We start from the raw sequence: 71,456 nt of genomic DNA, 5'->3' as shown, positions 1-71,456 counted from the left end.
TTTGTTTGAACTCGGAACCGATTCTAGTTTAAACCAGTGGACTCCTATCGACTAAACGAAGAACTTTTATACTACGACCAAATCCAGATTCTAGCCTCACAAACAGCCAAATGACATTCGAGTGTCAAAAACTTTTGTTTGTCAAGGTTAAAAGTATCTCTAACCTAGTATGTATAGCAAATGTATATGAGCATGTTTTATTGTTTACTGCTTCGAATGAATGTACAAATCCAGCATTAGCATGCTTATTAACTATGTTAAATTAGCTTCAAATCTAGCAAATCGCCTAGAAATCCTAGGAGTGCCATGAAATTATAATTAGTAGTTGTATAGGGATTCAAGATGACCAAATACAAATCAATCTCACATATACATCCAATTCAGGTTTTGTGCATGCAAAATGACTAAGACCCCACTTCTGTGTGCTACATGATAGAAACCCTACGATTAGATGCTTGTTTATGAGTATTTAAGACATGCTCACGTGTCAGTCCAAATTGAGTCATATGCGCGACTCACATGATTTCCAGCTTTCCATTTACTAGCTTTCTAAACTTGTTCACTTTCCAGCACATTATCATGCGGAATGTATGTGTGATTAAGATGAGATATACACGATATTTCCTTGTAAATGAATGCGATCGATAAGCCAAGTGTAAGAGTTTTGATAGTGTCCATCGAACCCGGTCTTTTGATCCGATGCACGATGATCTCACTTATATACGTGTGAGGTTGTCTAGTATATAGAAAAGGCATTTCCTAATTTAGTTAGGTGACGACTCAATTTTTCAAAAGCTAACCAGATTAGAAGTCAGCCATAAGTCTGGGCGAGCGATTTCTGAACCTCGCTCCGCTCACAATAACGCTTGTTATTTTAATGGAACGATGTTGCTGACAATGTTCGTAACCTTTATTTTTCAAGTGTAGTCTTTAATATTCTAAGTATAAGCTTTCTTTTTTAAAAAATATTTATTTTGTCTTGAATTTATCATCCACAAGGCTTGAACTTATAACTTTGGAACCTTATCTTATCCACTGGATTAAAAGATTATTTGCGATAATAAATTAACCGAATGAGTCATACGTTTTTCTGAATCATAATTGAAAAAATATTACCAATGACCTCTTAACTTAATTGGTTAGGAGGGAGGTCCAAAATACGATGGAGACAAAATGTTGTAGATTTATGGAGAAGGACTTGAAATATGCAAGAGAAAATTACACGCATCAGAAATATAGGGTGTGGCATCGTACCGCCATAATAACGAGATTTGTACGCGATATATTCAACGTAAACGGCTTGAATAATATAAATAGCGTAAAATTTGTAAATATTTGTGCATACTTGTATACGTCTTCTATTAGGATTATAATCGTTTATACCGTTGAAAAAAAGATTGAAAAGATTATTGACCATAATATTAAATGGTTATGTTTGTATGGTTTCCAATTGACCCAATATAGTAAACGTGTTATACAGATTGACATGTACAATTCATTAATTTTTTACACCGTGCTTGTATTGACACGATTAATAAATAGATCGTATTGATATTAATTCTAGTCGTATTAACAGAGTGAATCCAACCCATTCCAACACCACTATTTTGGTATATGGGGAAAAAATACTTAAAATACATAATAATAATTGGATTAATAAATTTGTAGATGCAAATAAAATCAATTAACTAATGAAATAAAATTATACACATATATCGCCCTCTTTGATCTATGGTTAAAAACTAAAACTCAAAATAAAAATTTATAAATCTATGATTTCTTATAAGAGATAAATTATTATAATGTTTTGATTTTTTAAATTGTTTTATAAATTTAGTCATTTTAGATTCAATTTATACAATAATTTTTCTTATTTATAACTAAAATATTTTATAATCTGAAAATTTAAAATTATACAAAATTCAATAATTTTTTTATTTATTTATTCCAAAAGGAATGGTTTTCAATTTTTTTAATCCACACGGTGCCAGATATTTTGATGTTTGATTTACCAAATTTGAAATAAATTAAAATGGGAATGTTAATTAATGCTATTTTTTTATATTTAGTTAAAAAATTACGCGGAATAGGAATGTAAATAAAAATTATCCATTAATAGAAAATATATGTTGCTATTCTTTTAATGGAAATTATTAGTATTATTTTTTATTCAATTAAAAATAATATTAAATTATAATTTATTTATGTTTTCTTTTATTTATATTTAAATTTTATATACAATATTAAATTTAAACGACTCTTAAAGGATTTAAAGGAATTTTTTTAAAAACTATTAAAAAAACTATTTATAAAATAATGGCATGAAAAAAATAATTGCTCGGGATAATGAAAAAATATTTACAAAAATACTAAATTAAAAAATATAAAAAAATAATCAAAAGTAAATAAAAAATAAACCGATATATTTTTAATTTACTGTTTTTGTTTAAAATGCCAAAAATACACCAAAAAGGACTTAAAACACGGAAAAAACATTAAAGACCTCTAATAAACACTTAAAAAACACCTATGCATAATAATCAACAAAATCTATACACCAAAACATACTGAATATGTACAGAAAAAATATCAAAAGTACACTTATACAGTCAACAATCCACTGTTCAACATTGAGCATACCACGTGTTGATCGCCGTTGGCCAGAAATTTTCCAGCAAATTCCGGTGGCATGTTACTGGACTTCGACTGTGTATTGTTAATTTTTGTTTTAAATGCAGAATTTTTTTAATAAAAATTGAGAGAAAATAAAAAAATGTTCAAGTGGCCAAATATAAAATGTAATTTTTAAAAGTTCGCAATATTTTTGTAAGTAAATTTTAATAGATGTTAAATGATGTATTACATTCTTTCATTTAAAATCCACAATCAAATTTGAACATAAGGAATGAATTGATAGTTTATTATTTTTCTTTAAAATTACAATTTTTTATTTATTATTTAAATATTTATTATCATATAATTATCTATTAATTCTAGCTGGATAGATTAAATAAAAAAAAAAATAATAATTTTAGAATAGTTATGTTATTTTTATAGTAAGTTTTAATTTATCTTATTTAAATAAACGAAGAATCTTTAGACGTGTTCTAGTTTTAAACTGCCAATTAATTTTAATATTAAGAATATTTAACTGTTAAATTTTATTAAAATATTAAATATTAATTTATTGTGTATTACAAAATCATTCATTCAATAATTTAGAACAATACATCCTCTTAGTGGTGAGAATATTGAGTTAAGCGGACTCAAAACAAAAAGGAAAAATGTCTATTTCCATTCATTGGCTAATTAGCGGCAAAGAGTAACAATATACCCATACGTCATGTATTTAGAGTTTTGGCGCCCAATTAATAACTTTAATTTTTTTTTTTTAGCATAGGCTATACTTCAATAAATGAAGTGAATGTATTTATATACAGAGATAACAACTTCTCATCACAATGAGAAAGTGATATCAAAATCAAATGATGATACTGCAAAACAGTCATCCAATAGGGCTTTTTGACTACAAAATGAGCCACCCAAATATATACATAAAGTGACCGAAAAATTAAACTGAAACTAATTAAACCCATCAAGTCATCATTAATTTTAATAATTATGTGGGGAATTTCATAAAAGTTAAAAGGCCAAACTCTCCAGAGGTCCTTGAACTTTTATTCTTTTATTTATTTAATCATTTTTTAAAATTTTGTATTTATTCGGTTTATGTATTTCTCGAATTTGATTTAATCGATTATTTTTAACCATAATCACTATGTGTGTATTCAATTATTGTTACCATTACCAAATGAAATAATAATAAGCAGATTTTAGTTAATCGTTTAAATTTTTTACTTGATTAGTTTTAATATTTTTAATTTTTTATTTATTTGATTCTCATACTTTTTAAATTTTGTTTATCTTCTTTTTAATGTTTAATTTTTTTATTTATTTAATCTCTATTAAATTCAGCTTCACGCGTGTTTTATAGCTAATGTCGTGTATGTTTCTTTTCCATCTAAAAAACTCAAAAATTAAAGATTAGATAAAAACAAATCTTTATAAAAAGACCAGAAAAACAGAATTGCAAAAATATAGGGGCTTCAAAATAAATTAGCCAAATTAAAAATAAAAAGGGAAATTCAAAAGTTTGTACTGGCCATTGTCACATGCATGCCAAGTGCCTTAAAATACCAGTCAAACGACCCCACTAACTTACCATACCTGGCATCAACTCTTCACTGGCCCCCACTCAAAAAATAACATACGCGCGTGTTTTACACCTCCCGTCCCACGCGAATGGTACACGTAATACAGAGTCCACACTATACCCTTTATTAGCATTTCTGGCGCTCTCTCTCTCTACAAATACAAATCCCATAACTCCATTTCAAACACTCTCTCTCTCTTAATTCTTTCCTTAAACTCGTCACTCAGTGACTCACTCGCAGCCATTAAACCTTAACCCCCAAGAATTTGTTCTCTCTACAAGAATCTCTTTATTTGAAGTTTTTTCTTTAACTGGGTCCCTGACTCTGTAAATCCAGCAAAAATCCAACTGGTTTTTGCCATCATTAAATCTTAACCCACCACCAAACGTTCCCACACTCTTAAAAGCACCGCTCTTCCTTCTCTTTTCGTTATTGTTTTGTTTTAAGTATGGCTGAGAGTTTAGACGACGGTGAGTTTTGGCTGCCGCCGCAGTTCCTCACTGACGACGATTTGTTCACCGACAATGAAAAGAATAACAAGAATAATAATAACACGAAGACTGTGAAAGATGGGTTTACTTTTGAAACTGATGTTTTCAAGAATTTCTTTCCGTTTGAGTTGGGTTCGTACGGGATTTGCTCCGATCTCAGCTCTCCGGTTGAGTCTGTTATCAGTTCTTCTACTGACGAGAGTGACGAAGAAGACTATATCGCTGGGTTAACTTGCAAAATGGCTCGCTCTAAACTTGAAACTCCTACTACTGAAACCGCCAAGGTATTTTTTTCATTTTATTCTTTTAGAGTATTTTTTTCTTCTATGGCGTTCTTGTTTGTGAGACTGATTTTTGACTGGTTGTGTATTTTTTTACAGGAAGCGGTTTTATCTGGTTCACCTCAATCAACTCTCTGCGGAGTTGGAAACGATGGGTGCAGATGTAGCCAAGGTTCAAGCCGTGGAAGCCCGAATGGAGTCTCTAAAGTTTCGTCACCACCGCCGGCGACTTGGGATTTACTGCATGCAGCGGCTGGTGAAGTTGCGAAGATTAGTTTGAATCAACAACACCGCCAAGAAGATGAACCCTATTATAATAATAATAGTTTTTATCATGGCTTTAACAAAGCAATCGTCGGTCCGCCGCGAAAACTCTCTCCGGTCACTGTTCCGGTCAATAGCTCAAACCCTAATTTTGTTGGCCTACAGAACACCACCCAGCCGCATAATTCATTATCTTACCAGAAGTTACAAGTATCTCAAGTAAGCCACATGATTTTTTTTTTGCTTTTCAATTAAGGTTGAAGTATATACTGAGATTTTTTTTTGTTTTATTGCAGTTTCAGCAGATGAGACAGCAACAAATGATGAAGCAGCAGCAACAGAGTGGTGGTAATGTTTGTTGGGGAAGGCAAACACAAACAGTGGTCCACAGCAACAGAGGAAGAAACCATGGAAGGTCTATAGGTTTGTCTCCATCTGCTTGGCCAACTATACAGCAGGTTCAACAGCAACCACACAATCAGAACATGCGTGCTCTGTTTCTTGGAAATCCTGCTGCCAAAAGGGAATCCGTCGGCACCGGGGTTTTCTTGCCTCGTCGAATCGGTACCCCCACCGAATCTCGCAAGAAGCCAGGTAGCCTTTTTTAACTGATACTCGGGTGTTAATCATTTTATGGATTTTTTAATTAGTTGATGCTAATTTTTTTCTATGAACAGCTTGTTCGACAGTTTTACTACCAGCAAGAGTTGTGCAAGCATTGAATTTGGATTTGGACAATTCGGGCGGTGTTCAGCCGCAATTTCAGCCTCGTTTCACTCCAGCGGCAAGCGGTGAGTATTGTTGGGGAGTGGTTTTTTCTTGAATTACTTGCTGTGTTAATTAGTTACTTAAATTTTGTTTAATTTAATGTTCTACAGATAATGCAGCGAGGTTGCGTAACAGTAATCATGTTTCGAATCAGAAGCGTACTCTTCGGCCACAACCAGAAATCAACAATGAATTGAGGTTACCTCAGGATTGGACTTACTGACCCGTGATTTTGTTTTGGGTTACTACAGCCTTATTATTTTGTTCTTTGGTTAGAGTTTCTTAGGAAAGTGAAAGGAGATTTGGAAGTTAAAATTAGAAGAAAAATAACAAGCAAAATGAAAAATGTTTGTAGTGTTTTTTTTAGTATAAACACATATAGTGTTGTTGAAGCAAAGAAGAAAAGGTTTTTTGGGTTAGAATTAGGGCAAAATAAGTGTTTTGTTTTAGGGAAGAAATATTATAATATGATGCAGCAGCAGAAGCAGCAGCTATGGTTCTTTTTGTTTGGCTAAAGGGAAAAAAAGTTGGGTGGTAAGGGAAAAAAAGAGATTCTCTTGTTTTGTGTTTCTGATTACAGGCAATATATTTGATTTTGGTATGATTAGAGAGTCTGTTAATGATATCCAATAGGGGAGATTAGTGCCTTGTTTTGCAGGCAATTATCTTCTTGTTTCTGTAATGGGTATTTTTATGCTTCATTGCAAGCCCTAGCCACCCACTCCAATGGCCATCAAGTATTGAATAAAATGAAATTGGATTTTGATTTTATTATTCTCTTCTCTTTGTTTTGTACTTCTGTTTATTTAGTATAGCGATTAGTGCAATGCCATTATATTTGATCTTGAGCTATTAATTTTGTCTAAAGCTTGAATCTTTTTCTTGAGCCATGTGCTTTCACTATTCTTTACCAGATGAAACAGCTGTATAAAAATCATGGTTGTCAAATTAAACCTCAACAATATTAAGAAAAAAAATTACAGAAATAAATAAATAATAAATCAAAACAATTGCTTTTTATCAGAGTAGTTCCAAGGCTTCAAGCTATAGAACTTGAAAAACTAGAAAGTTTACGTTTTAATTAAATCACTACGTATTTTGATAATAATGATTAAAATTTACCAATATGGTAATAAAAAAAGCAATAAAAGGGACATAATTGAAAGATTTCTTAAGAGTGAAGGATGTGCTATAATATAAGCAGTTTTTGAGCTGTCCATGAAGTGGGTGGGTAGTACAGACGTGTGCTGCTTTTATAAGTGTCTATCCACAAACTACTCTCATTTCTTTTCCGATATTTCCATTTTTTTAAGCATATATTTGCTTTCATTAAACCCTAGAAAGCATTTGCTGAACAGAGTAAAGTAAAGAGACGTTGCTTTCATATTGTTACTTCACAAATCACAACACTGTGCGGCCGGTGAGCGCCACTGTGCGGGCGGCAATTATGGCGGTGGGTGATTAGGGCGTGGGCAGTTATTTTTGTTGATTGGCGAGCACATGGTGCGCACTACTTGAGGTTCAACCCACGATTAAATGTGCACTTATTTTGTGCGTTTCGAGTTTTACAGCCCACGTCGGTTGATGTGTCCTCACTCCTCGGTGGCGGTGTTGGTGTGGGAGAGTTTGTGTGTTGCCTATCCTTTTATTGGACTTGGTCCTATGTTCGTATTTAATAGATTTTGGTCTTCGTTTAGTTGTCCATACTCCATACCATCCAATTGGTAACTCCTTATCATTTGACAAATTTGACAAATTTATACTCCCTCCGTCCCATAAAGATAGAAAAAGTACCAACTTTTATTTGTCCCATAAAAATAGAAAAAGTTGAATTAGTTAAATCAAAAATTATCAAAATATTCCTACATGCTTATTATAAAACATTAAATGCATATTTTGAAAAGATAAACAAATGAGTTGTAAATGCTATAATTAGTAGAGTGGCTTTGGAAAATGTACATAATTAATAAAGTACAAAGGGTAATTTAAAAAAATTATCACAAATTACCTATAAATAACTACTTTCTTAATTCTTGTAAAATGGGTACTTTTTCTATCTTTACGGGACGGAGGGAGTATATTACTATCTACACTGACAATTGAATAGAACAAATCGAATTTAAAATTCACATCAAAATAATTTTTTTTTATTCTCTAAGAGAGAAAACTTTGGTGGGAGAAACTCAATTCCTCATCTTTCATTTGATCTAAAGTTCATTGCCACTATATGAACTTGGTTAATTATAAATTAAATCATAAATTTTAACATAATTTACGATCAATATAAATTTTGAAATGTAACAAATTTCGGTATCAATTTTTACTTTTTATCAAATCGAAACACCGTTTATTTTATTGATCCAAATTTGCTGATTCGAAAATCAAAATTTTCATGTATGCTGACACATTACAAAATAAACGGTGTTTTAATTTGTTAAAAAATAAAAGTTGCCTGATTTTACCAAATTTTAAAGCTCATGTTGTGATTGTAAATTACGCTAAAGTTCATAATTTAGTTTGCAACGTGTCAGCTACGTGAGAATTGCTCATATCCAGCGTGTTAATATATTGGAAATTCCAGCTTCTAGCTTAACAATTTTACATCGAAAAACAAACGGTGTTTCGATTTATCAAAAACTGAAAGTTAATACCTGAATTTGCCAAGTCTAAAAATTTAAATTGTAATTGCAAATCACATTAAAGTTCTTTATTTAATTGCAATTAATTATATGAACTATTGCATGCGTATTAAACCATAAATGATACAGTAAAATCAATACATTTGAAGGTTCTTATACTATTTAATTATCTTGTTTTTATATTCAATTTTTATGTTTATATATTTTTATTATAATTTTTGAATTTAACTAGTTTTTGATTGAATGATTGCTTGAGAGTTGTTCACAGTTGAAGTACTGACATTTCAATTTTAGTATTGTCTTTCTATTTTAATTTTTTAGTTTAATTAATTTTTAAATAAATGTTTGTTGAAAAACATTCATATCCAATCGCATTACTGTAAGTGTATTTGTGTAAATTACTTTCCAATACCCGTTAAATTAAGAACTAGTTAAACTCAAAAATTAAATTAAAAAAGACCTAAAAATCAAAATCAAAATGTAAGGATCTAAAAATCAATATTTGATCTATAATTGGTTTTAAAATAATTTAGAAGTTTCAATGTAATTAAACAAATTAGAAATAGTTGAAAATGTTAGGTCTTTTTCTATTATACTACTAACCAATTTTCTAAAATAATCCATAGTTAAATTTCAATTATAGGCAAACAAAATAAAATGTTGATAGGCTGAGTGACTATATATACCATAGGAGAAAGCAGTTGTGAGTACGTGGGATGGGCTACATATTTGTTGGCGGAAAGAATCCCAAAAATTCAACGGTTGCTCAACCAACCAACTAACCAACTGATCAATTTATGCCAATCTTTATGAGGCCACTCAGTCGTATCAATGTTGAAGAATGCAAATTAATTTGTGGCTTCACTATTTGGTTGTCACATTCAAGGGTATTTATAATTTCAACATCTTTTTTAAAATTATTTATTAGATAAATATATCTAATTATATTTTTTTCCTTTTAAATAAGATTTTAGACTTTCAAAATTAAATTAAATTAAAATTAAATTTTAAAAAATATAGTTAATAATTTTTTTTTAGAGGAAAGATTGAACTTTATTAATCAAACAAACGAATTAACAAGTTCATTGACCGGGAAAGGAACTTCACCGTCAGACATACAATCTTTTTCTATAAAAATCCCCCATTTAGCTAAAGCATGTGCAATTTGGTTGCATTGTCTTCGAGCATACTGAAACTTGACCGTTCGGGCTTCCAAGACGCCAAGACAATCATCAATGAAGAGCTGGATGGGATCGATGGCACTGGACGGATTCAGAAATCTGCTTATCACATAGTTAATAAATTTTAGTTCGAAAGATTATTAAATTTTAAATTTTTATATATTTGGCATCTAACTCGATTTTCAATCAAAGAAAAATTCAAACATCAAAACCAAATAAAAATGCATTTGAATTTTTATTGAATAAGAACATATTAATTTTAATTTAATTTAATTGAATTTTGAGAAAAATATTTTAAATAAAAAATATATAGTTTAATAAATAATTATAAACAATTTTTTGAAATTTATTTATATTCTTAATAGTTTTATGAGCATTCTTGAAAGGAGAAAAATAACAGTTAGATTGAACATACTTTTTAAATTAGATCATTTAACTAAATCAATTAACAGATTAAACTAGGGTTTTACTATTCGCCGTCCAGTTTTACTTAACACCGCCCATGCAAAAGACATTTTTGTCCTTCTAGCAAAATTTTGAAAAAAGATTTCTCTCAACTCATTCGAATACATTCGAACAAATACGTAAAAAGTCGATTAAAATGACGGACAACGAGTACAATTCGTCGGGTAACGAGTATCGACATTTGGAAACAATTTGTTCCGGCTTTTCCGAGATAAAATTAAATTTTTTTTTTGTTTTTCCGGCGTCCCTTCCGCCTGAAAAGGGGACGTCCGGCGTCCACTCCGGAGGAGAGGACGCCGGACTTGACCGTCCCCTCCACGTCCCTTCTTGAAGAGGGGACGAACGGCGTCCCCTCTTCAGGAAGGGACGTGGGAGATCCAAGTCCCCTCCTCAAGGGGACGGTGAAGTCCCATGTCTCCTCCTGAAGAGGGGACGAACAACGTCCCCTCTTCAGGAGGGGAAGTGGGAGATCCACGTCCCCTCCAGAGGAGGGGACGCCGTTTTCCGACGTCCTCTCCTCCGGAGGGGACGTGAAATGGGGACGTCCCCCCAAAAAAACTGGAAAAAAAAATTATTTATTTCATTTTTTTTTAAAAAAGAACTTATCGGGGGTTGTCGATCTTTATCTCGTTCAGAACCCGACATTGCCGTAAAATATGAGGTTGAATATGGTTGAATGAGTTGAGAGGATTTAGGTTTTTTTTATAATTTGGTTTTCTATTCAAAAATTGAAAAGGGTAAAAGGGTAATGTGCTTGTGCGGTGTTAAGTAAAAACGGGCGGTGTTTAGCAATCCAGTTAAACTAAGGAAAGGAAAAAAATATGCTAAGCTAATTATAGACACTTCTTTTTCGATCAGATAAAAAAGCGACAAGCGACTGAAGCGTCCAATGATAATTTTCAGAGACATCTGTTCGGATGACGAGATAGTGATCATCCTGTTAGAATTCAAGCGGATTAGATCAGTGCACAGCGGCAAACTTAAAAGATTAAAGCGTAATTGTCGCAAATAACCAATAAAAATAATTCTAAGGGAATGTGATAAAAGTCTAAAATATTATACTAATTAAATCTTCCATAGGTCCTTGGGTTTGGCCTCCTAATGAGAATAGAGGTCCTTGCGCGGGCGTTTCATCCCTATGACTTGAGATCCGATTTGGCTTAAACTTTAAGAGATCTATTTCCACGCACACGCGATGTGTCAATTTGCAAATTTGACACACTAAACTATCCAAAACCTAACTAATGTGGTTTTGAAGGCCTTTTTGACACTTTTAGAGACCAAAAATGGTTTTTTTGACCACTCTTTTCATGGCATACATTAATTAATACGAAAATTGCATTTAAATTGACCCTAATCTACTTATATAAATATAACCACAACACACTTTAGAGGGGGTGACAAACATAATTAAAAAGAAACCCTAATTGATAAACACTAATTCCAAATTGTACACCCTTGGGCGAATATTCCAGCCCTCAAAACACCAAATTCAGCCACTTTTAATCAATCAAACCGAGCTACTATGCTCCAATTCTTCAAGAGTAAACTGCTACAACAACGATCCAAGGTAGATTCTACCTTCGGATCTCTAGAAAACAACCTCATGATTCAGAACGACACTTCTGAGGACCATATTCAATTCCTATCACATATTGTATGTCATTTATGTATGCTATTTCATTTTTAATTCATTAAGATGCAAGATTAGTTGTTTTAATGTTATTGAGTTAATTGCCATGATTTGCCACGATTCTCATTATCTTCACGTCTAGATCCATATTTAAGATGTTTTAATTATCGTTAAACATCTTATTTTGGTATATTTAAATTTCCAGAAGCTTATTATGCGTTTTTATTTTTGCGTTTTTGGCATGTTTCTCGATGAAACCCGAACTCAGACAAACCTCAAAATTCTTGCGTCGCCGCCAGAATATTCTGTGGAGTGGCCTTGCCGCCAGTTCTTCTAGCGCAATCGCAACTCCTTCTGGCGATGTGGTACCCATATTCTTTAGTGCTTCTAGATCTTCGATCCTGACCCCAATCTTCTATTAGTATTTCCGGGTTCATCTAGACTCGTTCATTTGGGCTTTGAATCGCTCCCCGTTTGGAGAAAATGTTCCCCTTCTGGACCGACACTGTCGGTACACGTCGTTCCAGAATGGAGATTGTTGGTTAAAACGCAAGTGTACGTATGCCAATTTGTAATACAGACTGCGAAATTCGAATATTGTACCCACAGAGAAAACTTCTAGATACAACCAGTTAAGATACTCAATTAGAATAGCTGAAAAGATATTTTTTGTGTGCTTGAGTAAATTAAAAAACATAATTAAATTGATGTTAATTAAATAAACTAAAGCTGTAGTTAAATTGGTGTTTAACAAATATGGGTAAAGCAAATATTATTAATTGTCATTATGTTGTTTATTCGATTTAGGTTATGGATTGGATTTTTTTACTAAGGTTCAGACTAGTCGGAAATAGCAAAAATTCTCTCTCGAGCAATTACAGGCAAAAAAAAAGAATAAACTAATAACAGGCTAATCACTCACTCTCGCACAAAGATTAACTAATTACTAATCAATTAATTGTTTATGAAATAAATCATATGAACACGCACTCGTTAATTCACTCTGCGCAATTAACCCCTACGTTTTTAATTATGTTGGTCTATTTAAATTTTACTCTCTCGAGTTAAAACTAAAACACATGACATATGCTAAGTGATCAAATTAGGCTAAGCATTAAGTACAATAATTAAAACATAGCAAGAACAAAATCTCAATTCGCTTAAAAAGACATAAATCAAATCAATAATCCCAATTTCTTTAAAACCTCTTGTAAGTCTCAACTAGCTCGCACACTCCTTATTAATGGGTGTGCGATCGCACACCCTTGCAGGTGTGCAATATTTTCTTCTTTTTTTGTGGGTAAGTTTCTGCCCACCTTCTCATAACACGCACACTCCTTCTACAATGGAGGGGTAATTGATTCTGGGGGTTACTGTACTTTCCCAAAGTTTCAATTTGGTCACTGTACTAATTTTTGTTCCACAATGGTAACTGTACTTTATGTTTGTGAACTTCCGGCGATCTCTAAATGAATTCCGGTGACTTTTGTCCTACGTGTTGCCCGGATGCTGAGTCACTCCATCTTGTATCTGCCATATCATCCCCTTAACAGACACATCTCCACGTGACCTAGCCATGTCATTTCCCTCCCAAACATCATTAAACCATCAATTAATTTCCCTCTTTTCTTAACACCCAAACCCTAAAACAATTGAAACTTTCTTTCATATCGATTAAAATGTTTCCTCTATGAAATAATTTTCTGAAATCCCTAAAACGCAAGAACCTAAACGATCGATCTGTAAACAAACAACCAAGCTGGGCCACGTTATACTTGAAGATCAAGCTGTGATACGATGTCCTTGGGTGGGTGGACTGAACGGTTCAACCTCCGTAACGGGCCTGAATTTGGTAAGTTTTTATTTTTCAAACTCGTTTTATGTACTTTAGTATGTAGTAATTCTAAAATTAGGGTTTCATATGTTTTAAATTGGGGGTTAATTATAAAATTAGGGTTTCATGTTTAAAGTTGGGGCTGAGTTTTAAATTAGGGTTTCATATGTTTGAAATTGGGGTTTTATGGGACTGAAATTGGGTTTTTGTTTTAAATTACGGTTTTTCTATGAGTTATATTATGCTGCATTTGCCAAATTGAAATAGTCGATATGTTTGAAATAAGGATTATAATTTCTGGTATGCCTTCTTTTGATAATGCAGTGCCTTCTTCTGTTTATTTCTCGATTCGATATTTTAAAGCAACTGTCAATGGGAATGGTGCACTACAGAATAAAATTTTGGGGTACATAGACTGGTGTACTGAAGATGACATATCTAGGATTGAAATTGTGCAGATGGGTAAAGCATTAGGGTTAGAAGATGGGGATTACAAGTATTTGTGGATGCACCCTATACTTGGCAGCCCACTCAGTGAGTTAGTAACAGACATTGATGTGCTTAACATGGCTAGGTCTGTTGGTCCTGGTAGGGTTGTGAATGTGCAGGCTAGGTTGGTTACCCCTGTGACTAGCAATGTGAATCAGAATGAACAAGAAACTGTAGATGTTTGTGAGAGTGATGTGCACGACTCTGACTACTCATTTGAAGGTGATGAGGATATGGAAAATGATGATGCAGTGTCACTTGAATCTGAGTCTTTCCATGTGGGACAATCTGAGGATGGTGGTGCAGAACATGAAGGTCTTGGTGCAGAACATGAAGGTGTTGGTGCAGAACCTGATGTTGCTGGTAACAATGCTGAGGAAGAGAATCCACCAGTAGACTGCCCCTCCTCTGAGTATGCTGGGTCAGACCAATTAGTGTCATGCTCAGACAGTGATAATGAAGGCTTGTCTAGGCGAAGGTTTCCGGATTTTGTTGAAGATAACATCGATGATCCTACGTTTGAAGTAGGGATGGAATTTAGTAGTTTCGAGCAGTTTAAAGAGGCATGTAGAAACTATGGAATTAGGAATAGGTATGTTATCAATTTCAAGCCAAACAACAAGCGGAGATGCAAAGCCAATTGCAAGAAAACATGCCCTTTCTACATTTGGGCTTCTTTGAAGGCCAAAGATGACTCCACTGTCCAGATAAAGACAGCAATTATGACTCATACATGTGCAAGAGATCATAACATAAGACATATCAATACCAAGTGGGTTGCAAAGGAATACCTAGAGCAGTTTAGGTCTGACCCTACTTGGAAGCTAGAGGGTATTATGCAGGCAGTTAGGACTAATCAGAAAGTTGAAATTTCAAAAACAATTGCCTATAGAGCCAAGAAGAGAGCTTTAGAGGTAATTAATGGGGATGAAACAGAGCAGATCAGTCAATTGTATGATTACAGACTTGAGCTCATAAGGACACATCCCACATCTACCATTATGTTTAGGCAAGACAATGGTGTTTTTAAGGGGATGTACGTATGCTTGGCACCTTTGAGAGAAGGGTTCAAAAATGGCTGCAGGAGAATTATTTCTGTTGATGGCTGCTGGCTCAAGGGACTGTTTGGGGGGCAACTTCTGACTGCAGTGGGAATAGATGCAGATGACTGCATCTATCCAATTGCATGGGCAATTGTAGATAGGGAAACAAAGGACAGCTGGATGTGGTTTCTGCAATTGCTAGGAGAGGATCTGGAGATATGCAATAGCTCAGGCTGGGCATTCATGAGTGACAGACAGAAGGTACGCTTTTATGTTTTTATTTATAGTACTAAATGTAGTCTGTTTGTGTTAGGGCTATAAGGTATGCTTTCATGTTGTTATATCTAGTCCTAAATATTGCTGTTTGTGTTAGATGTTGTTTATAATTAGAAATGCTATATATATAAATGGTGGTTGTTTCGTTAATTAGGGTCTAAATGTAGTCTGTTTGTGTTAGGGCTATAAGGTATGCTTTCATGTTGTTATATTTAGTCCTAAATATTGCTGTTTGTGTTAGATGTTGTTTATAATTAGAAATGCTATATATCTAAATGGTGGTTGTTTCGTTAATTAGGGTCTACTTCCTGCTATTGAAACCTTGTTCCCAGATGCTGAACATAGGTATTGTGTTAGACACATCCTAACCAACTTCAGGACTAGGTTCAAGGGTAAGGCACTTAAGGATGCATTATGGAGATGTGCTAGGGCTAGCTATGAGGTTAAGTATACGGCAGAAATGACAACTGTGTCTGAGATGTCACCAGCTGCTTTTTTGTATTTAAATGGCATTGGAGTAGGTCACTGGAGTAGGTCAGCTTTCTCAGAGAAATTTAAGTGTGATATGCTCTTAAATAATTTGTGTGAATGTTTCAACAGTTTCATTGTGGATGCTAGGACTAAAGGGTATATCACAATGAATGAAATCATTAGGACTTTGTTAATGAAGAGAATACAAAAAAAGAGGAGTGCAATGATGAAATCAGTTGAGGAGTTCTGTCCTAAGATCCTTAAGAAGTTAGAAAAAGCTAAGAAGATTAGCTGGTACTACAAGGCAGATTGGTCTGGGGGATCTAAATATCAAGTAGTAGGCACTGATGGTCAATTTGTTGTTGATAAGAGATTGCAAACCTGTTCTTGCAGAAGGTGGCAATTGACTGGAATACCTTGCCACCATGCAATTTCTGCAATGAACCTGAACAATGACAACCCATCAAAGTACTTGCATGAATGCTACAAGGTAGACACCTTCATGAGAATCTACAGTCACTTCCTGAACCCTACCAATGGTAAACAAATGTGGCCTAAGAGTGACTTCCCAAATATCTTACCTCCTGAGCCTGTCAACTTGAAAAGGGGAAGGAAAGCATTGATGAGGAGGAAAGAGGCAGACGAGCTTCAGGGTGGAAGACAAGGGCCTAGAACAGAAGTAAATGACCTGGAACCGGTAAGAATTTCAAGAAGAGGCCGTGTAATGACTTGTACCAAATGTGGAACAAGAGGTCACAACAAGAGAAAATGCACTGGTGACAATGCAGGCACCTCTACTGGATCAGCACCAAGTGGATCTAGGACTGCTAGAGGAGGTAGAAATCAAAATGTGGGTGGATCTTCCAAATGCAGTAGTCACAATCTTGGACCTCCCACTACAGTTCAGTGGATGCCTGATGTAAGACCTAACCCTAAATCTCATCATTTTTTTAAGTTATGGAAACATGTTTCATCTAATGCAATACTTGTTTTTTGTAGGGATCAAGCAGGTATCCTAATGCACCACCATATCCAGCCAGAGGACCTGCTGTACCACCATCTCCAGCACATGAGGGACCTTTGTCTCCTGCACCTGCAGTGCCCTTGTCTCCAGTACTTGCAGCACCTGAAGCACTTGTTGTACCAGAAGCACCAGGACCTGGATTTGAACCAGATATTATATCACAGCAAAAAGGCCCTGTGTCACAGGTAAGGTTACCTTGGGCAAAATATTTTCTGTATGACTTATGTATTTCTTGAGTTTTCTGCAGAATTTGTGTGAATGTTTGTGGTGATTTTTTTTTTGAGTTTTCTGCAGAGTTTATCACCAGATGATGGTGGTCTTTTGAAAATAAAGTGGAAGAATTTATCCCAAATTAGAGAAGTGGCAGACTTGAACCATGGTCCAGCTGAACCAAGAAAGGGCAGACCAAAGCTACCAGCAAAGAGGCTGTTCCCAACTGAAAAGCTCAAGGAGGTAGTACCTGTAGCAGAGGGGCTAAGAGCAAGGAACAAGGGGAAAGAGGTAGTACCAGAAGCAAAAAAACCAGCTGCAACAGACGGAATAAGAACAAGGCTCAAGGTGAAGGAGGCAACACAATCAACAAAAGAACCAACAAAAAAACTCAAGGCTAAGATGTGGAAACCACCAGGAAAATGAAGATTGGATCTCATCTTTTTTCTTTTGTTTTTGTACATTTACTCATAGATATGGGGGTAGAGGCCATTATTAATTTGGGGACCTTTTTGACTATGATGCCAGCCTTGTATGCTGTGCTTTTTTGTTGGTGTATGAGTAAATGTAGGACCAACTCTTTTGGAGACATTAGATGCTCTCCTTTTTGTTTTTAGTAGCAGGAGCATGTGGAGAGGAGAGCATATAATGTGTAAACAACAATCTATTTACAATATTAAGTATTATTTACCTATTTTCAATGTATGCTTGCTTGTTGTTTTTTAGGTCCATTTATTATATTCTATCTTCAAGAAAAAACAGTTAAACCAACATTACAAAACAGACTTCAACCATTTCAAATCAACAATAAATACAATAACAAATAAACCATTGCATCATTACACCATCAGAGGATACCAAACTAAAAACCAGTACAATTCATACAACATAGTCTTAATTCATTACAACTCATTACTACAAACCATTGCAGACCATACAATTTTCACCAAACAATTCACCCATTACTAAATATTACAGACCCTGCAATTTCAGTAAAACCAATCAAAATGCAACTGAAATTACAACAGCTCAATCCAGGCTTATCAATAGCTTCTTCTTCCAACTACAATCCCAATCAGAAACACAAATAGCAGCTGAATCCAGAAGAGCTTGCTAGTCTTCTGTTCCTTTATCTTCTGCTCGCAGCTGGCACAAGTGGTCTTTCCTTTTCGCAACAGTCCCATCCTCACCCTAGCAGGAATTGGAGAATCATACCACTTGAAGAAATCACATCCTCCTACCCCATTCTACCATCAAAATCGAAATGGTTCAGAAGAAAATACATTTATTTAGAACACACTTGAACAAGAAACAAGAAAAGATACAAATGCAATTGAAATTACCTCATATCTAAAGCAACCCAGAAATCTTCTACCTGGGTTTGCTTCAGTCCATGAAGTTCGCAAAATTGCTACCTCACCACATCTGCACTTCGGAAGATACAAGCCGTTCTCCATTGATTAGGGAATTAGGGATCTAAATGCTTAGGTTTCGCGCTTAGAAAGGGGTTGGCGATTTTAGGATATTGTGTTCACAATGCCACCGATTTGATTTTTTAGGGTTTGGGTGTTTGGGAAATTGGGGAAATTAAATGATGAATTAATTGTGTTTGGTAGAGAAACTGACTGAATTGTTTCATAGAGGAAACATTTTAATCGATATGAAAGAAAGTTTCAATTGTTTTAGGGTTTGGGTGTTAAGAAAAGGGGGAAATTAATTGATGGTTTAATGATGTTTGGGAGGGAAATGACATGGCTAGGTCACGTGGAGATGTGTCTGTTAAGGGGATGATATGGCAGATACAAGATGGAGTGACTCAGCATCCGGGCAACACGTAGGACAAAAGTCACCGGAATTCATTTAGAGATCGCCGGAAGTTCACAAACATAAAGTACAGTTACCATTGTGGAACAAAAATTAGTACAGTGACCAAATTGAAACTTTGGGAAAGTACAGTAACCCCCAGAATCAATTACCCTACAATGGAGTGTAAGAGCGCACACTTGCCCATTTGGACCCAACTTCTGCTTCTCGATTCGCGTTTTCGTTTTAAACTGTATTTTGACCCCAACTTCTAGAATACACCAAAACGCTCCAAAATTCGTCATATTTGCATATTTTCTCTGAAACACTCAAAATGATAATAAGACAATAATAAAATCAAAAATGACAAATAATTTGCAAATATCGACTCAAATACCGACCTATAAATAGGAGTATTTATACTCCTAGTAGAGACGTCAATCAGGGATGTCTCTGGCCTCGACTGAGCGATCCGGGGGCGTTGGTCTAGAATTTTTTCAAAAAAGAATTTAATTTATGTTCTAAATCCTCTAAAAAATTAAAAATTACCTCGAAAAAAGCTGGGATACTCATTTTCGGTTCCTGATACTCGTTTCCCGATGAATTTGAAACGTTATCCGCCATTACGGTTTTGAGATTCGAATAAGGTTGAGATAATTTTTTTATTGATTTTGGTTAAGCGAGAGAGCCATTGAGAGGGGCGCCGCCTAGTAACTAGGTGCAGTATTTAGTAATACCCATTTTTCTCATCTTCTTTAAATTCAAATTGAAATTTAAAACAACCAAAATCCAACAGAAAATTCTCATATACACTAACAAATTAAAGAAGCCAAATCAACAGATGACTCTAAAAAATAATTAAATTAAATTTACGATTGCTAAAAAATAATTTGAAAAAAGCTGATAGATACAAAAGCCAAAGATAATAATTTTTCAAAAACTTCAATTTTAAAATTAAAATAAAATCAAGAGAAAGAAGATGAATTTACCAATGATTTATAGTTTGGAATTTTTTTTTGATTTGAGAAGAAGATTGTTTTCTTTATCGTTTGTGAGAAGTCATTATTTGTGATGAATTAAAATCATGCATTGGATGAAAATTTATTTGTTAAACACATAATGAAGCAATTTTGTTAGTTTGAAAAGTCTTGATTCCAAAATAAAAAAAGTGTCCGCATTTTTAGTGATACTAGTTTTGCATTACGTGCTACGCACGTGGCTCGTAACGTGACTCATCAATAATTACACTTCATGTATATTAACTAATAAAGCCAAACACACTAAAAATACCAAACTTTTGCGATTTATTTCAGTTATGACTAAACTTTTCAAAACTGGCAAATATATCCCGTTTTGACAAATTGTGGCTTTTTATAGTTAAATTCGAATCAAATCAATTTTCTTGCCAACATGAGAGCTATGTATATATAATATTTAAAAAGATATAATCACAATAAAATACCAAATCTTTGCGTGTTATGTCACAATAAAAAATTTAATCATAATAAAAAAACTGGACCGATTCAGAAATGGTATAAAAAAGAATATAACATGTAAAAATTGGTTATATTTGCTGATTTTGAAAGTTTTACTTTAAAAATACCAAACTTTTGCGATTTATTTCAGTTATGACCAAACTTTTCAAAATTGGCAAATATATCCCGTTTTGACAAATTGTGTTTTTTTTTATAGTCAAATTCAAATCAAATCGATTTTCTTGCCAACATGAGAGCTATATATATAATATTTAAAAAGACATAATCACAATAAAATACCAAATCTTTGCATGTTATCAATGTCACAATAAAAAGTTTAATCATAATAAAAAAAACTGGATCGATTCAGAAATGGCTATAAAAAAATATAACATGTAAAAACTGGTTATATTTGCCGATTTTGAAAGTTTTGATCATAACTGACATAAACGTAAAGGTTTGGGTATTTTTTGAGAGTTTGGCCTATTAATAATTAAAATAGCAGTAATTGAATTAATTAGAATTTATCTTTTTAATTGAAATATATGAAATTGCTAACGCCTAAGAAATTTGTTTGCTACATGAATTATTTAAAATGTCAATCAAACATAAAAATACTACTTTAATTAATTAATAGTTAATTGATAATATTCAAAGAGACTATCTAGACCTAGATTAAGGCTATATTACCTAGATGAAGTCCGTAGAATATATTGATTAGGAAACAACATTTGTATATGTATTGTTATTGGAATGCAATATTTAAGCTACGGTAATCAACTATAAGTAAAATTGTAAGTAGTTTATAGAAACAATAAACATGATATTAAATAGGAATAATTCAATTATCAAATAATAAATATTTAGGACTCTTATTTTAATATATCTATAATTAATTAAAGACCATTAAACCTTTATTTATTAATAAATTAGAAAGGACTGTTCAGTAAATTTGCCTGTCCCCCCATCCGTACTTTTATATATAGTATAGATAATGGAATTTAGTGGACTACTATTTACTACCCCTATAATATTAGGTACCGCCCCTATTATTATCTAATTATCCTTTAACCTTTTTTCGAACTCAAAACTCATATTTAAATCCTCTCAACTCATACTCAAACCCAACGAATGGAAAACAAACTTTCTAGTAAAAATGTAGGAATCTAGCCGAGATAGAATACGGCAACCTCTGGTAAGTGTTCATTTAAAAAAAAAAATTACAGTGTTTTATGTTTTTAATTTTTTTTTGAACCGGCGCCTCAGAAATTTCACCGGTCTAGGTCGACGACGTGCACCGTCTAGTAGACCTATTCATGGGCCGGGCCTGGTGGATTTTTTAATTTTTTTTTACAAGCCCGAGCCCGACTCATGCTTTACATTTCCAACCCAAACCCGACTCTCACACTATACTAAAATGAAAGCCTAGCCCGCCCATAAAATAACGGGTTTTTTGAGGGCTCGGACTCGGACCGGGCTTGATAAGAAAAAATATTGTCCAAACCCAGCCCTATGCACCGGGTTTGGGCGGGTCTGGACGGGTACCCAAGCACATGAACAAATTGACCGTTTGGGGAAAGCATTTTTCTAATGGGGGCACGTTTTTCCCAGACGTGCCCCCAAGGCGGCGGCAAAATGGGGAAGCATCGCCACCGCCTGAGTTTTTTTCAAATTAATTATTTAATTAAATAATTGATTTTAATTAGTTTAAATTAATTATAAGTAAATAGTTTTTTGATAAAAATTAAATTTATGTATTATTTGTTTAGGGTTTAAATTTAGGATTTATTAAAATAAAAATAATTTATTTAGATATATTAGTTGGCTTAATTAATTTTTATTTGAATTTTATTTTATTTTATTATTTATTTACTTATTCTAATTTTATTGATATATAATACCTAGTGTAATTTAATTAATTTTAATTTAAATTGATAATTGCAGAGAAGCGGACCTGTTAAAGGAGGTAGAGGAAAGACAATTTTAGTTTCGGTGGTTGAGGGGTCGGGATCGTGACATGTCTGATCGCGAATTGTGAACGCCTCAGCTCGACGACAGAGAAAACAGATGCATACTTCTGCTGTTGAGAGACCTAATGGGACGTCAGAGGATGATCAGATAGAGGATTATGATTTTTGTAGTTCAGAGGACGAGAATTCAGGAGCAGACACCGTTTCTCGACGGAGGAAGGGGAGAGATAGAAAGTTCGTTGGTTAATCGTCATCAAGTAAATATAATTCAGCTATTGTATCCTTCAGTCCACTCATCTGGCGGTATCCCTCAGGATACACATTTAAGGCATGGTTGTGCGTACTCGTAATCCCTGACTTTATAAGAACAATCCATGCATTGCCAGATAATTTCACCACAATCTTGAAACTGCATTTGCACGCCTTCGTCTTCGTATTCTTCCGTGTAAACGAATCTGAATCTGTGAAGGATCCTCGGTACCGTTCACCCCAGGCACATTTCAAAAAATTTCATGCCCCCCCGTTCTTGTGAGACTAAATAACCAGCTCAAACCCAATCCGTACAACACTTTCTTTTGTCCAATTAATTGATACGACATCACTTTCAAACGCGTTTTCAGAAAAAAAAAAAACTGTCCACTATAAATCGGTATCGTCACCGGCAAAACCTTCTAAATGAACTTGTAAACATAAATAATTAATATCAACAATTTTGACAATTTTATGTAAGTAAAATTAAATTACACTAGGTAAATTAAATTACACTAATATAATTAAATTGACTAGCGGATTATAATCCTAAACTCTAATTTAATACTACTTAAATTTTATTAAACAAACTAAAATAATTAATTATTCTAAACTAATTAATTTTATCTTAATTAATAATTAATTTTTTAAATTTAAAAAAATAAAAAAAACATTACTACCGGTGGCGACGTTGGCATGTTTGGGGAAACGTCTCCTAAAGATGTTTTCTATCTGGGTCGACGCCCTGGGCTGGAGTCGGCCTAGACGACGTGATCCCAGGCGTCGGCCTTGATAGATAATCAATTGTTTTTGCAAAAAAAAACCCGACTAAACTAAAAATTTAACTCGAAAAATCGGATACACTCGTTTCAGATTGTCGACACTCGTTTTCCGACGAATCGTAAGCATTATCTGTCATTATAATAGATGTATTCGAATGAAGTTTAGAGAAGAATGTTATTTTAGTTAAAGGGCAAAATGATAATTTTTAAGAGGCGGCACCTTGTAAATAGATGCGGCCAATAGTAAAATCCAATTTTTTTTTTCAAAAATAAACAAGGAAATAACTAAGGGCTTTTGGATCCTAAATCTAGAATTAGCCCATTTAAATTGTTTTTAAACCGGTGTAAACTATAGATCCAAAAAGGCCTTATAGAGTTTTAGACTTCTTTCTTTTGGCCCATAAGGCTTGGCCTAGCCTTGTAGTCCATTTGTTTATCAACATTGAGCATCTGGCAACTAGCCTCGGTTTTATCAGGCAACATTTGAGGTCATTATTGCCCCCTCCTTTAAAGAAAAGTAAATTCCAGCCATTGGTTTCATGTTAAAAATAAGGGAAAATTACTATTTATCTCATGACATTTGGTCATATAGGTACACGTTATTTCATAATTTTTAACAAATATATTGTTTATTTTTTAACATTGGGTTAATTGTAAATTAAATCACGAACTTTATCCTAATTTACAATTACAACACGAACTTTAAAATTTGGCAATGCCAGTAATCAACTTTATTTTTTTCGGCAAATTGATACACTGGCCAATCATGCAATGACACGTGGCGGTACATTATAATGTCCACGTTAGTGTTTTTTAGATCGCCATACCGATTTTCCAAAAAAAATTAAAGCTGGTTACTGACATTTACAGGTTTTAAAGTTCATGTTGTATTGCAAATTAGTGTAATATCTGTTGAATTCTGTTGGGATTTGGTACGAGGTAGGTCTATTCCGTCCATACTGACAGATAGGTTGGGGGCTCTGTGTCAGTAGCTTTTGGATCAGAGTTCTTCTTTTCATCAGAGGATGTTTTATATTTGTTTGAAGGTTTTATTGATAGTAGTGATGTTGACTCGGTGACATTGTTCATGTGGTGTTTTGTTTGGCTCTTCTGAGTATAAGTGAGCTCGATATTCGTCTGTCTTGGATTCCTTCCTAAAGGCTTCAGCTGCTGCTGAAATCATGACTTGCTAGACTGGTCTGGTTATACCGAGTTGGTGTATGCCCGGAGCCCACTGTGCTAGGTACATGTTATGATCCCTTGGGCATCGTATTACCCGGTTGTGGCAGGATTTAGACCTTGGTGTTTCTTTTCTGCTAGGTCGAATATAAGTATCCTCGGGTTGATGTATATTCAGTTGTTGGCTGGTTTATTTAGATTGTTATCAGGTAATTATATTTAACATTTGAAATTATACCTAAAATACAACTTTTGTATGTAAAAAATTCATAAAAGAGATTAAATTTTCACATTTAATACATATAAGTAAATGAAGCACATAAGAAAGAAAAAGCAAAGCAAACCACAAAAGGGTCATCCTCAACCTTAACCCAGAAACCAAGAACAAAAATATATATTTCCAGAAAATAAAATAAACAACATATCAAACTTTAGGAACAGAGTTGCCATTTACATCCTGCTGGTTGGCGACGGCTAGATTCCGAGCCTTGACGATGAAAAATCCGATGGCATGGCCAACCACCGCAGCAATAAAGATCCCAAGATTAAAAGACATAACAGCAACCATAACCAAATAAGCAAACCCCATTTTCACAGCGTAAACAGTCGCCTGAACAAAGGCAACCACCGTAGGATTTGACGAACTGAGTTTACTATTCGCCGCTAGAAAACCCGCGAAAAGCTCTATGCCAAGAGCAAGAAAAAGCACGAAGAAGAAAGCCAATATGTACATTCCAAGACTGTGATTTGGCCAATCTGGGAATAGAATTATGGCATTTTTTCCCCAGTAGAAGCTCATGTGCATCACCATGTCCATTGATGACGAGCTCATGTTCATGTCCATTGGTGGATTCATGGGCATGTCATGATCATGAGACATTTTTTTTGCCGGAGGAAAATTTAGAGTGAGAGAGAAGAACAGATGAATATGGAAAATTTGGGGACATTTTGTTGGGTATTAGTATCAAATTTAAAGAGAAGGGAGATGCGGGTCACGGGTTACAAGAAGAACACAAGAATGAGCTAGGCAAGTTGATGGTTACCTGCTGGCATTGTTTGTCGTTTCTTTTCTTGGATATTTAAGCTGCTAATTTGTCTGCTCTGCAGTATCTACCTTATATGTCTTGCATGCATTTGATTGGATGACATTTCAAGGTTGCAACAAAGATAAAATTATTTGAAAAACATATCATTTGCGTTTAAGATGGATTTTTTTAAGGAATAAGGGCATCTCCAGACTCCAACAATCAAAATAGTGTGAATTTTACACTAAAACTAAACTATTACAATATTTCAAATAATTCTATTTCTTACTTTAAAAAAATATTCTCAGCATATTACTAAACAATACAATTTTTTGAACATTTTACACTTACATCCATAAACTATTCAATATTTACAAAATACATTCATATATTTATTTATAATAAAATATATTACTAATTTTAATAATATATTTACTAAAAATATTTATATATTTATTTTTAATTATATTTGCTAATTTTAGAAATACTAATTAGATAATAAGATACACTATAATAGAGTTTGATATAGAGTACTATTGGAAAAAAAATTGCACGCCAGATTAGCAATTTGGTGTGCTGTTGGAGATGACCTAAGAGTCGTATGACAGTATACTGGTCCTAACCTTTGAGCTTCATATCATCTTTGCCCTCATAATTTAAAAAGGTGCATATATACTTATAATATTGTTGAATATATTTATTTAGATCCTCACACTTAACAAAACTACGGATATATATAACTCTTTCTCGAAAAACGTTAAGGGCTAAATAAGCCCATTTGAAAAAAAAAATATTATATGCACCTTTCCAATCCATGAGTACATAAATAATTTTAAGTCCAAATGTTAAGAATTTACTTTCTTGGATTTTGAGGGATTTGTTCCTACAAGGCTTAAAAAATTCCAATTTCATGTATGTTTAAAAAAAATACCGATTGTATGTCTGATCTCACGGAATCCGCATTCTAAAATTGCGGATTCCTCACCCAATGGACATTCTTAGAATGCGGATTGGTAATTAGTAACATTCCACATTCTAAGAATGTGGATTATTTCTCAATTGTTTGACTGATGTACTTCTTTGATATCTAATTTAAACGGATGATTTATTAATTTCTTCTTATTCTTGTCTTTATGTTAATATAATATGAAATATGGTTAATAATTTCCGTAATCTTTCATTTTTTAAACTTATACAATATTTCTTTTAAATTGTTCTTTTAACTTAACAATCAAATATTCGCTCAAATTCAATTAATTACGTATTATTTAAGTATAAATTTAATTTACAGGTGTCGTAGGAAGTAGGTCGTAATTATAAAAATTTAAAATTTAAATTTTAATAATTGGGTTTTAATGGAACAAATACAATTTAAAAGGTAAATATATTAGACATTAATATATCAATGTACATCTCTGAATGTAGAGTTGAAAGTTTCGGAAAAAACCCCAAAATTAAAATGTCAATGTGCCATTATCATCGTGGTTCTGTTTGTTCATGATGATATGTTTGAGAAACTTGGAATAATGAGGCATTTCTCGTAATGCATCTGCCACACCGAGATTAATCTGAAGTTTCTTGAAGATTTTCATATTTTTTATTGCTTAATGTTTTGGAGTTTCTACACTATATGAGAAAACGATCGACACCTAAGAGGCATATATATAGTGGCGCTGTTGTTTAAAAATTGATGGTTCAATCACCACCATCCTCACACTATTTTTTTCGCCTTCTATTGAGACATTTGTGGTGTGAGGTTTGATCACCAATGCTTTTCCACTTGGCAACTCTATGGCATGACCTGATGTCTCGGATTAGCTTCAGCAGCAGACAGACGTAGCCCTTCTTGATTTCTAATTTACACAACGTTTGCTAGCTGAGATAATGCACTTCAAGATTATGAATTGATGCACCATCAATTTGAATTCATCTGTTGTCTACAAAATCTGCTGATTTCCTTGCGATTCAAATAAAAAGACACTCTTAGTTCAGTTTTCGGTCCATTAATCTTTCTAAGATATTGTCCAATTTGCTGGACATATCAAAATCCATTTACTTCTTTTGAAAATCAGGTGGACGTCGGGATCTACTTCCACATTTGACTTGCTCAATTACTGATGTTCCCAAAATTCCACAAATCTCATAATTAGATCGAAAATTGATTGACAGTTTAAGACAAACACAAATATTAAAAAATTTAATAAATCTATATAAAATAAGTACTTTTATTAAAAACATACCACACTTATTTTTATCTAATATAGTGTTGACTTGACTCTTAATCATGTTTGCTCTATTTTTAATGTAATGTACTATAATTAATAAGGTTACCTATATCATTTTATCATTTAACCAATAAATGACTGCCTATAATTTGGAATACATAAAAGTAGAATAGTGTTCATCAATTTCGGACGGAGAGAGTATTACTTTTGTAGGTAATGATCATGAGATGTCCTAAATAGTTCTAACTATGAATCAACACATTTAATCATTAAACATTCAGACTCGTCATTCGAGCCGGATAGGTCTTTTACGGAAAGTAAAACTCCGACCCTAAATTTAAAACGGTTACATACATGAGTACGGTTCAAATCCGCAGCCTCACTTCAATCAGGAGAGCGCATTACCAACTCACCCGCGCCTTGCGGTTAGGGTCATTTGTGTTATAACCTACTACTACATTGATCAACTGTCAATTGCAGCGTACAAAATTATATTCTAAAAATATGGTACTGATCGCTAAATCAATTTATTATTATGAGAAATTTAATACATTTTACCTTAAACTAAATTTTTGGTACCACTTTAAACAAATTAAAATGATCATATAAAACTGAAACTAAAATAAGTACCAGGCACATTGAACACTATTATGATAATTCGCAAACCCGTAATTTCTGAATACATACAATCTCATAATTTTCATTTCACATAGCACATATCATCATCTATATTATTCACGCAGTTCCATAATTAAAAATTGATAAAACAAAATCATCATCTTCGCTCAAAACACTCTCAAATATATCAACACTTAATATTAATCGGAGGAATATCAGGCTTCTGCTCAGTCTTCTTAAAAACCTTTCCGAAAAGCGCCAATCCGAGAGCATGTCCACCAACAGCAGCAAGAAAAACACCGCCATTAAACGACACAACCGCGAGCATCACCATATACGAAAGCCCAGTACGAAGGACATACATTCCAACTCGAAAAAATCCGGCCGCCACCTTATTCGTTCCGGGCTTGATAATACTGCAGTAGTTAAACCACTCTACGATCACAGCAAGAACGAAAACAAATATCAAAGCTAATGCGTACATGCCGGAGCTCGAACCAGGCCACCCTTTGAAAAGAACTTCGGCTTTATGGCCCCAGAAGAAAGACGTGTGTGTCAAGGTATTGTGGTGGACGTGAATGGAGCTTCCGCCGCCGCTGCCGGTGGTGTTCCAGGCGGAAGTTATTGCCATTATTGTGTTGTTAATTTGGGTACGTAAGGTAGGGTTTATAAGTAGAGGGAAAATAGTATTTTTGAATTGAATATTTTGGTCAGAAATATGCAATGACTCAGTAGGAAGCAATCTCTGAAATTATTGTAATGAATTCTGAAAAAAATCGCTTGTAGGTCCATATATTTGCCAGGAGAATATTGATGCTACCTAAAGGTTTAGCACCGATTTTTTCTGCTTTGTTTTTTCTTTTTTAGTACAGCTACTACTCTTTTATTTTGATTTATTTTCTTCAGAGGTAAGCTTTCAGCGATTCTTTATCTCGGACTAACAAATTTATTGATTTTTTTTCCATATTAATCGAGTAAATGGAAGGTTAAACTCATATGAAAGCTCTTGTACTTAAATTATTTTGTTCAGAAAGTTCTTACCGCAAATTTATAGTGTTTTTGATATCTATACTATCAAAATTTTGATTTTCATATCCTTACATTGACGAAATTTTGCAAGAGTGCTCATTCGCAACTAACTATTAACGGTACCTAATTACGGATATATGTCAAAATTTTAAAAAAAATCATTTAGAAGTCTCTCTACTATACTATATTTATTGAGTTCCTTGTATTATATAATTTTTGTTCTAAAAATCCTTAAAGACATAAATTATGAAAGAATTTTTTTCTTCTTTCTTGCAAACCGCAAGTGAGATGAACTTAAATTTACCTTTTAAAAGTTAAAGTAAATAAATTTTCAAATCAATTCAAATCAGTATATAAATAACTGTATTTTATTTGTTCGATTTGATTTCATTATTATATTTTGTTTGGTGCTTATGTGTTTGACATAATGGGTTGGGCAGTAGAAGCACAATCCAACTTTATAGATGATCACTGACCAGCCCATAACTGCAATTTGACCAGCCCATTTCCATAAAAGACAACCAAGTTATCAAGAGAGCTAAAGTCCAAGCCTTAACTGCAGTTTCCGAAAATCCCAAATCCTCTACCAATGTTGAGCTGATTATGAGCTAAGTCCAAGCCTAACTGAAATGGCACAATGGCCTACTCTTTTAAAGACCTTCAAACCACCAAATTGATATGTCGTCCAATAGATATCTAGTTTTAGATTTGATCCAACAAATATTATTATAAAATAAATAAACAAAAAATTTACATGGTTTTATTATTAAACCTACACCTACGAACAAAAAATTGAACTATCCAGTAATCATCAAATAATATAAACTGTCGGAGAATCGCCGAATAGAGAATAACTCTATAAAATACATCTTTAAAATAAAATAATTATTATTGTAACTCTCCTTCATAAAAAAGAGACAGCAAACTTTTCACAGAAAAAGGAAAATAAACCTTTCATAAAAAAAACAACATAAAACATTCAGAAAAAAGATAAACAATAAAGAACAAATATGTAAAACTAATATAGATCATAAACGATTCTATTTTATTGTTGAAAGATTTTCAATCCATCTTCACTTTTTGGTAAAGAATTGCACTTCGCTGATAGATTTTAATCTATCAAAAAAATGAAAAAGAGTTGCTATTTATTATATTCTATGCAATTAAAATAACATAAATAAAGGGATGGCTACCGTTAACAAAGAAAATCAAACCATTGACGATAGTCGGAGAAAAAATAAGAAGAAGAGAGAAAATGGATATATTGTGAGTTTATTTGTTATATCACTAAAATGTATGTTAATATAGTTTTTAAATGACAAAGTTCGATTAGTGTTGATTCCTTTTTTATGAATTTTCCAATTGAACTTGCTGTTTATGGAATTGGCTTTAAATGCAATTTTTTTTCCTTTAACAAAGTTTAAGATATTGAAAGATCGCCCACAATGGCCTGCCTTAAAGGGGATAGATGCATGCCCAAGTTTGGAATACGACAATTTTGAAAGAGGTGGGCAACACTTTAAAACAAATAATTGATGTTCAACATGCAATTGCAAAGTATAAAAATGTACACCCCCACATCCTCATTTTTTTCAACTAGACATCTCATTTCTTCACAACGTGAAAAATAATAATTTAGCTCATCACATTATTCTCATCTAATAAGAATAATGCACAATATGGGCTCGAGAGTAACACTAAAAAATGAAATAAATAAGAAGAATGTAACTAGTGATTAAAGATGAAATATTAAAATGAAACACTTAAAAGATTAAATAGAAAAAATAAAAACATCAATGAGTATAATCAGCAAGTGGCAATTGATTTTTTTTACCTCCAGAGTGAATAACATTCAACCCTTTTTATCAAAAAATTATAGCGTCAAACAACATATCGTCGGCCTTTTAATAAAAAAATTGCTAAACGATCACATAAAACGGTTCTCTTTATGGTGTCGACATAAGAATTCTATTTTTTTCTATTATTATTATTTCTTTTACAAAGAAGAGCATGCTATTTTTTTGAAAATAATTAAATAAAAAATACTAAATTAAAAGTTATAAAATTTTATTATTTCTTAATCTATTTAACTAACAAATTTAAAATTTATTATCTTCTCTAGTCGATTATTTGACTATAATTCCATTTTCATTTTCTACAAATTTCTTTTCTTTTTTCTTTTTGTATTATTTTATTTATTTATTTTATTTAAAGAATTGTATATTAATTCAATTTAAACTATATTTTAAATTGTCCAATTGTGTTATTTTTCTCATGTGGCGCCTACGTGGCGCTGATGTGGCATGTCACATATCAGCGCCACATAAGTAAAATTGTGTAATTAGACAAAATTGAAACGAAATCATGCGTTTTAGGACAAATTGGATAAAATTAAAAGGTTTGGACTTTTGTGCAACTTTCATAAAAGGTTTGGTCTTTTTTTGATCATTTGGCCTAAAAAAATAGCCCTAAATATAATTTATGGCTCCTAACTCCTCAATTATCTAGCTTGAGTACAACTTTTTTAATTTATTTATGAAAAATAATTAAAAAATTATTGCCCTTTAAATATTATTTCAATAGCACTTCGATATTGGAAAATCGTTAATATTATTTTATTTCACATTTTCAACTTTCAATTATACCATAAAGCGTTAAATTGGTCTGTTTTCAATAGAAAAAAAGTTTAAATAAATCATTCATGATTAGAATATATTCTAAATAGGTGTTAATATTATAAATAGTATACAAACAAGCCTTCTTCCTTATAAAATTTAAAAAACAATAATAATTTTTGTTTAATGTAAATTAATTATCAATAATATTTTCAAATCAAAAATTGTTTAATACAATAAAACAATACCCACAAAACGGTATCAATTTACAAAAAGTTTCAAAAACGCTTCGCCGGAATGAGACGAACCCGACAAGATCTGTTCGTCTTCGTCGGAATAAGACAAACCAATCCATACCATTATAACCAAAAATCACACCAAACAATAACTTCGATTCAGTTCAGTCCGATTTTTCGTCTGATTCGGTTCTTAGTCAGCCATACTTCTCACTAACACTAACATTAACCCATAACATTGGAGGAAAAATAAAGGGATGAATAATAATAATAATAATAATAAATCATGTGGGAATACGCCTTATATTGGATCAGGATCACCACAAGGTAAAAAAAAAGTTACTAAAAACTAAATTAATTAGAGAAAGAGATTCCTTGACAGTTGACAAGTGTGAGTAAAGACAAACATTAACAACGCACAATTGAATCGTTTCTCATCTCGCGCGAAATAATCGTACTTCAATAAACAAAACGTATAATCAGTAATAAACCAGTCACACAGTCCTTCAGCTCATAAAGCACCACCCGCCGCGAGTGACGTCACCCTAATCAGGGACCCACACGAACTCCAATCATCGGGATTCGCTACAGATTAAAAAGTCCTACCAATGGGACCCATTACATACAGCCACACCTATCATAATACTCTACTCTACCCCTACTTTCCCTCCTTTTCACTAGCTTTTATCATAACCGTCCGATCAAAAACCAGAACGCCACTCTCCCTTCTCCACTACAGTTTCCGTTTCTATCTGGTTCAGTGGTTTGATTGTTTCGTTTTCCGGTTACAAATCAAGAATGTGAAAGAATCAACAATGTCTCGGTTTTGAGTTGCAGTCATTCTTTACTTTGCTTATAGTCTAAGTTTGTTTTCGTTCAAGAAATCACTGTGATTTTGTCTGCTTTTTTCTTTTTACGTTTCCGATCTTTTTTCGAGATCAGCGGTTTTTCGGTTCGGTTGTCAGCTTCTTCAACCTGCATTTTTGTTCAGGTACGTTTGTTCTACTCTTTCTTGGAATTTTCGCCGTTTTTTTCGTTTTAGATGTTTGGTTTACTCTTTTTCTGTGCGTGTTTGGTTGCTGAGAAATTAGAGAATGTGAGAAGCGGATGTTAATGTCTTTTTTTATTAATTTCTTGAGAATATGATAATGTACATTGTCATTAAGACGTGTTTGTGTTTTGAAGAATGGAGAAATGTATACGTTTGTGATTTCTAGGTTTTGTGATTAGATCTGTTTATATGTAGATCAGAACGTAAAAATGAAAGCAAAATAGAGATTAATTTCGTGTCGATTGTCAATTGATTGTAAATAATAATTGTGTTGATCTTTTTCAACGCAAAAATCAAAACTGGCTACTAATTTTCTGATTATAATCTTTTTTGGCACTATTTTTAGTTTTTTTTTCTTGAGGATTTTTTAGTGTTCTTTTAGATTGCTGGTTTCCTTCTAAATATTTGATCATTATAGAACTTGTACACATGTGAGCTGTATGAAATACCTGCAGTTATGGAAGCAGAGTGACTAGTTCTTCTTTGCCTTGTCCCCGAGCCTCTAATTTTTGATTTTCATGGAGTAGTAAAGAATTTTCTTTGCACAATTACTGGTGTTCTTACTGATTCCTATCGATAGTACACACTAAAACATGTTTCCTTCTAATATTTAATCATTAAAAGATTTTAAACACATGTGATGTGAGCTGTATGAAATACTGCATTTATGGAAGAGTGACTAGTTCTTCTTTGCATTGTCCTTGAGCAGATAAAAAAATTATGTTCACTGAGTATGATAAACAGCTAAAATGATGTCCGGCGTGAGACAAAGTAACGCGGTCCCAAAACCTTCTGGTGTAGAAGTGAGAAAGGGTAGTAAACAGCAGCAAAGTTCTAAGATAGTAAAGGAGAAGGCCCTTCCAACTCAACCAACACAGAGTCTAAAGCGGCAAGATCTGTCAAAAGCCAAAGCTTACATCAGTAAGCAATACGGCGGTATAGATGATGAGATAAAATCTTCAGGGAACTGTCGGCAGCTGGCTGACCCGGTAAGGTCACAAACAGATGACGAGCTTGTTAGATATATGTCAAATTTGCCTGGTTATCTGCAGCGTGTGGAGAGAACAGAAAAGAAACAAGATAATGCTTTGAATGTTGGGGTTTTGGATTGGGAACGCTTAGAGAGTTGGAAATGCCACCAAAAGGGCATCCCAGCGGGAGTAGGAAATATTGCATCCTTGCCCAGGATGGATTTATCAGCTAAAAGGCCTCCTGCCTATTATAGTCCACCTCCACAATACAGTGAGACATCCAGCAAGCTGCCTCTTCCTCCTTGTAGATATTATTCCTCTCATAAAGATGGCATATCAAGAAATGCAAAATCATCTTTTCATGATGTGGAAAGTGCTTCCAAGAGCCATTTTGATGGACAGAAGAGGGCATTATGGACTTATAAGTCTTTTCATAGAAGTAGCCCAGATACAACCTCTGAAAAGGGTAAACGAAGAGAGTCGGATTATAAATTGAAGACCACTTCAAAAGTAGAAAGTTGGTCATCCAGCTCCAGATATAACAAGATGTTGACAGAGCCGAGGGAAAGTGTGAGTTCCTTTGATAGAGAAGCGAAGCAGAGAATTGAGGTGACGCAAGAATCCGATATCAAAAGAAAGTCTTTGAAACAGAATAGCACTCAAAGTGTGGAATCTTCATCATCCAAGTTGAGAAGTTATGAAAGTTCACTGGTTACGAAGGAAAAGAAGAATTTTGATTACCGAACAAAGAAAATACCGGAGTTGCAAGAACCAGCATGTAATCTTCCTCATCAACATCAAGCTGATAAAAGCAAAAGCATCGTTCTCCTCTTACCTGGAAAAATCCCCCAGGCTACTTTATCAAAGGAGCCAAGAAGGTCAATGGACGAGCATGTGACAGGAGCAATTCAGGATAGCTTGACAGAGGGCTTTTCTGACAATGGGATTTTCTCTTCGGAACTCCACTCTGAATTTCCACACTCGTGTCCGCTGCCTTCTAGGATGGAGACTAACACAGATCAACAGGAAACGACACTTGATGCAAACAATACTCAGGATTCTGATCTCTCATCCTATGCAATGAGAAATGCTCGGTCTTCAATTGAAAATTCGGGGACATTGGATCAAGAATTAACAGAACTGGCTGCTAGGAAAAGCAGGCATCCATCCCCAAATCGCCGCTTTAGCTTCAGCTTAGGTCGGATGACCCGAAGTTTCAGCTTCAAGGATAGTTCAGCTGTCCCGCAGCTGATCTCCACATATGTATCAAGCAAATCTGGTCCTGTGATACCAAAAGCGTCGAGTGTTACGGATAATTCTAACAGAGAGAAAGCAAGTGGTCATAACCGAGTTAAATCCAGCCCTTTGAGAAGGATACTGGATCCACTACTGAAGTCAAGGGGATCTTCTTTACCAAATTCTGCTGGAAGTGATCAGTCATCAAGAGGAAGCATAGACTCCTGTAGTTACAATCCAATTAGTGCTGCTGTATCACTTCAAAATGAAAAGCGTGAGTCATCCAGCATACAAGCTCACCTGATGCTTTTAAGAAGTAATGGATTTCCTTTGTACAGATTTGTTATAAACCAACAAACTATCTTAGTTGCTACTCCAATGAAAAATTTAACATCACCGTGGAAGACTGGTCAAGGCTGTAACTATGTTTTGTACTCCATCGACGAAATTAAGAGAAAAAGTGGCAGCTGGATGAATCAAGTTGGTAAAGAGAGAAATTGCGGCTTTGTCTATAATGTGGTCGGCCAGATGATGGTCGGCCAGATGATGGTCAGTGACTCTTCCTTATTGAATTTTTCTGGAAGGACCTCGAATGTAAAAGAGTCGGTTCTGTTTGGAGTTGATCAAAGACAGAAGACAGGTCAGACATCAGCAGAAATAAAGCCAAACACAGAGCTTGCAGCTGTAGTTCTACAGAAGCCTAGTGAAAACTTATGCTGTGGAAGGCCACCGAGCAATAAAGATTTTATGGAAAAGGGTAGCATGCCAGAGGATAAACACTTCAATAATTATACTGTCATTCTTCCTGGCGGTGTACATAGTTTGCCAAGCAAAGGAGTTCCTTCATCGTTGATTCATCGCTGGAAATCCGGTGGATCATGCGACTGTGGAGGTTGGGATGTTGGTTGCAAATTACGCATTTTCTCCAATGAAAATCAACATCAGAAGCTTCAAAGGGAATCTGATCCTTCCTTGATGTCGGATTGTTTTGAACTTTTTGTTCAGGTATTGCTTGCTTGTGTTTTACCTGAGAAATTTCTGTTGCATTCTGTTTGCAGTTTTATTAAATATTTATGAAGCTAGACTTGCACTTTAATACAGGGAGAACCACAGCATGACACTCACATCTTCAGCATGGCACCGGTGGAGAAGGGAAAGTACTCGATTGAATTTAGTCCATCAATTTCTTCATTACAAGCATTTTTCATTTGTGTCTCGGTTTTAAGCTGTCAGACATTTCCTGATATCAATGAAATGAACCTTGTATGTGAAGAAAAAGCTGTGCAGGACTCTGGAAATGGCGATGTACCTACGAAATACACTCCAAGTCCGCCAATCTCCCCTGTCGGAAGGGTCTAGCTTCTTGCCATGAGGTTATTTGGTCTTAAAACTACTGTTAGTTGCTCTTTAAATGGATAAAGAATATAGTAATCCATCACTGTCGTGATGTTCAGTTGTTTCTGATGTAGCAGAAGTAATGTTTAGCCATCATAATTTTGTAGCAGTTGTAGCATCACCCTTGTGTAAAGAATCTTACTTCAACAAATATATATACCTCTAGAATTAAGAACTATAGTTTTGTAAAGCTTTAATTTTTTAAGAAATAGCATCTGAAATATCCTTAAGAGATCATTGTTATTTTATTTCAATTGAAATACCTTGCACTTTAGTCACTGTCAATCTTAGCTCTTAAAGTGCACTATTGAAATGCTAGGTAGCACGAACACAAACATTGGCAAACAAGACACTTAAACACGGAAAGGGCATGGACATGGAAAAACGGTGTTATTTTAAGGTTTTTTATGTTAAAAATGGAGTTTCGTGTCCGAAAACATTTTTGACAGGTTCCGAAACAGAATACATTGATCGAATTAAGTGTTAGCGTGGAATTATGTCATAAACAAAGAATCCGAGTCTTACCATGCAAATCTGAAACTGGAAAATAAAAGAAGCTATGCCTTCTACTCCAATTTGTTAACACTATCAACCAACTCAAACTAGATTTTTGCTTTTCCAGAGCTTTATGCACTTCCATTCCTGCATATTTCGAGTCAAAATCTAGTCATAAATAACAAATTTGCCCATATTCTACAGATTCTAATGCAGAAGATTGAAACTCTGATAGAAACAATCTGCACAATAATGCAGCTTTCCTTGGACATGTTAATACAAATTTCTTACAAGTCAACAGGTGAAGCGTGATGAATACAAATGAACCATTGACCATCAATCCTCTCAAAAACATTTGTTACAAATTGAGCTCCCCAACTGCTGCCTTTCGTCCTAACAAACTCCACACACGTAACATATCCTACATCGCCTCTAAAATGAACTTGAGCATTTTTCAACTCGATCTCTAATGGGAAATCATAGTTCATCCATACAAGCTCCCAGCTCTCCATAACATCGTCATATCCGATAACTCCACTAGCACCGGGGTGCACACAACAGACGTTATTTCCCTTTGCCCAAAGGTTTTGCATTGAAGCTAAATCACCGTTCCTGAATGCATTATAAAACCGAGCATTTGCTGCCAGTACTGAAGCTTTACTATCCTCCTGAAGTAGCCGAAGGCTATCCCTAATTTTTGCAGCTTGGGCGTAATTCTCTTCTTCGATTGCAATCTGCAGGTCCCGCGCTAGGGTTTGCTCATCCACTACGATGTTTTCACCGCTCAATATTTCCCCCGAGCCTTCACGTTTTACTCGGCATGCTGTTAATGACAACAACCGCGGAGCTTTCACAATGGGTGCTGCTTGCATGTGAAAACAGAATGCGGAAACATATTAAACAAACCCCGGTAAAGAAATACGAAGCGCAAGAATTTACTTACGGGCTCGTTGTGCAATCTGCAGCTTGAGAGGACAATAATGTGTTGTAGAAGAGAGATTAGGAAGCATCTTGAAACTATTGTTAAGGCAAGCGCATGGCAGCACTCTATCAATAAAATTTACCTACAGCAACATTACAGGTTAAGGAAAATTCTGTATAAAAGAACTGATTCAAGAAAACAAAATACTAATTTCTCATTCATCTTGGTGCACTAAAATACATTCAAACACCAACCCAAAATGAAGCTAAATTCTGCAAATTTAAAAAGTTTAACATCAAATCTTGAAGTGAATCTTTTGTTTCCTTTTTTGCATTATTTGTAAAGGAGAAAACTCAATCAAAAGAATTAGGTGGTAAAACATTTCATTCCTAAAATAAAAATTAATGAGAATTGAGAACTTACTTTGAAACAGAAGGTAGATCCACCAAGAGCCGTCATGACAGAAATAGAAGGTTTTAGGTTAGGGTTTTTGAACAGTGCAAAGTTGGGGTATTCGTCTGAAACAGCAGCAATTTTGTGTTATCGGGAGAAATTTTGTCTTCGAAATCTTTGATTCTTGAACAGATGATGATGATGATCACGTTGCTGCCTCTGTTCATTGAGCAAAGGCAAAGCTAGAACGGCCCGATCCATTATTAGTTTCTGTGGGCTCAGAGACAAGGCTTATTTAGTTTAGACCTTTTTAAACAGAATACGGGCTTAGTCTAAAATTATTTAGTTCTTTACGGCCTTTAGTTTCAAAGTTGAAAATTGTCATTGCATCTTCTTTTTTTGAATTTTAAGCTTTCTCTTTTTAAATTTTATACTTTTCAAATTAGAGAAATACGATTGAGTTGGCTGAGAAGATTTGCATGTCACGATTGTGGCGAGATTTTCGGCTTCTTTTTCTCCATTCAAACTCTGGTTATCTTTCTATCAAACTTACCATTTGAGTAGTTTTTCAGAATTTGATTCCACAATGGTGAACACTAGGTCAGCCTCCAAGACAAGCTTGTTGTTTTGGTAGTCACTGTTGTTATGATTTATTACAGAGGTAAATGTAGTTAGTTTATCATATTTTTAACAATCAAAATTAGTTTATAACATTTGAATAAGTTTTTGATTGTTTGTCAATGATATTGATATGACTATTTTGTTGGTTAACCATAGGTTAACAACTGGTTTATAGTTGGTGTCATTTTCTAACCAGTTGTTATTCACTGGTTCACCACATAGTTTTCATACTGATCACATTTTTATGTAAATGATTTGTTATTTGTCAATGATATTAATCTGACTGTTTTGTTGGTTAACCATAGATGAACAACTGGTTAGAAAATCTTCGGCCGGATATTAACCTTACATCTTTTCCTTATCGAAATGTAGTAGTTGGTGCATCATTTGTTGTTATTTATGTGTCTGATATTCTAACTCAGAAGGATAGGTGAGTTTCTTTGAAATCTATTATTACCCTAATCTATTCAATAGCCGAGTAAGTGTTTTTTTTTCATAGTGATTGTGGTGTTTGCTGAGCATTTGATCATGAACCGACCAATTTCGGCTGATTATATCATAGAGAATCATCGTGAACGTCTTGGGTTTCTGTTGTATCGATATGGACAGATGAAGATTGATAGAAATATTGAGATTATGTAATGGATGTTTTTCTTATCCCTTTATGTATTTATGATAAGCTCGAGCGTATAATGATTTCTTTTTGGTGGGGGAAGAACGGAAGTGATAAGAAGGGGATTCGTTAGGCTAGTTGGGAGAAGTTGTGTAAACCGAAGAAGCTCGGTGGTTTGGGCTTTCGTAGCGTGCGGGAATTTAATACTGCGATGTTAGCTAAACAAGCTTGGCGTTTGACGAGTATGAGTGATAATTTGATGGGAAATTTTTTTAAGGCTCGCTATTTTCCAAAAGTTTCTTTTCTAGAAGCTAAATTAGGGTCTAACCCAATTTACATATGGAGAAGTATCTTTGAAGTTCAACAAATTATTAAGAAAGGCGTTTGTATTCGTATAGGGAATGGTCATAATACGCGTGTGTGTAATGATCCTTGGTTAAGAGAACATAACAATGGTTATTTGGAATCTTCTTTGCCAGAAGAACTTAGAGAAGATAGAGTGGATCAATTAATGGAAGTGGGTATGCAAAAGTGGGTACGCAGAAGTGCGATCATGGATTGTTGAAGGATATTCTTTGTGATAAAGATGTTGAGAGAGTTATTAATATTCCTTTAAGCTTTAGGAATGTTAAAGACTCCTAGTATTGGTTGTATGACCCTAAAGGTTTATTCACAGTTAAAAGCTATTATAGGGTAATGTTTGGAAACATAAAAAGTAATTCATATGATATTTGGAGCAAAATTTGGAATTTAAAGGTCCCTTTGCACGCTAGAAATTTTGTATGGAGGGTTTATTATGGTTTTCTTCCTGCTGTGGATACCTAGCAACAAAGCATGTGTTCATTAACTCAGATTGTGTGGTCTGCGAGTCAAGAGCAAAATCTGCACTTCATCTATTTAGCACTTGTAGGATTGCAGTTTCTTGCTGGAGTAAATCGAAGCTTTAGGTGATGGTAGATGAGTCCGAAGACTTTGGAGCTTGGTGTCGACGTTGGCTTCTGAATTTGTCAACAAATGATGCTTCTTTGGTGGCCATGATATGTTGATTTATTGGCTGAATAGAAACAGTTGGGTGTGGAGCAAGAAAGGTGGGAGTGCTGATGTGATCATTAATGAAGCTGGCCATAGTTTATTTGCATGCTAGGCATCTAACTCTTCCAAAGTTCAGCTGAGATCTGCGGAGATTGATGGTGGGGATGAGCTGGTAAGATGGAGGTCCCCGACTACGGGGTAGGTGAAGGTTAATGTGGATGCAACTGTTTTTAGCGCTTAGGGAAAGGTCAGGTTCGGCTGTGTTGTGATGGACTATTCAAGTAGAGTGTTGCAAGCCAGGAGCAATATGTTTGATGGTGTCTTCTCTCCAAGGACTGCTGAAATAATGAGTATGAGGGAAGCTTTGCCTTAGTTAAAGGGGTGGTCGAATGTGGATATCGAGTCAGATGCGATGGAAGTGATTTTGGATATCAGAAACTTCAACCTTTTAAGGTCGGATTTATTGATTGTTTTTAAGAGACGGTCTGCGAATCAGGCAACATACGTGCTAGCGCATTGCCCGTTCCTTATCAGGTCATCAAAATTAGTTCACCAATTTTCCTGAATTCCTCACTACTGTAATTGCTTCAGATTTGATTTAAGAAAATTTCATTTGAGTTTAAAAAAAAAATCATCTTTACATTGTTTTCGTACATATTTACAGGTCATGTCTTTATTTTATTGTTTTACTAATAATATCATTTTTTTTAATTTTTGAAATATATTTTTCATATTTTTACTGATTTATGATTTTTTTACTAATTGTTTTTGAAATTTTTTTCTCATGTTATTTTATCGTATTTAAAAAAAAATTGTTGATGGGCTTAATGTGACAGCCCAATTAATTCAAGTCAAGTGTCTATTATCCATAAACAAACATAAAAACGGTTGTTAAGATAGTATTTGATAATTGATAGTACATTATTATTCTAAGAATCAGAAGTTGATGGCTGATTTGATTTGAACAAAATTAAAATTTGACGAGACTTGAATTTAATAAATTTTGATCAAAATTCATGGTCTGGTTGAAATATCAAACTTGTCAACCCCAAAAAAAATCAATTTTTCATATAAAGAAATAATAATTGGACCACTTAATTGAATCATTTGAGCCGGTTTTAACCGGAGACCAATAATTGGTTGGTTTAGGCCCCCATTTATGAGAATGGTACGAAAAGTTGAATCTTAAAACTGTCAACCGTTTTACCAGGCCCCTACCATACTGCCCTGATATTTCCTAAATGGCTGCCTACATTTCATATCAAACTTACATCTTCAAAACATTAGTACATCAGAAGCTTCATTTTGGACCGTTGTTGCAGTTGGACTAGTTTTAAGAGTCTTAAGTCAAAATTAAAATTTGAGATTCTTAAATTTTGACCATTTACGAGACCATTTTTTAAGGGTTCAAAACTAACAAAATTGAAAATCTTAATCCATTTTCTAATAGGATGAATGATTACTCTAAGTTCCCAATCGAAAGGGTTTTGCATGTGATTAATCAAATCTAATTTAACCGACCATTATAATTTACTTTCTTTATAGAAAAAAGAAACGAGACATTTATATTTTAATCATAATACCTTTTTGATTCGATGAAAATTTATCTATGATAGTATCTATCTGTGATATAAACTAGTGACTTTTCACTTTTTTTATGAACACGACTTTTCGGTCTTAATTAAGTCTAAATACTTGAAGTTTATTGAACCAAATTTAGTGAATAATAATAATAGCACTAATGGTAAATTAATTTACCTTTAAAACAGTACTATTGATTGATTAGTGAGGAGAATTGATGTATGTATTATTATAAGGTACTTATAAATTTAAGTGCATAGTGTGAAGTAGTAATATTTAATTGGGTTAATTCCTAAAAAAATCATGAACTTTACACGAATTTTCATTTTAATCACGACCTTTAAAAGTTGTCATTTAAAGGCACGAACTTTCATATTGTTTCAAATTCATCATTTCAATGTATTTTTATTAACTAAATTCTTCACTAAATCATTAATGAAAGACCCAAGTTATTAATCAACATCAAATCTTATTATCTTTCAGTTAGAGTATTTAGGATTAGGAATTTTTAGTCAGATAAAATACACCGAATTTTACTTTGGTGATAGATTTGAAATAAAATGAAAGTTCGTCCTTTTAAATGACAACTTTTAAAGGTCATGATTAAAATGAAACTTCGTGTAAAGTTTATGATTTTTTTAGGAATTAACCCTATTTAATTGGCAGTGTACTAGTTATAATATTTTTACATGGAAGAAAACGAATGGTCGGTAAAACATGTTGGTCTTGGTCAGAAATATTAGATTTGACCTAAATTTCTTACAAGTCAGCTCACAAATAGTTTTGGAACCGGAGATCCACATTCATTTGTCAAACTATATCATGCCACTCTATAATCTTAGCTTAGATGGTATGGTATAACCGCTGAGCAATACACTGCTAAATTGTGAGTTCGATTTTTTTCATAAATACTTCCCCTTTTCAAATTATAAAAAAAAATTGTTTACAACACAAAAGTTTTCTTTCTTAAATGTTGAAAGTCCGTAAAATACTCCCCTATATATAATAGACCTATAATTTATATAAATAAAAACATTAATAGATAAATTATATATAAATATAATATTATATTATATATAAACTACCTCACTCAAGACATAAAAAATTACGTAATGACATGAACGGAGCTATATAAAATGGAGGATGAGCAATTGTTCACTTTACTAATTTAAATTTTCATATAGTATTATTAATATAGATTCAATAAAATAGTTTTGTCTAACTTTAAATTTTTATTTTGCTCACCTTAATATTTTTGTTTATCCATTTACAACATTATAAAAAATATATCACTTTATATTTTTGTCCACTTTATAAAAATGTTCCGAATTTGCTAACAGAAAATTAATAAAAATATAATAAGATACGAATATATAAATTATAGTGTCAAAAAGTCTTTTAGAATTGAATAAAGGGAAAAAAACTACTTATCATTATGGGATCAACAATAGTATTATATAAATAGTTAGGGAGTTGGAATATAAAAGTTGAAAGGTGTTCATCATATCATGTTGTATTATGGTGGAATTGCAACTGCCAGCAAACAAAGCAAGAATCCTTAGCTGTGTTATGCTTTTAGGGCATCTAATATAATATAAACTGATATATATTTTCATAAAGTACCAAATATATTTGGTACATTTTCTAACTGAAACAAACTGTAAATATATATCAAAATAATTATTTTATGAGCTAGGCTAACTACATTTAGAGATCAATCCATTATCAAGTTGATGTCTTTCATGCAGTAATTGATATGCAACTTCAAGAGCTCAATCGTCGTTTTGATGAAGTCAATACTGAATTACTTCTTTGTGTTGCTTGCTTGAGTCCAAAAGACTCATTTAGTGCATTTGACAAGAAAAAGTTAGTCAAGATGGCTGAATTCTATCCATGTGAGTTTTCTAGTGTTGAACTTATTGTACTTAAAAATCAACTTGAAACTATATTACAGATGTACATGGAGACGACAGATTTAGTAATTTAAATGGAATAGGAGAGCTTTCAAAGAGGATGGTGGAGGTCGAGAAGCATAATATTTATTCACTAGTGTATTTACTATTAAAGTTGGCGCTAATTTTGCCTGTAGCTACAACAACCGTGGAGCGAGCTTTTTCAGCGATGAAATTGATAAAGAGTGATTTACAAAATAAAATGAGTGATCAGTAGTTGAATGATTGTCTAATAGCATACATCGAGAAGGATGTATTTAATAGTGTCACCAATGATGTAATTATTCAGTATTTTCAGGATATAAAAACTCGTCGAGGATAATTGTAAATAATTGATTTATTTTTTTATTTTTTTTAAGCTTATACATGTCTATAATTTTAATTTTTATGGACCCCACCATATTAAATTTCTAAATCCGCCACTGCACCAAATTGAAAAAACTTAAAATTTAGTCAAATTTTTCAAATGTCTGATACCTTGACATATTTTTGAACTGAAAGCTAAAGGGGATGTTACTGAGTTAATTGGCTAAGTTCTCTCATTGACATCCTCTTCAAATATTATCATACCCTAACGGGATATTAAATTCCCTGGGTCACTCAAATCTCAGGAAATTTCAAAAAGGTTACTAAAGTCAATTTTCTTACAAAATGGTCACTGAATTATACCTTTTATTACAAAAGGGTTCACCTCATATAAAACGACGTAAAATCTAACATTTTTGCTTACGTGGCAAGCCAAAATTACAAAAAAGTACATAGTTCAGTGACCTTTTTGTAATAACAGGAATAATCCAATGATTTTTTTGTAGTTCACAAAAAGTTTAGTGTTCTTTTCGTAACAATAGAAATATTTTTGTAATAAAAGGTATAATTCAGTGACCACTTTATAAGAAAATTGACTTTAATGATCTTTTTGAAATTTCCTGAAACTTGAGTAACACAGAGAGTTTAATATCCCACCCTAACATTGATAATGGACCAATTCATAAATTTGCGCATAGCTAAAAAGTCTATAATACTTGAATTCCAAATAAATATTAAAGCTAAAAAGCGTATAACATTTGGATTCCAAATAGATATTAAACAACTGAGAATTTTCAATGACATTATCGTTGTGATGTACAGTTATTCTAATATTGATCCGAATTTGGGTACTTTATAAGTAATCACATTATAGTTTATTTAAAAAAAAATAGTTGGTGGACTAGTCTAAGACTCAGACGAAGAATTTGAAATTCGATTTTATGGATAAGTGGAAATGCTTCTCGTAGTAGAGCTTTGAGAATTCTGAAATTTGGATGTTATCTCATTTCATGAGTGAACATTATTATGTTTCATTTTATTAATTTTCTTTGGATATAGTTGAATTTTTAGCTCTTTAAATGAAAAATAAATAAAAATAACAATATATTATCTCTCAATTGATCCAAATAATTGCATATCATTCATAATTTTAACCCAAATCTCCGCAAAAGAGTTAAGATTAAACGATGTTGAGAGATAATAATGGTATCTTTAAGCATCATTAGAAAATGTTGGAGTCTTAGTATCCCAAACAAAATTAATTTTTAATCAGAAGAACTGCTGAAATGAACTACCCTTTAAAAAGCCATTAACTATAGGATGTGTGACAATCTGAAGTGCCCTCACTATGGTGGTATGGAATCCCAAGTTCATTTTTTAATTTATTATTTAATGTATCTTTTTCACATAACAAACACATTATTAATTTGTTGTACGAATAACATGGCACAACGGTTACATTCAATAATTTTTCCTTCACTATTGTAAGTTTGTAACATTGCTCGTCCAAATGAATTGTAACATCTTTTGATGAATATACATTTTTATTTACTTTTTTATTATTATTAAATGGTTGTTGCATGAAATTGTACATTATCTCATTGAGACCAAAAGTAAGGAACATAAATTTTAGGCCGAAGGTATAAAAAAACCCCTCAACTTATTCAGAAAATACAAGACAATCCTTAAACTTTTTTGTGGTTCAAAACGACCCTTTAATTTTTTTTTTCCGAACAAAAAAACCCTTCCGTCCAAAATCTCCGTTAAATGATGACATGGCGCATAGGAAAAAAATTCAAAAACATCCTCAATGTTTAAAATATTTACCAATTTTATATTTTTAAATTGTTTTAATCATTTTCACCATCTTCTTAATTTAAACATCAATAATTAAAACCAAATCAAATTAAACCAAACACAATAAAAGATGACCTATCCTAACCATCCATTCACCCACTGATTTCCGGGCCGCCGCTTCATCCGTCACCGCTCCACCCGCCACCGCCGCCTCGCCCACACTGCCACGAACAGTAAAGGTTCATCCCTAAAGGGAGTAAGTTGAACAGTTGTTTAATTTTCTTAATTTTTTTGTTTCCTTTCCTTTCTATCCCAAATTCCAGTTACTCCAGGACAATTTAATTTATTAAAATTGTTTTTTCTTTGAAATGTTCAGCCATGGAGAAAGTTTCAATCATTGCCAAGAATCAAATGGTTGAAGCTATGGCTCTCTGATTTGATTTTCTTTCAAAATCAAGGACAAGCCTTTTTCAATATGTTGATGAGGGTTTTCATTTTTTATTTTGATGAGGGTTTTCAGTTTTTATTCGTTTATTTTGGATTTGAAAGGTTTCAAAGTGGCTGCAATTGAGGAGTTTCGTTTAGGTTTAATTTCTGTGAAAGATTGCTTCTTTGTTGTTCAAATCTTAGTTCTTTAATTTATAGCTCTGTGTCTATGGAAAGAGTGGATGAGGAGGATGAACACCGCCGCCGGACAAAAAATTGATCGCCGGAAAGAAAATTCCGGCGGTCGGTGAGTGGCGGCTGCCGGAAATCACTGACTAATTAGACTTTGATTAATTTTAACTGGGGTTTGAAGTGTTTATTTAGTTTTTGATAGGTTTAATTGAGTTTTAATTTATAATTTTAATTAATTATATGTTTTTAAATGAAGAAGAGGGTGAAAATGATTAAAAAAATTTATAAGTATAAAATTGGTAAGTCTTTTAAACATTAAGGATGTTTTTAAACTATTTTCTTATATGCCACGCCATTATTTAACAGAAATTTTGCACAGAAGGGGTTTTTTGTTTGAAAAAAAAAATAAAAGGATCGTTTTGGACCAAAAAAAAGTTTAAGGACTATCTTATACTTTCCAAATAAATTGAGGGGTTTTTTTGTATCTTTGGCCTAAATTTTAACGCATCGACCCATTAAACAAAACATAAAGGGCCACTTCCACCTAATAATAATCATTACCATACCATTTTATTAACGTTTCTTCCCGTTATAGGAACAAAAAAATCATTTCATATTTATCTTTAAAAAAAAATCATTTCATGCCATCATTAAACTATAGTTCAAACAGTATAAATATTAGACAACAATCTGCTAGATCGTGTAATAGATTTTTCCACAAACACTCCCCCACTTTCTAATTATCAAAATAATCATTTCATGCTACTATTTATAGGGCAGAAATTCATAATGAAAGAAATGATGTTACAATAATATTTATTCTATTTTCTAGTTTGATAAACAAAATTATCTTTAAATTTTTAATAAACTGAAATAGGTTAATTTAATATAAATAAAATTTATTTAATAAAGTTAAATTTTATTTAATCAACTAATTTTTTATTTTTAACTTTAATATTTTTGAGATATCAAATAATGTCAACATTTTTCTTCTCCATTTCATCGAATTTTCAACCAATGATTCAAATTTAAATTATAAAAGAAGTAAAGAATTATGTAAAATTTATTAATTTTATATTAAAAATAAAAAAAATACTCCATTCGTGTTAAATTATAAAGCATTACTTAATTTTTTTTTTATTTCAAATTAAAAGCACTCCTTTTTAACTTAATAAATATATCATGTATATTTTTATTGATTGTAGTAAAGTGTTTAAATAGAAAACAGATAATACTTATTTATTAAATAAGAATAAGTATGATATTTTTGATAAATTAACTCATTATACATATTTATATTTTAAACTATTTACTAATATTAGGGATGAGTAAAATATCCGATTGACCTATTTAACTGACGCGCCGATGATTTTTTGTTGGTTCAATTTTGAGTTTTAAAATATGATTTAGGTTTACAATTTCCAAATCACGGATATATTTAGTTGGATTCAGTTTTGAATTTTTTTTACTTTTTATAAGGCTGGTCTGGTTTCAATTTTGGCTAGAGGGTCATATTTGATCTGTTTAATTTTTATATTCAGACGATCAATTAATTCAGTTTTATTTTAATCAAACCGATCAAATGCTCAACTCCAATTAATGTGGGACAACAAGAGTATAATCTAAAATTTTAAATATATTTAAATCTGTAAAAAGTTAATAAATGCAAGCTTGTTTGGAGCATGAAATAAATAAGGGGATCCAAATGGAAAGTTCTGCTTTGCCAAATAAAATCTTGAGCAGAATGCCAACTCAAAAGTGGACCAAACTTTGTACTATTGTAAATCAAATTTTATTTGAACCATGACAAATGCTAATCAAATTTCAAATTTTCCTTTTGGTTTTTAAATACTATATAGATCCCCTTATAGTGCCATTTGGTGAATAAATTCTAGATGACCACTAATATTCAACGTCACCTAGTGGATAAAATCAACCACCCAAAAGGACACATTAAATTAATTTTTTGAGTGAAGTAAGATCGCACCAAGTCCTCCAATTTGTATTATTTTACACATCTCACAAAGCAATCTATAGGTAAAAGATCCAATATCAATGGCTTTTGCAATCTTAGTATACAAAAAAAAAGCACAATTTTAACTCACTTGTACTTTTTATGTATATTAATGGTGCAAAGATTTAAGGTCTAAGGCCATTTCTTGTTTTATTGGAGCATTATCCCTTGTTGATTTGTTTTCAACATCTTTAACTATTAATTGATTTTAAAGTTTAAAATGATATTAGTCTAATGTCAGCTCATATATTGTTTTTTTAATCAAAATTAAACCATTAAGATAAAAGTGGAACATATCGAAGTAAATTATAAGTAAAAATATTAAATTAAATTCAACATTTGATCTACTAAAACATAAATAAAACAAATAATTTAAAGACTATAAAAACATTGACAATGTAAAATAAACAGAAAAAATTATGTACACCGTTACACTTATTGAGAAATGCATTATGTTTCATTTTGAAAAATAAATTTATATATTGTTTTTTTTATCCCTGCTATGGATTATATAAATATGTTACTAATTATTTACAACTAATATTCACAAACAACCATTATCTCGTCATTGGCATATGTGGATCGCTTAATCACCATGTCGTCTATGGTTGGACGATGATGCTTTCGACTTTGTCTTCCTTCTTGTTGAGTATAGTCTCCATCTTTATTTTTCCATAATTTTTATTCTTTTTTTGGCCATGATGCGACTCGAACTCAAGACCTTAAAATCTTGGATCTCACTCCTAACAACTTGAGCCATGGGTTATTGGTAAATTTATATATTGCTCACATCAGTAAAACACAATTATAATAAAGTAAGAATTTAATCGTCCTTTTATAATATGTCTGTTAAATCGATAAAATTAATAAGTCAAGTTAAAAGTTAGGTTGTGTTCACGAACCCGAATCTTTTGATTCGATGCACGATAATCTCATTCATAGGTGTATGAGGTAAAAAAATGTATTTTCTAGCTAAATTAGGTGCAGACTCCAATTTTTAAATTAAATCAGACCGAAGTTGCCATAAAGCTCTTTCTAGAGTATTGGATGGTTTTCTATCATTTGTCTGTCGATACAACAAGATTTAAGATCTGTTCAGAACACGGAATTTGTTCATCTAGTCAACACAAGCTCACTAGTCCAAATTAAAGTCGATTCCGAACCCGAACGAAGCAGAAAATGCTTCTAGAAATTTTTGGGCCGACAGTTGGACCTCGAAGCCCATGATATCGTAGCAATGCGTACTATTGTTAGTAAAATACTGCAAGCGTACAATGTCAACTCGTAATACAGATTATGGAGTTCAGATATCGTACTCATAGGAAAAGCGATCTAAATATATCCAATTAAGATATTCCAGTCTGTTTAGTAGATAAAACAATTGAAAAAGAGAAATTAAACTAAATAAAACAATAATTAAATAAAGTTGAATTAAATGTGAACTAAACTTATAATGGGAGATCATGGATTACAAACTATCCGTATACTATCAATCAATTTGGTTATGGATTTGGTTGTCAAATTACGATTCTGGCTATTCGAAACCACATGTGCCGTTTTCTCGAGTTGTTACAGGCAAAAATCCAATTAAAATAATTATTAGGCAAATAAATCACTCTTTAGCATAATTATAAACCTAATTAATTAATCAATTGACATTTATTAAGAGGACCCTAAGGTTATTAATTCTCTCTCGCATAATTAACTCCTACATTATTGATTTATTGGTCTATTTCAAATTAGATCTCTCAAGTTAAAATCAAAACACATGGCAATGAATACATTGCCAAATAAATTGAAGCATTAAGAACAATAATCAATGCACAATTTTAATAATAACCCATAAATTTAATACAATTAAATAAGCATAATTCAAGTTAATAACTCTCGATGTTGGGATTAGCTACTCATGTTCATAGAAAAACCAACAATAATAAAAAGGGAGTTCATAGTTAAAAGTTACAAACTAATAATCAATCCATTATAAATTGTCGTCATCTTTGTTCCTCGACTCCGCCTTCAATCTTAATGAGCAAACTCAGAATTATGGATATGAAAAACATTAAATCAAAGTCAAAACTAAGGTTTATGGCTAATCTAAGAATGGTGAACCCTTCACAAGATGCTTTTTTTTTATTTATACCAATTGAGCTTTAGGGTTAAGTATAATTTCGAGCTCCATGAATTTAGTAAAAATAGCAGGGTCTTCTAAGATTTTGAGTCAAATTTTGTTTGAACAAAAGTATAATTTCATTGTGCGAGAAATTGGAGTGGCACAACCGTGCCAAGCGTTTTTTTTAGGGTTGGCAAGCTTGGCGCGTCCGCGCCAAGTATTTTTTTATTGGCACGACCGCGCCCCTTTATCGTGCCGCCGTCGCACCATTTGTTCTGGACATGTATGATGATTTGGCATGACTGTGCTAGCCTTGGAGAGGACATGCCAACTTCTAATTTTACTCCAAATTCTTTATTTTTGTAATACCCCGTAGAATTATTAGTGTTTATTTTAGCTAGTGTCCAATTTTAATTAATTAGGACCTCGAAAATAGTGAATAAATTCACGTGATGAATTTATAAGTGTGAAAATGTGATTTGTTGTGTGTTTGCCTTGAATGTGATTTTTTGGCAATTTTACGTGTTAAAAGTGAATTTTGCGATTTTCACTAAAAACCGTCAAAATAATTATTTTAAATATTTTTAAAGGTCCAAAAATATTTTAATCCAGCCCATATGTTATGTTTTAATGTTTTTGAGTATTTGAGAAAGTTAAATTTATTTTGCCCCTAGAGTTCGAATTATTTACAAGAATGCCATAATGGCAAACTTGTAAATAATTGAAACATGATTCAATATCTAGATATTTCCTCTACTTAAACTTGGTGCCCAAGTCTTCAATTGTCTTCTCCATTTTTGTGGGTGCCGAATACACCATAACCACAAACACCAAGCTTTATACTTTCATTTTCTCTCAAAACTTTCTTCACGAAAATTGACGGGAATATTGTGTAGATCGTTAAGGTGTATTTGCATGTTCGTTTGAGGTATAATTTCAAGCTCAAAACCTTACTTTTAGTTGCTGATGTTGGTTAAGTGTTAGAAACATGCATAGGATGGTTTAAATGTGATGTTTGATGGATAATTAACTAGTTTTAGTAATTGTTTATATGGGTTTCGGTTTTAAATAACTTTTCCGTGAAAATTAAATTATTTATTTAAATTTTTGGGCTGATCTAAATGATGATATTTATATATGCTTTAAAGTGAAATTTTTGTGGATTAAAAATGTTAATTAATTCGGGTGTTAATTTAATTAGTTGGGTTTCGATTTTTAATTGTTTTAAAGCTTAAAAATAGCTTAAAAATGGTAAATAAAGAGATTTTTAATTTCTGGAAATAATTTTATTTATGGATGAGTTATATTTATGGTTGATGTTAATTAAATGTATAATGGTGAATTTTTAGCGGTTTAATAATCGGGTTTTGATTTTAATAACTCTATTCGGCTAAAATTGTTTAAAAAGGGTATTTGTGTCATTTTTAAATTCTGGGCAGAAAATATTTATGAAAAATTTATGAAATATGTTTGATAATTATTTGTGGAGTTCAAATGATTTTTGTGTAGTGTTTTGACGGATTAATAATCGGTTTTGATTATTAATTGATATTTCGGTTTTAATGGTTAAAATAATGGAAAATATTATTTTAAAAATTATGGGCTGCTGTTTTTTAAAAAGATGAGATTAAAAATCTGTTCAAAAATAATTTTGGTGAATTTTGGTGTTAAAATGGCTTAAAATGAATTTTTAAGCGTTTTTAGCGTTTTCGAGTTTTCCGGCCAAAACCACCGGAATACGGTGACCGAAGTATGAGTAGAGGGGATAGAGCATGTTGGCTCAGTCCTAAACTCAGTTGGCAGCAGTTAGTGCCGAAATGTTTTTGGCAGAAAATAAGGGGGGCCGAGCCCCGGGTCAAAAATATTTTACGGAAAAATATTTTTGGTTATTTGTGAATTGTGGTATGTTTGTTGAGATTTTCTAAAAGTGTATTTTTAGAAAATTATGTGAATTGAATGTGTGTTAGAATTATATGAAGTTATAATTCTATGTTTATTTATGGAATTAAATAAACTATGTGGTGTATCGTATAGAAATACGATGACGCGGAAATAGATAGTCGGAATCAAATTTGGTTTGTGATTATGTGGTTTATTTGGTTGAGTCGGTCTAGAGTATATCCTAGAATTTAGAGTTATTACATTTATTAATGTTTAATCTCTAAATTAGATACAGCGAGTTTTGTCGCGGAAACCGGCGAGCAAAGGTTTTGAATATTCGACGGGTGATATTTTTATATTTGGAATAAGCGAGTACTGTGAGTGTGTTTACAACTTATACTGCTAAATATTAGTATTAAAAATATTGCGAACTGCTTTACATGATTTGCAAATGCTTTATTTTATTTTGAATTTAAATCGCATGAACTATTATACATAGTTTTGAAACCGATTTAGATTCATTGAAACATGCTTACTATTGGGCGGCAATAGTGCTGTGTGATCACCGGTATTGCATTTAGAATGTGTTGCATGTGAAAACGGTATGTGGAAATCTGGACGACGGTCTGGAAGTCAGGCGACGGCCTAGACATATGGAAACAGATCTTCAGAGGCAACGGAATATAGACGACCAAAGGCAGTCAGCAAATTGCCGAGATCTGAGAGGTTGAACCTTTTATTAAAAAAAGTGAAATTGGCGACAATATTTATGTACTGCCGAAATCCGTTGTATTGTAAGAAGAGTCTGGGACTTTCAAATACGTAAAATAAGAGTAATCGGATTTAACTGGCTAAAAGTACAAAAAGAGAAAATAAATACGGCCAAAAAAAAATAAAAGGTTAACCCGAATGGAATGAAAAAAAAAATGGAATATTTATGTTTCCTGTGTTGAAAGCATATAGGAACATGAATCATGGTTTAGGGTTTCATATGAATCGGTAATCTGGAATGCATTGCTTTCATATTAATGTTTATTAGTACATGTTGTACGCATTCACCAGTTTTTATAACTGACCCCGTTGAATTTAATATTTTTACAGGCGAGTAGTTTGAGGTGTGGATTTCCAATTTCTTGTTCCGGAAATCCCTGGCTTGAATAAAGTGAGAATGACTTTCCTTTATGTGTCTAGAGTTGCAGTAGCTAGAATAATGAACGGTGATACCTTAGTAGTCGTTGGACTTATTTATGCTTTATATTTTATTATAACGCTTAAACTCTGATAATATGTAATGTGTGAATGTTGTGCGAAGTCCGAGCGACTGCACTTGAATAAAATGCGACGAACGCATCTGCATAGTGAAATGCAGTTAAGTCCATTAGAGAAATGGCCTGCATAGTGAAATGCAGTAATTACCATAGTAAAATGGTATGCACATGAGATGCATGATAAACCATAGAGAAATGGTTTTGAAAATAAAATGCAATAATTAAAGAGAAAATTATGTGCATGTTTTAAATGGTAATTTTTATAAGAACGTTTTTGATAGGAGTATTTTTACTCCTATCTTTAGCGTCGTTTCCGCATGCTTTATTAACGTTTTATCACGGTTTTATGGTATTTCGTATGCCTTATTACGTGTTTTAGTATTTCAGGTACTTAGGAGCATTGCGGAAGCATTTTGGTGCAAAAGTTGGAAAAGACGACAAAAGCGATGCGGAAGCTCATTTGCAAATCTGAAAAGCTGACCCCGGGGCACTAATTGACCAATTTGGACTAGCTAGAAGCCTCAAATGAACTCGTGATCTTCATGAAAGTTAAAGTAGACGTCCTGAGCTTTCCAACGGTTCAAAAATCGACTTAATCGGACAGTTCTACACCGAGTTACGAAGGTTTGAAGATCGAGATTTGGAGCAGAAAATGGCAGCTCGAATCGGGCTTCTCATTTAGCCCAAGGAGTTCTATTCGAGCTTGGGCTTGCTGGAATGGGGAAATCTTAGTTCAAGATGCAACAAGGCTTTATTTATTTGCTATTTTGGGCCCAACACATGTGTAAATGAATGTTTGTCTTTTTCCTTCTTTTGTTGGTACTATATAAGGGGCCTTATCTCTATTTTAGGTATAGAAGATTTTGCTAGACTTTATTCTATTATTGTACTTTTGAATCTTCTCCTAATTTTAGTCTTCTTCTTCAATAGAATTTCCAGATTTTTATTTTCCTCCATTGTTGAGATCTTTGAAGCTTCATTGAATGAACAAGTTTTATTTTCTATTACAATTATTATTTGTGGGTTTTTCATCTTATTGTAAGTACTCTTTACCCATGTCTTCCATTTATCATTTTGTTGATTTAGCTCTTGAAATGTGTAACTAATCCCCCATGTTTGGGGGTTGAGATGATTTCCTTCTTGTTATGTTAAATGGTATGGTGATTGGTTAAATGCTTGTTCTAATTCTAGTTCCTAATGCTTGTGTTAGCCTAGCTATCTAATGCATGATTTAGTGTTTGCTTGACTCATTGAGAAATGGTTAGGTGAATAGACTTTGGAATTATAAGCCTAGATTGTAATACCACGAGAGTGGATTAGGATTTAGGTGACCTTGAGTTTGTTGATTAATTGATGTTGGGTAATTGGTTTTGTTTAGTATCACGAGAGTGAGTTAGGCATTAATTGATTACTTGATGATTGATTTTGTCGTTCTTAGAGGCTCGAGAGAGCGGGAACGGTGCGCTAGGCACAACTCGGCCCTTGCTTTATACCAATTTATCCATTACCATGTATGCATGACCTAGGAATGATTTCAACCCCTAGACATCTTTTACTTATTGATTAAACTTGTTCTTATTTTAGTTACTTGAATTGTTAGTTTAATTGTTTAGTGCCTATTTAGTGTTAATCTTATTTGAACTTCACCATTCGAGTTTCGCTAAACGAATTGAATCGCAACTAAAATTCATTCTCATCAATCGCTCTAGATTCACTCCTCGTGGGATCGATTCCGACTTCCGGATTATTACAAGTTGTGCTTTTTGCTCAACAAGTTTTTGGCGCCGTTGCCGGGGAGTGACGAGTGTTTATTGATTGATTGAAATTAGTTATTGTTCGGTCGAGTTAGCTTTATTTTCTTTTTTTTTAATCACTTTTGTTGTTTTTTGCTTCTTTCCGGATTTACGCGTGGTTTGCTTGTTGTTGTTTGTGTAGGAGATCAACTATAGTGTATGCACAATACACGAAGGGCCAATCTTCCACTAGAACCGTTTCAAGACAACCTCGGGAGATTTGAAAGAAGTGTGAGAAAGGAAAATCGTATACCCGTTATCATGGAACGTGGGGATGATAACTATGAGGAAGAGCAACAAGGGGACAATCACCCTCAAGTTCAAGGCCATCAAGCACAAAGACAAACTTTGGGGGATTTCTTCCTCCCGGATGTGGATAATGCTACCTATGGGTGCTTTGCAAGGCCGGTCACCGCGGCTACTTTTGAGATCAAGCCTAGCACGATTCAACTCCTAGAGAATCGGTGCCAATTCTTTGGGTTACCAAGTGAGGATCCGAATGAACACATAGCCAAGTTCTTGGGAGTGTTGGACACATTCAAGCTCCATAATGTCACCTCCGATCAAATCAAGCTTCGAATGTTTCCGTTCTCACTAAGAGACAAGGCTAGCTTGTGGCTTCGATCACTTCCTAATGCATCTATCCACAATTGGCGGGATCTTGCTCAAGCTTTCCTTCACAAGTACTTTCCAATGGGGAGAACCGCGAAGTTGACAAAGGACATCATTGATTATTACCAATATGAGGGAGAGTCTCTCTATGAAACTTGGGAGAGGTTCAAGGATCTCCAAAGGCACGTACCTCATCATCGGCTTGTAAGGGAACATGTGCTTCAAATATTTTATAATGGTTTGGGTGAAATCACAAGATCTACCATTGATTCGGCCGCGGGAGGTTCTTTGATGCAAAAGACGCTTGATGAGGCTAATGAGTTGATTGAAAAATTGGCTATGGTGAGTAGCACTTGGTCCTCGGAAAGGAGAAGACCACCGGCTCAAAAGGCATTAATGACACTTGACCAATCCAAGGAGTTTGAAGCGATGAAAGCCATGAATGCCTCTTTACAAAGTCAAGTTGATGCCTTGAAGAAGCAAGTGGGTCCACGGAATGCTCCGGTTGCATATGTTCAAGTAGGTTGTGAGCATTGTGGAGATTTCAATCATGGAAGTAATGAGTGCTATGCCACGGGTCAAACTTGGAGCGAACAAGTGAATTATGTGGGAGGTCAACGCCAAGGGAATGATCCTTACTCGAACACCTATAATCCGGGGTGGAGAAACCATCCTAACTTCGGATGGAGGAATCAAGAGGGCCAAGGCAATGTGCAAGCAAATCAACAAGCGGGTCCTAGTTTCCAAGGAGGAAATAGGCCCCAACAACAAGGTCCTTATCAAGGCCCTTATCCTAACCATCAAGGGCAAGGAAACAACTATGGTGGTAGACCTCAACACCCTCCGGGATTCCAACAACAAAAGAATACGGATGAGGGAAATGTGCTTTCCAAGGTGCTAGAGAAGCTAGAGAAAATGGAGCAAAGGGAGAAGAATCAAGCTTCTACTATCCATCATTTGGAAACTCAAATTTCTCAAATGGCGATTTCGCTTCAAGGAAGACAACAAGGGGGATTGCCATCCACTACGGAAAACAACCCTAGAGAGCAAGTTAAGGCGGTAGAGCTCCGAAGCGGGAGAAACCTTGAGAAAGCCCATGGGAAGAAGCATGTTGTTGAGGAGGATGAGCCTCAAGTGGTTGTTGATGTAGCAAGCTCAAGCCAAGAACTACCAAAGGAATGTGAGGAAGTGGTTATCGAGGTTGAAGAGCCCTATGTGAGGCCACCGCCGCCGCCACCGTTTGTGCCACCGGTTCCATTCCCAAGCCGGTTAAGGAAAGCTCAAGGGAACGAGAAATTTCACAAGTTCCTTGAGATTTTCAAGAAATTGCAAATCAAGCTAAGCTTGGCGGATGCACTTCGGGAGATGCCCCAATATGCAAAGTTCTTGAAAGACATAATTATGAACAAGCGTAGTTGGGAGCAAGATGGGACAATACCGCTCACGGAGCATTGTAGTTCCATAATCCAAAGCAACTTACCAATAAAGCTTAAGGATCCAGGGAGTTTTTCTATACCTTGCACTATAGGAAATATGAATGCTATAAATTGCTTGTGTGATCTTGGGGCAAGTATTAACTTGATGCCATTGTTTCTTTTTAGGTCTTTGTTTGGTGATCAACCGGTAAAGCGCACCTCGATGGTATTGCAACTTGCCGATCACTCTCTCAAAAAGCCGTATGGGATAGTGGAAGACGTGCTCGTTAAAGTGGATAAATTCATCTTTCCGGTGGATTTTGTGATCCTAGACTATGCGGTAGATAAAGAATGTCCTATGATTCTTGGTCGCCCTTTTATGAACACCGGGCGTGCTCTCATTGATGTTCATGCCGGCAAGCTCACCTTGAGAATTGATGAGGAAAGTGTGGAATTTGATATGAAGAGAGTGATGCGGAATGCCATCGAGGAGGAGGATTGCATGAGAATTGATGTGATTGATGAGATTGTGGAAGAGCAACTCCGGGAGAATGTGCAATTGTTGAATGAAGCAAAGAGGGTAGAAATTTGTCCTCAACAAATCTCTCAAGTTTCGTTTCATTCCGAGTCGGGGGATGATGAGTATACTAGAGAGGATGAACCGAAGCCGGAAAGTTTAGATAAGAGCAATGGTGTGACTCCACCATCTTCGGAGTTGCCCCCGAAAGTTGAAATGAAGCCGCTTCCGCCACACCTTCGGTATACTTTTGTTGGGGAGAATGAAACCTTGCCGATAATCATCTCGAACAAGCTCTCTAAGGATCAAGAAAGGAAGGTTGTGCAAGTGGTGAAAGAGCACATGTTAGCAATGGGTTGGCAAATCTCAGACATTCGAGGAATAAGTCCTCAAATTGTGATGCATAAGATTAATCTCGAAGACGAGTCAAAGAAGTCGGCTCAAAGGCAACGAAGATTGAATCCGAATATGAAGGAGGTAGTGCACAAAGAGATCGTCAAGCTCCTCGACGCCGGAATAATCTACCCGATTTCGGATAGTGAGTGGGTTAGTCCCATTCAATGTGTTCCTAAAAAGGGCAGTATGACGATGGTGGAGAGTGAAAAAGGAGAGCAAATCTCCACGAGGACGGTAACCGGTTGGCGTGTATGCATCGATTATCGGAAGCTCAATGAGGTAACCCGAAAAGATCACTTTCCGCTACCATTTATCGATCAAATGTTAGAAAGGGTAGCGGGACACAAGTTTTATTGTTTCCTTGATGGGTACTCGGGTTACAATCAAATCTTAATCCTCCCGGAAGATCAAGAGAAGACGACCTTCACATGCCCCTACGGTACCTTTGCATACCGGCGAATGCCCTTCGGACTATGCAACGCACCCGCCACATTTCAAAGGTGTATGACCTCAATCTTCAACGATATGATTGAAGATATTATGGAGGTGTTCATGGATGACTTCTCCGTGTTTGGTGATTCGTTCGATGGTTGTTTAGCGAATTTAAGGCGGGTTTTAGCACGATGTGTGGAGACAAATTTAGTGCTAAATTGGGAAAAGTGCCACTTCATGGTGGATGAAGGCATTGTACTCGGGCATAGGATATCGGAGGCGGGAATTGAAGTGGATAGGGCAAAAACGGCGGTTATTGAAAAATTAGTCGCTCCAACTACGGTCAAAGGAGTTCGGGCATTTTTGGGCCACGCGGGTTTTTACCGGCGCTTCATTAAAGATTTTTCGTCGATTGCTCGACCTTTGACAAGTTTGCTAGTAAAAGATGCGTCGTTTGACTTCACAAGGGATTGTCAAGATGCTTTTGAGAAGCTAAAGTCGGCACTTGTGACCGCTCCCATTATTTCATCTCCGGATTGGAGTTTGCCTTTTGAGCTAATGTGTGATGCTAGTGACCAAGCATTGGGTTGCGTGTTGGGGCAAAGAAAGGACAAGCGGGTGCATGTGATCTATTACGCTAGTAGAACTATGGCGGGAGCACAACTCAACTATACCACTACCGAAAAGGAGATGTTGGCGGTTGTCTTTGCTCTCGATAAGTTTAGACAATACTTGCTTGGGTCGAAATGCATCATATACACCGATCATGCCGCTTTACGGTATCTATTCACTAAGCAAGATGCAAAGCCTAGGCTTATTCGGTGGATTCTTCTCATGCAAGAGTTCGATGTAGAAATCCGAGATAAGAAGGGTACGGAGAATGTGGTGGCGGATCACCTTTCGAGATTTGAGAATCCGGAACCAATTCCTATTGGTGAGGAGATTAATGAGCGGTTTCCGGACGAAACGCTTATGATGATTCGGGAAGTGGAGACACCATGGTATGCCGATTTTGCAAATTACCTCTCATCGGGAGTCATGCCTCCGGACTTGACATCCCACAAAAGGAAGAAGTTCTTATCCGATGTTAAAAGGTACTTGTGGGACGAACCTTTCTTGTTTAAAATATGTGGTGATGGAATGTTGAGACGATGTGTGTCCTTGGGAGAAATGATGCCCATTTTGAGTTCATGTCATGAGACCGGACATTATGGTTCGGCTAGAACCGCCGCTAGAGTGCTTGAGAGCGGGTTCTTTTGGCCAACTTTGTTTCGTGATGCCAAAGAGTTTGTTGGCCATTGTGATCGGTGCCAACGTGTAGGCAACATCTCGAAAAGAGATGAGATGCCTTTGACTTCGGTTCAAGAAGTGGAAATATTTGATGTATGGGGTATAGATTTCATGGGGCCTTTCCCGGTTTCATTCAAAAACCAATACATTTTGGTATGTGTGGATTATGTTTCGAAATGGGTAGAAGCGGAGGCTTTGCCCACTAATGATGCTAAAGTGGTGTTGAGTTTTCTTAAGCGGCTAGTGAATCGGTTTGGGACTCCTAGAGTGGTTATTAGTGATGGTGGTTCGCATTTTTGCAATCGGCAATTTCAAGCTCTTATGAGGAAGTATAATGTGCATCACCGGGTCGCCACACCTTATCACCCCCAAACGAGTGGCCAAGTTGAGGTTTCGAACCGTGAATTGAAAAGAATTCTCGAGAAGACGGTGAATGGATCCCGGAAAGATTGGTCTTTGAAATTGGATGATGCATTGTGGGCGTATAGGACGGCCTACAAAACTCCACTTGGTATGTCACCATTCCGTATTGTTTATGGGAAGGCGTGTCATCTTCCTCTAGAGCTTGAGCATAGAGCGTATTGGGCTATTAAGAAGTTGAACTTTGACTTCAAGAAGGCGGGGGAAAAGAGATTGCTTCAATTGAATGAGTTAGATGAATTCCGACTCATGGCATATGAGAATGCCAAGCTCTATAAGGAGAAAACGAAGCGATGGCATGATGCTCACATCTCCCCAAAAGTTCTAGAGGTTGGTTCGTTTGTACTTCTTTACAATTCACGCTTGCGGTTGTTTCCGGGAAAATTGAAATCTCGTTGGAGTGGCCCATTCAAAATCCGGAATGTGGCGAATCACGGTGCGGTGGAATTGGAGAATTCCAAGGGTGAAACTTTCAAGGTTAATGGCCACCGGTGCAAACCATATCTTGGACCCTTGACGAATCGGGTGGAAGATGAAATATCTTTCACAAATCCTACATGAGTCCACCGTGAGACGGTCGAGCTTTCGACTCTAAACAAGCGCACTTGGGAGGCATTCCCAAGAGGTTCGATTTAATGTTTTTGTTGTTGTTTTACCTTCTTTAGATTGTTTAGATATTGTTTTTTTGTTAGTTTTATGTCTTTTTGTTCAAGATAACGCCGGCGTGTTTGATTTTTGGTGTGTAGGTTGGACGGAAAGGCTTGTATCGAAGTCTCCCTCGTTAAATGGGAGCTCGATTCAAGCATGGTCTTGAAAATGACCATGCTCGAATCGAGCATGGTCTGGAAAAGACCATGCTCGATTCGAGCATGGCTTACCAAAGTCCATGCTCGAATCGAGCATGGCAATCTGGGTTACCAGATTGCCATGCTCGAGTCGAGCATGGCAATCTGGGTAACCAGATTGCCATGCTCGATTCGAGCATGGCTAACCAAAGTCCATGCTCGAGTCGAGCATGGCAATCTGGGTTACCAGATTGCCATGCTCGATTCGAGCATGGCATGGAAAAGGGGGAGCTCGATTCGAGCTCCCCCCTTTAATGAAGAGGGGGCAATTTTTTTTTAAATTCCATTGCTCCTATTGGTTGAAATTTTGGAATGTTCCTATTGGTTGGTGTTGAGGGGTGTTGGATTGATGAGGTGTTTTAATCTTGGCCTTCAAATTAGAAAAGCATTTCACAAAGATTCATGACATGGCAAGATCTCCACCCCTCTTCTCCTATTTTTCAAATCTTACCCCAAAAAGAACTCCAACACTTCATCTTCTCCAAATTCTTTTCCCCATTTATCAAAAACTCCATAGCCAAGACCTCCATTCTCTTTCTTCTAGCAAAATTCTCCAAGCTCTATCTCCACCATTTTTAAGCCAAACTCAAAACTAAATACACTTTCAAACACCCTTTTCCTTCCTCTACAATGTCTCGGAATACAAGAGCAAGCCGAGCCTCAAAGAAAAAATCCATACTTCCTAATGAGCAAGAATTTCAAGAGGAGCTACCACCACAACCTATCCGTTCTTCAAGAAAGACAACCAATTTCGGGGCTCTTTCACGGAAATACAAGGCACCCTTCGAAATCCGCTCGGATAGTGAGGGTGAACGCTACGAGAAGCTTAAGAAATGGGGTATCACCGATGCTTATGCCATATGTTGGGAAACCATGAAGAAGTTGAAAGTTGATGACGCGCTAGAAGAAAGTCTTCACTTCCTCTACCTTGATAAAGTAACTAAGATACCACATGATCAATGTGAGGAACTCACATTTGAATTCTTCACCACTCTTGCGTCATCCGACAAAACTTCTATTACATTTCGGTTAGATGGCAAAGAGCGGGAATACTCCATGGAAAGTTTGATCCAAGGCCTTGAATTGAATGAGTTCGGATTTAAAGAGTTGCCGGGTTTAGACGATATGGAGGCAAACGTGATTTGGAATAAAGCATCGGGGAAGCCGAGTTACAACTCACACATCGCCAAATTGAAAGAGGTTCGGGATTTTGTCACCATAATCTTGCTTAAGTGGTATGGTCACACTTTCCATGGTCGCCATGAGCATAACAAAGTATCAAAGTCGGATTTGTTCCTTTTGCGAGCTTTAGACCATCCAACGGAAAAAGAATTGCAATTAAGTATGGGGTATCGTTTGATGGCATTGCTCCGGGAGATTCCAAAAAGTCCAAAGAAGCTAGGATTCGGATGGTTAGTGTTGTTCTTGGCAAGACAAGACCCGGATTTTGATGAAAGCAAATATCGGATTCAATCACCACGAATGATTGATATGGATCATTTGGGTATAGGAGGATATGTGAGGAAAGAGAAAATAGTGGGGAAATACTTACACGATAATTGGGTGGAAACACATCCCGGCATGCCAATTCCGCGTGGTTTGCGCGCATCACCAAGACAAGAAGTAGAGCCGGTGCGACGGAAAGACAAATATGCGGCCGGAACAAGCGCCGAAGGAGGAGCAATACCGGAGGGCGTGCAATGGGAGCCTCCCGCTCCTAATGTGGATACAAGGAATGACTTTGAAGCCGCCCAACTCCGATTCATGGAGGATCAACGCAAGATGTGGGCACGTATGGAATATCGCCAAAAGAGGCTTCATGATCGACAAAGGCGTCACGAAGAGAAATTACGTGACTATTTCAATGCCCAAGGAGGGCCGGCCTATCCATCTCCAACTCCATCGCCCGAACCACCGGAATTCGACTAAAACGAGATTTGCATTTCTCTAACTCAACTCATACAATTTTGCTTTATATTTCTTACTTAGGGACTAAGTTCGAAATAGTGTGAGGAGGGTTAGTCAATTGTATGTCGTTAGTTGAAATTTATCTTGTTTTATTTTACTTTGTTGTTTTAGTTTGTGTTAGTAGTCTAGTTATTGAGTCACCTCCACTAAATCTTTGCTCTAAGCATGATTTTGAATGCTTTGTATGTTGTGATTGTGGCGGAATTTGGAAATTTATCAACTTATGACATCTCCCGATCTTTAATGGCATGAATGTATTTTTGTCTAATTTGAGCAACTTCCAAGGATGATTGATTGATGAAAATACTTTTATGTGACAAAATTTTGATGGAAATTGGGTGAAAATGTTCTTTGGTGAAAACAATTGTGAGCATGATAGTTGTTTTGGGATATGGATGCATGATGTGCAAATTTTTGAAAATTTTGGGTCATTTGTGAATAAAATTGGGCATGATTGGCATGAGAACTTAGGAATTAAATTAGTGCATAACACCACATTCTTTTCTAAAATGTTGAGCCTTGATTATAATTCTTGTGTGTTGTGTAGCTATATTCCTAGAACTTGCTTAGTGTCCATTTAAGACTATATAGTTGAGTGTCAATTGCTAAATGATTATGGCATTAGGATCACCATTTTGTTTAAAACCACTTAAAAAGCCTACCCTTACCACTAGGTCACCCCTTTGAGCCTTAAGCCATTTCTTTCAAATTGCAACACATGTTAACACACCATCCCTTCAACAAATTACCCTTTGAAAATACCCTAAAAATTGACTTGAATGACTTTTAACTATTAAGAAGTTTGTCTAACTTGAAGAATAGGAAAGGCATGAACAAAGAAGTAATTATGTGCCAAAAGAAAAGAAAGAAAAACAAAAGAAAGAAAGAATAAAGAAAGATCAAGAAAAATAAATATTTAAAAAAAAAAAAAAAAAAAAAAAAAGAAGAGAGTAAAAAGAAAAGTTGAATAAAAGGCATGAAAATCAAATTGAAGTTCAAATGTGCAAGAAAATTCCAAGTTAGACAAATAATTGTGAATAAATATCTAGTTGTCAAGTCAAATTTTTTGTAGCCAAAATTATCCTTCTTTACCTACCCCCTAACCCCTAGCCAAGTTACAACCCATTCAAAAGACCATATGATAGCAATTGATTACCGAACTAAGTAGGGGAGAATCGGACTAAAAGCAAGCCTATGGTGAATTAGCATTTTTCTTGAGCTTAATTGTGTGCACCCCCAAACACTTGTGTGTTAGAGTGAATCTTGTGAGAATTAATATGCTTTTAAATTGATGCCTATGTTTGCTATGCCTTGATTGCCTTCTTATCACTTGACCAAGTAATGCATGTCCCTTAGATGACCTTAATGACTTGAATTGTTCAACAAAAACTTTAAGCCAATGCAAGTGTAGTCTAATTGTCATCTCATTTTGTCATTAAAAGTGCATTCATCTTTTGTGTGCATCATTAGCGGTTGTTGACTTTAGGCGAGATCATTTGAGCCATTGTTGAATAGGAGTTCATTTGTTGATGCTTGTTCAAGATCGCCATGGTTAGTTTCCGTTTAATTTGCCTAAGTTCATTTCTTGCTTGGGGACAAGCAAAGCTTTAGTGTGAGGAGGTTTGATAGGAGTATTTTTACTCCTATCTTTAGCGTCGTTTCCGCATGCTTTATTAACGTTTTATCACGGTTTTATGGTATTTTGTATGCCTTATTACGTGTTTTAGTATTTCAGGTACTTAGGAGCATTGCGGAAGCATTTTGGTGCAAAAGTTGGAAAAGACGACAAAAGCGATGCGGAAGCTCATTTGCAAATCTGAAAAGCTGACCCCGGGGCACTAATTGACCAATTTGGACTAGCTAGAAGCCTCAAATGAACTCGTGATCTTCATGAAAGTTAAAGTAGACGTCCTGAGCTTTCCAACGGTTCAAAAATCGACTTAATCGGACAGTTCTACACCGAGTTACGAAGGTTTGAAGATCGAGATTTGGAGCAGAAAATGGCAGCTCGAATCGGGCTTCTCATTTAGCCCAAGGAGTTCTATTCGAGCTTGGGCTTGCTGGAATGGGGAAATCTTAGTTCAAGATGCAACAAGGCTTTATTTATTTGCTATTTTGGGCCCAACACATGTGTAAATGAATGTTTGTCTTTTTCCTTCTTTTGTTGGTACTATATAAGGGGCCTTATCTCTATTTTAGGTATAGAAGATTTTGCTAGACTTTATTCTATTATTGTACTTTTGAATCTTCTCTTAATTTTAGTCTTCTTCTTCAATAGAATTTCCAGATTTTTATTTTCCTCCATTGTTGAGATCTTTGAAGCTTCATTGAATGAACAAGTTTTATTTTCTATTACAATTATTATTTGTGGGTTTTTCATCTTATTGTAAGTACTCTTTACCCATGTCTTCCATTTATCATTTTGTTGATTTAGCTCTTGAAATGTGTAACTAATCCCCCATGTTTGGGGGTTGAGATGATTTCCTTCTTGTTATGTTAAATGGTATGGTGGTTGGTTAAATGCTTGTTCTAATTCTAGTTCCTAATGCTTGTGTTAGCCTAGCTATCTAATGCATGATTTAGTGTTTGCTTGACTCATTGAGAAATGGTTAGGTGAATAGACTTTGGAATTATAAGCCTAGATTGTAATACCACGAGAGTGGATTAGGATTTAGGTGACCTTGAGTTTGTTGATTAATTGATGTTGGGTAATTGGTTTTGTTTAGTATCACGAGAGTGAGTTAGGCATTAATTGATTACTTGATGATTGATTTTGTCGTTCTTAGAGGCTCGAGAGAGCGGGAACGGTGCGCTAGGCACAACTCGGCCCTTGCTTTATACCAATTTATCCATTACCATGTATGCATGACCTAGGAATGATTTCAACCCCTAGACATCTTTTACTTATTGATTAAACTTGTTCTTATTTTAGTTACTTGAATTGTTAGTTTAATTGTTTAGTGCCTATTTAGTGTTAATCTTATTTGAACTTCACCATTCGAGTTTCGCTAAACGAATTGAATCGCAACTAAAATTCATTCTCATCAATCGCTCTAGATTCACTCCTCGTGGGATCGATTCCGACTTCCGGATTATTACAAGTTGTGCTTTTTGCTCAACAAGTTTTTGGCGCCGTTGCCGGGGAGTGACGAGTGTTTATTGATTGATTGAAATTAGTTATTGTTCGGTCGAGTTAGCTTTATTTTTTTTTTTTTATCACTTTTGTTGTTTTTTGCTTCTTTCCGGATTTACGCGTGGTTTGCTTGTTGTTGTTTGTGTAGGAGATCAACTATAGTGTATGCACAATACACGAAGGGCCAATCTTCCACTAGAACCGTTTCAAGACAACCTCGGGAGATTTGAAAGAAGTGTGAGAAAGGAAAATCGTATACCCGTTATCATGGAACGTGGGGATGATAACTATGAGGAAGAGCAACAAGGGGACAATCACCCTCAAGTTCAAGGCCATCAAGCACAAAGACAAACTTTGGGGGATTTCTTCCTCCCGGATGTGGATAATGCTACCTATGGGTGCTTTGCAAGGCCGGTCACCGCGGCTACTTTTGAGATCAAGCCTAGCACGATTCAACTCCTAGAGAATCGGTGCCAATTCTTTGGGTTACCAAGTGAGGATCCGAATGAACACATAGCCAAGTTCTTGGGAGTGTTGGACACATTCAAGCTCCATAATGTCACCTCCGATCAAATCAAGCTTCGAATGTTTCCGTTCTCACTAAGAGACAAGGCTAGCTTGTGGCTTCGATCACTTCCTAATGCATCTATCCACAATTGGCGGGATCTTGCTCAAGCTTTCCTTCACAAGTACTTTCCAATGGGGAGAACCGCGAAGTTGACAAAGGACATCATTGATTATTACCAATATGAGGGAGAGTCTCTCTATGAAACTTGGGAGAGGTTCAAGGATCTCCAAAGGCACGTACCTCATCATCGGCTTGTAAGGGAACATGTGCTTCAAATATTTTATAATGGTTTGGGTGAAATCACAAGATCTACCATTGATTCGGCCGCGGGAGGTTCTTTGATGCAAAAGACGCTTGATGAGGCTAATGAGTTGATTGAAAAATTGGCTATGGTGAGTAGCACTTGGTCCTCGGAAAGGAGAAGACCACCGGCTCAAAAGGCATTAATGACACTTGACCAATCCAAGGAGTTTGAAGCGATGAAAGCCATGAATGCCTCTTTACAAAGTCAAGTTGATGCCTTGAAGAAGCAAGTGGGTCCACGGAATGCTCCGGTTGCATATGTTCAAGTAGGTTGTGAGCATTGTGGAGATTTCAATCATGGAAGTAATGAGTGCTATGCCACGGGTCAAACTTGGAGCGAACAAGTGAATTATGTGGGAGGTCAACGCCAAGGGAATGATCCTTACTCGAACACCTATAATCCGGGGTGGAGAAACCATCCTAACTTCGGATGGAGGAATCAAGAGGGCCAAGGCAATGTGCAAGCAAATCAACAAGCGGGTCCTAGTTTCCAAGGAGGAAATAGGCCCCAACAACAAGGTCCTTATCAAGGCCCTTATCCTAACCATCAAGGGCAAGGAAACAACTATGGTGGTAGACCTCAACACCCTCCGGGATTCCAACAACAAAAGAATACGGATGAGGGAAATGTGCTTTCCAAGGTGCTAGAGAAGCTAGAGAAAATGGAGCAAAGGGAGAAGAATCAAGCTTCTACTATCCATCATTTGGAAACTCAAATTTCTCAAATGGCGATTTCGCTTCAAGGAAGACAACAAGGGGGATTGCCATCCACTACGGAAAACAACCCTAGAGAGCAAGTTAAGGCGGTAGAGCTCCGAAGCGGGAGAAACCTTGAGAAAGCCCATGGGAAGAAGCATGTTGTTGAGGAGGATGAGCCTCAAGTGGTTGTTGATGTAGCAAGCTCAAGCCAAGAACTACCAAAGGAATGTGAGGAAGTGGTTATCGAGGTTGAAGAGCCCTATGTGAGGCCACCGCCGCCGCCACCGTTTGTGCCACCGGTTCCATTCCCAAGCCGGTTAAGGAAAGCTCAAGGGAACGAGAAATTTCACAAGTTCCTTGAGATTTTCAAGAAATTGCAAATCAAGCTAAGCTTGGCGGATGCACTTCGGGAGATGCCCCAATATGCAAAGTTCTTGAAAGACATAATTATGAACAAGCGTAGTTGGGAGCAAGATGGGACAATACCGCTCACGGAGCATTGTAGTTCCATAATCCAAAGCAACTTACCAATAAAGCTTAAGGATCCAGGGAGTTTTTCTATACCTTGCACTATAGGAAATATGAATGCTATAAATTGCTTGTGTGATCTTGGGGCAAGTATTAACTTGATGCCATTGTTTCTTTTTAGGTCTTTGTTTGGTGATCAACCGGTAAAGCGCACCTCGATGGTATTGCAACTTGCCGATCACTCTCTCAAAAAGCCGTATGGGATAGTGGAAGACGTGCTCGTTAAGTGGATAAATTCATCTTTCCGGTGGATTTTGTGATCCTAGACTATGCGGTAGATAAAGAATGTCCTATGATTCTTGGTCGCCCTTTTATGAACACCGGGCGTGCTCTCATTGATGTTCATGCCGGCAAGCTCACCTTGAGAATTGATGAGGAAAGTGTGGAATTTGATATGAAGAGAGTGATGCGGAATGCCATCGAGGAGGAGGATTGCATGAGAATTGATGTGATTGATGAGATTGTGGAAGAGCAACTCCGGGAGAATGTGCAATTGTTGAATGAAGCAAAGAGGGTAGAAATTTGTCCTCAACAAATCTCTCAAGTTTCGTTTCATTCCGAGTCGGGGGATGATGAGTATACTAGAGAGGATGAACCGAAGCCGGAAAGTTTAGATAAGAGCAATGGTGTGACTCCACCATCTTCGGAGTTGCCCCCGAAAGTTGAAATGAAGCCGCTTCCGCCACACCTTCGGTATACTTTTGTTGGGGAGAATGAAACCTTGCCGATAATCATCTCGAACAAGCTCTCTAAGGATCAAGAAAGGAAGGTTGTGCAAGTGGTGAAAGAGCACATGTTAGCAATGGGTTGGCAAATCTCAGACATTCGAGGAATAAGTCCTCAAATTGTGATGCATAAGATTAATCTCGAAGACGAGTCAAAGAAGTCGGCTCAAAGGCAACGAAGATTGAATCCGAATATGAAGGAGGTAGTGCACAAAGAGATCGTCAAGCTCCTCGACGCCGGAATAATCTACCCGATTTCGGATAGTGAGTGGGTTAGTCCCATTCAATGTGTTCCTAAAAAGGGCAGTATGACGATGGTGGAGAGTGAAAAAGGAGAGCAAATCTCCACGAGGACGGTAACCGGTTGGCGTGTATGCATCGATTATCGGAAGCTCAATGAGGTAACCCGAAAAGATCACTTTCCGCTACCATTTATCGATCAAATGTTAGAAAGGGTAGCGGGACACAAGTTTTATTGTTTCCTTGATGGGTACTCGGGTTACAATCAAATCTTAATCCTCCCGGAAGATCAAGAGAAGACGACCTTCACATGCCCCTACGGTACCTTTGCATACCGGCGAATGCCCTTCGGACTATGCAACGCACCCGCCACATTTCAAAGGTGTATGACCTCAATCTTCAACGATATGATTGAAGATATTATGGAGGTGTTCATGGATGACTTCTCCGTGTTTGGTGATTCGTTCGATGGTTGTTTAGCGAATTTAAGGCGGGTTTTAGCACGATGTGTGGAGACAAATTTAGTGCTAAATTGGGAAAAGTGCCACTTCATGGTGGATGAAGGCATTGTACTCGGGCATAGGATATCGGAGGCGGGAATTGAAGTGGATAGGGCAAAAACGGAGGTTATTGAAAAATTAGTCGCTCCAACTACGGTCAAAGGAGTTCGGGCATTTTTGGGCCACGCGGGTTTTTACCGGCGCTTCATTAAAGATTTTTCGTCGATTGCTCGACCTTTGACAAGTTTGCTAGTAAAAGATGCGTCGTTTGACTTCACAAGGGATTGTCAAGATGCTTTTGAGAAGCTAAAGTCGGCACTTGTG

General features: G+C 35.0%; 6 protein-coding genes, 1 long non-coding RNA gene and 2 other non-coding genes across 10 annotated transcripts; 4 read left to right on the top strand and 5 right to left on the bottom strand.

Annotated features, from left to right (window-relative positions):
• The first annotated feature begins 4,359 nt into the window (after positions 1-4,359).
• LOC126664630 (uncharacterized) lies at positions 4,360-6,789 on the top strand. The gene is made up of 5 exons (XM_050357129.1): positions 4,360-4,989; positions 5,086-5,469; positions 5,547-5,844; positions 5,928-6,041; positions 6,129-6,789. Exons 1-5 carry the CDS (start codon positions 4,663-4,665, stop codon positions 6,239-6,241), a joined length of 1,236 nt encoding a protein of 411 aa, XP_050213086.1. The 5' UTR covers positions 4,360-4,662; the 3' UTR covers positions 6,242-6,789.
• Positions 6,790-24,991: 18,202 nt separating this feature from the next.
• LOC126664562 (copper transporter 6-like) lies at positions 24,992-25,783 on the bottom strand. The gene has a single exon (XM_050357007.2). The coding sequence runs from the start codon at positions 25,619-25,621 to the stop codon at positions 25,166-25,168; it is 456 nt and encodes a 151-aa protein (XP_050212964.1). The 5' UTR covers positions 25,622-25,783; the 3' UTR covers positions 24,992-25,165.
• Positions 25,784-28,625: 2,842 nt separating this feature from the next.
• On the bottom strand, positions 28,626-29,349 carry LOC126664857 (copper transporter 4-like). The gene has a single exon (XM_050357443.2). The coding sequence runs from the start codon at positions 29,238-29,240 to the stop codon at positions 28,797-28,799; it is 444 nt and encodes a 147-aa protein (XP_050213400.1). The 5' UTR covers positions 29,241-29,349; the 3' UTR covers positions 28,626-28,796.
• A 3,673-nt stretch (positions 29,350-33,022) lies between these two features.
• Positions 33,023-37,320, top strand: LOC126660698 (uncharacterized). Of its 2 annotated transcripts, none has more exons than XM_050354317.2 (3): positions 33,023-33,480; positions 34,250-36,752; positions 36,831-37,320. In XM_050354317.2, exons 2-3 carry the CDS (start codon positions 34,290-34,292, stop codon positions 37,104-37,106), a joined length of 2,739 nt encoding a protein of 912 aa, XP_050210274.1. In that variant the 5' UTR covers positions 33,023-33,480; positions 34,250-34,289; the 3' UTR covers positions 37,107-37,320. The 2 variants fall into 2 exon arrangements, with proteins under 2 accessions (XP_050210274.1, XP_050210282.1); XM_050354325.2 differs by having other exon boundaries at positions 33,025-33,480; positions 36,849-37,320.
• Positions 37,321-37,866: 546 nt separating this feature from the next.
• On the bottom strand, positions 37,867-39,176 carry LOC126660703 (uncharacterized). Its single transcript, XM_050354340.2, has 3 exons — positions 38,983-39,176; positions 38,581-38,701; positions 37,867-38,499 (listed from the first exon to the last, which is right to left on the bottom strand). The coding sequence occupies exons 1-3, from the start codon at positions 39,016-39,018 to the stop codon at positions 37,925-37,927; spliced, it is 732 nt and encodes a 243-aa protein (XP_050210297.1). The 5' UTR covers positions 39,019-39,176; the 3' UTR covers positions 37,867-37,924.
• Positions 39,177-43,516: 4,340 nt separating this feature from the next.
• LOC126657636 (uncharacterized) lies at positions 43,517-45,073 on the top strand. Its single transcript, XM_050352387.1, has 4 exons — positions 43,517-43,649; positions 44,548-44,694; positions 44,754-44,936; positions 44,988-45,073. The coding sequence occupies exons 1-4, from the start codon at positions 43,517-43,519 to the stop codon at positions 45,071-45,073; spliced, it is 549 nt and encodes a 182-aa protein (XP_050208344.1).
• Positions 45,074-52,289: 7,216 nt separating this feature from the next.
• LOC126659546 (uncharacterized) lies at positions 52,290-54,749 on the top strand. The gene is made up of 2 exons (XR_008790742.1): positions 52,290-52,527; positions 53,770-54,749. It is a non-coding gene; the product is annotated as an uncharacterized LOC126659546 (long non-coding RNA).
• A 2,500-nt stretch (positions 54,750-57,249) lies between these two features.
• LOC126666373 (small nucleolar RNA R71) lies at positions 57,250-57,356 on the bottom strand. The gene has a single exon (XR_007637876.1). It is a non-coding gene; the product is annotated as a small nucleolar RNA R71 (small nucleolar RNA).
• A 10,927-nt stretch (positions 57,357-68,283) lies between these two features.
• On the bottom strand, positions 68,284-68,390 carry LOC126666372 (small nucleolar RNA R71). Its single transcript, XR_007637875.1, has one exon. It is a non-coding gene; the product is annotated as a small nucleolar RNA R71 (small nucleolar RNA).
• Positions 68,391-71,456: the final 3,066 nt, after the last annotated feature.

Source organism: Mercurialis annua, linkage group LG1-X (genome assembly GCF_937616625.2).
Source record: "Mercurialis annua linkage group LG1-X, ddMerAnnu1.2, whole genome shotgun sequence".
Lineage (NCBI taxonomy): Eukaryota > Viridiplantae > Streptophyta > Magnoliopsida > Malpighiales > Euphorbiaceae > Mercurialis > Mercurialis annua.
This window is presented reverse-complemented; position numbering and strand designations above follow the sequence as displayed.

Coding starts and splice junctions, on each gene's coding strand:
- LOC126657636 (XM_050352387.1), top strand. CDS start 43,517: ATGTTGGTCTTGGTCAGAAATATTAGATTTGACCTAAATTTCTTACAA. Junction 43,650..44,547: donor CTATAATCTTAGCTTAGATG/GTATGGTATAAC, acceptor TCTTTCATGCAG/TAATTGATATGCAACTTCAA. Junction 44,937..44,987: donor AGCGATGAAATTGATAAAGA/GTGATTTACAAA, acceptor ATTGTCTAATAG/CATACATCGAGAAGGATGTA.
- LOC126664630 (XM_050357129.1), top strand. CDS start 4,663: ATGGCTGAGAGTTTAGACGACGGTGAGTTTTGGCTGCCGCCGCAGTTC. Junction 4,990..5,085: donor CTACTACTGAAACCGCCAAG/GTATTTTTTTCA, acceptor ATTTTTTTACAG/GAAGCGGTTTTATCTGGTTC. Junction 6,042..6,128: donor TTTCACTCCAGCGGCAAGCG/GTGAGTATTGTT, acceptor AATGTTCTACAG/ATAATGCAGCGAGGTTGCGT.
- LOC126660703 (XM_050354340.2), bottom strand. CDS start 39,018: ATGACGGCTCTTGGTGGATCTACCTTCTGTTTCAAA. Junction 38,702..38,982: donor GATCTACCTTCTGTTTCAAA/GTAAGTTCTCAA, acceptor ATGTTGCTGTAG/GTAAATTTTATTGATAGAGT. Junction 38,500..38,580: donor GCAGATTGCACAACGAGCCC/GTAAGTAAATTC, acceptor ACATGCAAGCAG/CACCCATTGTGAAAGCTCCG.
- LOC126664562 (XM_050357007.2), bottom strand. CDS start 25,621: ATGTCTCATGATCATGACATGCCCATGAATCCACCAATGGACATGAAC.
- LOC126664857 (XM_050357443.2), bottom strand. CDS start 29,240: ATGGCAATAACTTCCGCCTGGAACACCACCGGCAGCGGCGGCGGAAGC.
- LOC126660698 (XM_050354317.2), top strand. CDS start 34,290: ATGATGTCCGGCGTGAGACAAAGTAACGCGGTCCCAAAACCTTCTGGT. Junction 36,753..36,830: donor GTTTTGAACTTTTTGTTCAG/GTATTGCTTGCT, acceptor TTATGAAGCTAG/ACTTGCACTTTAATACAGGG.